The 72,089-nt window shown below is 38.3% G+C and overlaps 3 protein-coding genes across 3 annotated transcripts; 1 reads left to right on the forward strand and 2 right to left on the reverse strand.

Annotated features, from left to right (window-relative positions):
- The first annotated feature begins 26,285 nt into the window (after window positions 1–26,285).
- LOC139138769 (5-hydroxytryptamine receptor 1A-like) lies at window positions 26,286–31,557 on the forward strand. Its single transcript, XM_070707291.1, has one exon. It carries the CDS (start codon window positions 26,496–26,498, stop codon window positions 27,753–27,755), a length of 1,260 nt encoding a protein of 419 aa, XP_070563392.1. The 5' UTR covers window positions 26,286–26,495; the 3' UTR covers window positions 27,756–31,557.
- A 2,075-nt stretch (window positions 31,558–33,632) lies between these two features.
- LOC139138770 (uncharacterized protein YfbL-like) lies at window positions 33,633–47,436 on the reverse strand. Its single transcript, XM_070707292.1, has 8 exons — window positions 46,977–47,436; window positions 43,367–43,584; window positions 41,801–42,035; window positions 39,799–39,968; window positions 39,351–39,519; window positions 38,090–38,188; window positions 36,443–36,622; window positions 33,633–34,735 (listed from the first exon to the last, which is right to left on the reverse strand). Exons 1-8 carry the CDS (start codon window positions 47,029–47,031, stop codon window positions 34,650–34,652), a joined length of 1,212 nt encoding a protein of 403 aa, XP_070563393.1. The 5' UTR covers window positions 47,032–47,436; the 3' UTR covers window positions 33,633–34,649.
- A 1,912-nt stretch (window positions 47,437–49,348) lies between these two features.
- Window positions 49,349–59,865, reverse strand: LOC139138771 (uncharacterized). The gene is made up of 8 exons (XM_070707293.1): window positions 59,628–59,865; window positions 57,558–57,773; window positions 55,843–56,078; window positions 54,107–54,276; window positions 53,245–53,416; window positions 52,220–52,333; window positions 51,321–51,482; window positions 49,349–50,360 (listed from the first exon to the last, which is right to left on the reverse strand). The coding sequence occupies exons 3-8, from the start codon at window positions 55,943–55,945 to the stop codon at window positions 50,284–50,286; spliced, it is 798 nt and encodes a 265-aa protein (XP_070563394.1). The 5' UTR covers window positions 55,946–56,078; window positions 57,558–57,773; window positions 59,628–59,865; the 3' UTR covers window positions 49,349–50,283.
- Window positions 59,866–72,089: the final 12,224 nt, after the last annotated feature.

Below are 72,089 nucleotides of genomic sequence, written 5' to 3' on the forward strand. Positions count from 1 at the left end.
ATATATATATATATATATACAGCGTACGAAACTACGCCCGTCCTCCCGTCCGAGACGGGTAACTTTTCAGTCGGACGGGAGGAAAATTGTACTTCCACGTCCGTGTGTCGGGCTCTCGATAGTACCCCATACGGCATACCCAGTAATATCATCGATCATGATCAGCTCCTTCTAGATGTTGTTTTAAACAAAATTTAGTATACCAATATGTCGGACTTCGACGCGCTTATGCTACTGAAACTGTGCAACTATGTGACGCCGGAATGCAACGCTACCGAGACATGTAATAACGGGTAAACAGGAAGTCGCTTATACTAGTAAATCTCACACTAAGCGAGATTTGCGCGATATCAGCCAGTGCTATAAATATAAAGATATAAAGGAAAGATATAAAGATATAAAGGATATAAAGAAAAATGAGGACAACTCCACACATCGGCTCTACCAAGATTGTTTAGTATTACGATATGGTGAATAAAAGGATCGTTGCATTTATTTTGTGTGGAATACATGGCGAGACACCGGTGAATCGATAGTGCCTTGACCCTAGTCATGTGATTTGGGTCCCCGGTAAACCGGTTTGTTGATTGAGTGATTCGTCTTAATGGTGTTTCGGAACCAAAAATGGGGTTCCTTCATCAGTCGCTCTCTTGTTTTGTATCCCATCCGTTTGGTTGTGTGATGAAGTCATCTTCGTCCTCCAGGAGGAGAAGCCAGATTCGTTATTGTAGTCCGGGGTCACTTGTCATGATTTTGGCTTCCGTGTGCATTTCGTGAAGACTCTTGTCAACATATATCATTTTGTTCCTTAATATCTGGAGAGTCCAAAAAACATTGTTGGCATTTTTTCTTTCCACTTCGTCAAGGTCAAATTCAAGGTCATTCGTTACTCCACAAAATCCATTGATTAAGCATGGTAGTGCATACAAAATGGCTATACTCATTGACCAAACACAGTCCCTCCACCAACTGTGGACCAAATTACTTTATAATACCTTCAGTGATGGAAGGGAACTTCACAGCTCATAAAAGATTTAAAAAACCTTATTGTTTTTGTTTTTTACCATTTTATATGAATTTATATGCAATTACAAGGATTTGCTTGTATTGCAGTTGTACATCTTTTTCCATGCACTGTGTTAAATAATGACACAGATCGGTTTTTGACATGCACTGTGCTTGACAACTACATCATAAATTTCCCTGCATCTCGGCGTAAGCCATCCGCAGTATTACCAACTCTGGTAGGTTGTAAATTCCAGACCTCTGTGCAAAATTTCACTAGAGTAGACAGGATTGCTGTGCAGCTAGCAGTGTGTACTCTCTGCTTGTATTGAGAGTAAGTTATCCCTTTTCCTCGCATTTCTCTCCAAGTCATATAAAACGATTTGTACTTTTTCCTAACAATAGCAGGGATTAGAGACTTGTTGCTAATCATAGGCTACATGCAGAAGCCATTTATCAAAACTAAGCCTCTGCGCTGAGAAATATAGGCTATTACCTGTGCTTTTGAAAATCAACTCCAGTACGCACAATGTTGTACTAACCAAGACACCCATTGTTAAAATATTGATACTGAGTACGAAAAATGATTCATTAACAATGGGTTGAACCTTTATTGTGAGACACTGGAAGTCCGTAGATTATTTAGGGTTAAAAACGACGAGATTAGTCATATACGGTGTTAGTAGTTTCTCAGAAACCGTTATCCAAAGGCTATTCACTCGATATTTTATTGTCACGGAATCTTGACATTTAGTGGTTCCATTTCACATATACATATTTCACATAACTGGCATTGCATGCAAATAACTTCTTCAAAACTTTCAGTAAAAAAGCATTTCATTCCTCCGAAAGAGGACGTTATGCTGATATGTCAGGAAGCAAGTGGTGAGCTTGTGTCACATATCCCACTGAATATGACACAGTGCTGGGGTTTGTTCACCAGAGAGGTGAAGTTTGTGATAATTTCTTTCCAATAATGTTCAAGACTCAAGGATGATGATTCCTCTTCCCTTCGAGATTGTGGTGCTTGCATGATGCAAATACTTGCCACAAAGGTCTACTCCAGAGAGCAAAATTGCGCTATGAAAAAGCGTTAGAGCAAGATGATATAGCTCTGTATTAATAGGTTTAGCTCGTGGACGACCCTGTACATCAACTTTACCCTCATCTACCATGTAAAGTGCTGTTTCACCTGAATCTAAAGTTGCTTTCACTAGATCATCAGCTAGTACATACGACAAAAGCATGTGTTTTTTCTGTCAACAATATATATTTCCTTTGGGTCCTCTCCATGAGGTTTCTTCATTCAATGCTGGGGAAAAACTCACAAAAGCAGTAAACCAAGGAAAATCAGACTTGTTAAAAGTCAGACTCAGTGGTGCAAAAGATCCAAAGGATGCTAAAACCATTGACATTAAATATCAATCACAAAAGATGTTGGACCAAAAACATTGAAAATGTATTGCGAAATTTAAACACAAATGCAGACCCATTGTGTGAGACTGGATCTGCAAATGTCGGTAATGATAAATACCACCATGCTTGCTGCAGATATCAATTGTTTCCTTGTTGGAAAATTCTTTAGCTGAAGGTTCAGTTTTAAACCTGGGTGAAGTACATGACTCATATTTGGCAATACGTAAGGAACATGGAATTGTGAACCCATCAATTGGAAATAGGAAATTAAAGAAAATTATAACTGATCACATAAAAGATTGGAATTTGGAAAATCTGCACGACACAGTGAACCGGAACTGGTTTTGCTAAATGCTACTAAAGATACAGGGAGTTGCTGAGGAAAGTACAGAGAAAAATGTAAGAGTACCGTTCAAAGCTACCAAATTTTGAGAAAAGCAATATCATTTTCAAGAAGTACACCAGCTAAAGGCAGTCTTACCCAAGCAATTCTCAGAGCCCATTATCAAACAATGATATGGAAAATGATATCATTGCTAACCTGACTTGCCACCTCCAGCAAACTAACAATGAAAGCTGGAGGGAATACACATTCATACCCATAGTAAGCATGCTTCCTCCTTTCCCTGAAGCTGTTGTGCATTTGATCAGATATTCTTGTAAACAAAATATATGCAAAACAAATATCTGCTCTTGCAAGACGAATGCAATGACATCACATGTACGGAAATGTGTCACTGTGAGACTGATGAAAATTATTGTCCGAACTGTTCACCTCCTATAAGTGACACTTTTGTTGATGATTTTGATAATGATTAACAACTTAAGCATGAAAATCTTCTGTTTTTTTGAAAGTCACTCATGCAGAGTTATCAAAGTTTTGAAGTTGCTGTGTGATCGTATTACTTTTATAACAAAACTTTCTTCAGATTAGAGATTATGGCATTAAAAGTCATTGACCTTTGACAGGAAATGTTAGACATCTGACTTCCTGAGAATGTTGTATAAGTTTTATGAATCTGAAATTGTATACAAGATAATCATTGTGATGTTTTAAGATATGGAAGGCATTTCTACGAAAATTAGAAAGAAATTTCATACTGACCTTCAATTGACCTTTGGTAAAGTAGTTCTATATATTTTTAATACAATAACCGGGTTTTTTTTCAAAAAACCTCAATGTTAATGATTGTAAGGAATAATTCACATCAAAATGCATGTTTCCAAGGTAATATGGTTGCAAACTGGCCATAAAATCTTTTTTTAGCTAAAAAAAAAAATTTTGTCGATTTTAAGGAAATGACCTTGAAATGACCTTCAGAGTTGTCAGAAAAAATGCCAACAATTTTTTTTGTAAAACTTGGCCATTAAGTAAATCGATGAGCTAGGTTGGCAAAAATCTTCACTCAAAACACACGGAATGACAATTGACCCCGGACTATTGAGAGAGTTAGCCACTATTGACTGACTCTATAGTGAGCGATCCTGTGTGTGGTGTCATATTATATTTAACATGACCCAGTATCGACCGGAGTTTCTGGACGCTTATAAGGATTTTTGTTTTAGGGCATATTATGAGCGTTGCTAGTGCTCGTTATGTTAACAGTAAATGTTGTACTAATCTGTCAACGATTAGTTTGTTTTAGGCATTTAAATCGATTATCCGAACTTTTAGTTTTGTGTCAATTTTTCGTGGACTTTGTAATAGATTTCGGGTCGATATTGGTGCCTGCTTTCCGGTGTTTGAAAAGCATGTTGTGAAGGGCTGCTTCGAGAAATAAATCTTGTTTCTCTGTGTTTAGCCATTCCCAGGTTTCATGGTTTCGTTAACAATATTTGCTGTAAACGGCCTTTGAAATCGGTTTGGTCTGAGGAGAGTATTGGTTTATTTAATTCATGCCGCCAACTTTGATTACTTATATGGCAGCTCTCTCAGTTTTTGATTTTCTTTGCCAGATGATGTTTTCTGTATTGCTCAGCAATCTTTTCAGTTTGGTTGATTGTAGTACCAATTCGATGACAGATTGCATCTTGGTTTTATACGATAAAGTGGCATAAAATGGAGACAAATTTAAAAAAAATGTTTCCCCGTTGTTAAAACCGCTATCGTGAAACCTTTTAACTGTTTGAGCGATATGGGCAAAGTGTGTTTGAATTAACTAATTAATTAATCAGAGTGTTATCAGCATTGTTATTGTAGAAATTTTGTATTCAAGTCCGGATTAGAATTCATTTCAAACAGTGGAATTCAGAACAGTTTGTTTGTAAGATCATAGTTAATACTCATGTTGAAAATAAAGTTGTTTACAGTTTGAAGTACATAATGGTTTTGTGTTTTTTGAATGAATGGATTTGTCAAAAATTCAGGACAGGCAACTTTCTGGCAGGACAGGCAAGTTTTGAAAGTTACCAGTCCTGATGTCTGGCAAATATTTTGGCCAGTTTCCAGACACTGATATATATATATATATATATATATATATATATATATATATATATATATATATATATATATATATATATATATATATATATATATATATATATATATATATATATATATATATATATATGGGGGGCTGTAGTTTGTCTACTCAAATAAAAATTGAAATTCGTGCTTTCTAGTACATACAGCAATAATTAATAAAATAATGCCTCAGGAATAAGGGACTTATTTAAATCACGAATGTAATCTTTGGGAGTTATGAAGAATACCATTTTAGGGAAGTTATAGTGGTTCAATATGACCTCGCTTACAAACCTAAAGGGGAGAATCTCTTATCCACAGAAAGTATAGAATGAATTAAGTAAGTAAGTTCGAATATCAGACTGGGATATCTTATATATATATATATATATATATATATATATATCTCTGTCGGATATGTCTTTAATGCGTGAACATCGGCTACATGTAACACATATTCTAACCTGCCTAACCTGACATACCAAAATATTATCGGGGTTCCAATGGAATATCTCACGGTGATTCCCCTCGTCCTCTTTTCAAATGACTCTTTAAGGTTAAGTTTGGCCGTTGAATTTTACTTGCAGATTAAGTTTGACATTTCTGGCGGGTAAGATTTAAGGTGATTTTAAGACTCAACCCGAATGATGACATATGAACGATCTGACGTCAATCTCCTGTCAAGCTACTGATACAATGACTATCAAACGTGGAGATGAAGTGCGTCATCAAGAAAGCGGTTCTGATCAACAAGCAACGAAGCAGGCATTCAATATAGTCACGATTCTGTTTCATTTTGTGTTGGCGGGAAATCCACTAACGGCCATTTTCAAAGAGTTTCATATATACAGGCAGCCAAGTCACTATTTTTTGCTCAACCTTGTTTTAGGGTCTGAAGTTTTTTTTGAAACGGATTTTGGTTGTCGAGATCATCAAAGTGAAACATTTAGTTACTGGCCCTCTGTCAGCCTTGAGCAATTTGAGAGAATTAGCATAAGCAAAATGGCCGCCAAATTATCACTAATTTCAAGAAGGAGAAATACAAATAGTCTTTAAATGGTAAAACTCTGGTCTTACGTGCATATTTATCTTACAACTTCATAAAAAACAAATTATTAAACATAAATGACCATAATTTGAATACTAATTTGCATAAATTAAATATGCCTGAAGTGGCATGTACAGATTCTTTGCTGAATAGCTTAAAATGCACAGGTTTTTAACCGAACATAAGAAACGCACAAATGCTCAAGTATTCAACATGCATTGATAAAGATATGTCTATTTATCCAAACACGAATAACAATTTTGCTAGAAAACAAAATCTATGATCATTTAAGGCTTAATTTAACAAGCGACCTAGCGGCCGATATAGCTCCGCTGTGTTTATGTAAAGAATAACTATTTTTGACACATGTTGATGAAGAAGGAGGAAATCTTTGATAGCTCAATGCAGTGGCCAGAAAAAAGTGGCTAAAATAAGCTGCAAAAATACACAATTGAAGATTTCATCATACTTTGAATATATCACATCGGATCATCCCTAGGAACATGTCAACCAAAGCTATCTGATGAGTAGTGTTTTGAGAATAAAATTTTCTGACCAAAAATGGCAACAATTGCCCCCCAAAATAAAAATTGCAGATTTCATCATAATTTCAAAAGATCAAATTTAGTTCATCTATAGAAACCTGTATACCAAATTTCAAAGCTGTTAGACCAGTACTTTTTGAGAAACACATATTTTGACCAAAAATGGGAAAAATTGCCCCAAAATTCAAAATTGCAGATTTCATCATTATTTCAATAAATATCATTTAGTTCATCTATGGAAACCTGTATACCAAATTTCAAAGCTATCAGATGAGCAGTTTTTGAAATACACATTTTTTGACCTAAAATTGCAAAAATTGCCCCAAAAATACAAAACAACAGATTTCAAGAGAAATTAATATATATTACTTAGCTCATCTGTACATGTGTATACCAAATTTCAAAGCTATCAGACCAGTACTTTTGAGAAACACGTTTTTTGACCAAAAATGGCAAAAATTGCCCCAAAATTACAAAATTGCAGATTTCATCATAATTTCTACAAATATCATTAAGGTGATCTGTAGGAACCTGTATACTAAATTTCAAAGCTATCAGATGAGTACTTTTGGAAATACACATTTTTTGACCAAAAATGGCAAAATTGCCCCAAAAATACAAAATTGCAGATTTCATCATAATTTCAATGCATATCATTTAGTTCATGTGTAGGAACCTGTATACCAAATTTCAAAGCTATCAGATGAGTAGTTTTGGAAATACACATTTTTTGACCAAAAATGGCAAAAATTGCCCCAAAAATACAAAATTACAGATTTCATCAGAAATTCAATATATATTACTTAGTGCATCTATAGAAACCTGTATACCAAATTTCAAAACTATCAGACCAGTACTTTTTGAGAAATACATTTTTTGACCAAAAATGGCAAAAATTGCCTTAAAAATGCAAATTTGCATATTTCTTCACAATTTGAACAAATCTGAAATAGATCATCCCTAGGGACATATGTACCAAATTTCAAAGCTATCTGACTGGTAGTTTTGAAGAAGAAGATTTTTAAAGATTTTTTTACCAAAAATGACAAAAATTGCCTTAAAAATACAAATATGCAAATTTCACCACGATTTGAACAAATCTGACTGAAGTCACCCTAAGTAAACTGCATATTAAATTTCAAAGCAATCGGACAAGCGGTTTCAGAGAAGAAGATTTTTTTACCAAAAACACCAAAAAATGCCCCAAAAATACAAATATGCAAATTTCACCACGATTTGAACAAACTTAAGTGAGGTTACCCAAAGTGAACTGCATATAAAATTTCAAAGCAATTGGACTTGCGGTTTCAGAGGAGAAGACAATTGTTGACGGACGACGACGACGACGACGACGACGGACGACGGACGACGGACGACGGACGACGACGGAAAATCAACCTATTTGATAAGCTCCGCGTCGCTGACAGCGGAGCTAAAAATTGTGAGCATTGACCAGCTAGTCGGTTCTACTCTATATCGTCATCCTCATCTTTTGCCAATCTAGTTTGTTCGTTACAACATACAATTGTTGCATGGCAGGAACAAAATATTGTGCATGCCAATTTTGCACGAGTACATCCACATCCCGATGATTTGCATGGACTTGTACTTGCACATGAGCACCTGATCAGCTTTGAAATGCTCAGAGGGGCTAGTGGAACATTACCAGATACTGTTGTTGGAAAGAGTAATTTTCTCCTTTCATCCTTATTCCACCCGTAGTTTGAAAGGTCAAAACTAGGGGGAACTAATTCTTGTGCATTCTTCCAAATACAAGTCTGAAAATGAGCACGTTTCACATTCTCAGTGAATGCCTCTGTCGTTGGTGGCAATGAAGCAAGTTTTGGAGTGTTTATCGCTCCAGGTCTCCCTGTTCGTGTACTCCACACGTTTATCCTTGCCTCTGTCATCGTTTTTGCCATAGGCTGCCCATAACACGAAGCTACAAAGTTGGTAGCCTGCACAATAATGTCAGACCAATTAGCGTCAAACTCGCCAATCGCATCAACGGGAACACCTGACTTCAATACCTTCAACATCGTTCCTTTTCCGACACCGAAGCATGCTGCCACAGTATCACATCCAGTTAATGCATGACAAGCTAGCATTGATGGTATAATATCCTTGTGTTCATCTACAGTGGCACGGATATCAATAACTGTTCTCTCCTTGATAGGGGATTCCATTACCATAGGTAACTGTAATTCTTGCTGAAGATAATGATGGAGTAAAAGAACGTACACATCTGTGTCATCTGCAAGGACAGTAACATGCTTCTTCTCAGTGACTGCAACCTGTATAGCCTGCTGTACAATGATATTGTCGGCTTCTTCATGAGTAGTTGCCATATCATGTCTCTTTAAAACAACACCATCATGTATTTCTACAGGTGTTTTATCTTGCCCTGTTACCACAAGCTTATGTTTTCCAGTATTCATCTCATGGAAAGCTGTATCATTTTGCAGGTCTGTACATATAATTTCTATCAGCTGCTTCTTGTTTTGTGTGACGGTGAGAGTAAGTTTTTGAGATGGCAAGGGTGATGCCGAACTCAGTTGATACACCCTGCTTCCTTCTTTTCCTCTAGATAGCCTAGTAGAGCTCTTCATACTGAAATCTTCATATCTGTCGAAGACTAAATATACATCACCAGTTTTCATTCGCTGTTCGATGTGATGTTTGAATTTGCTGACAAAACCTAATTATGTGGGTTGTATGATTGAACTAGATGCTGGCCAACGAGGAATCCACAGAAGATCACACCCATCAATCACAGTGCATGATTCTCCTTGAGTGACATGTCTAGCTGAAACTTTAACCTTAGTTTGGTTCTTCAAAACAGAGAGATCCGCATCACTCCCGAGTCATCAAAAAGGGCCGAAGGGACTGGTGATAGCTCACACGACATGATATCTTCAATGTTGATATCTCTTAAACTGGCTTGTAGACCTATCACTCTAGAGTAAATCAGTTGGGTGTCATATACGTTACTTTCTCCTACTTTAATTGACTTCTTTGTGACTGCCATGGTTTCAACTTTCATCTTGATTTTATCATAGAAGCCTCCCGGTAATTTCTTTTCAAACTCCTCCATTTGTCGTGTACCAATATCAACTGCTTTATCAACATTTACTGAAGGTGGAGCAATCATACAATTAACAACATTCACGATGTTCTCTGGGTGTTGATCTGGGTCAAATGGGTTTATACAAGTTTCCAGTTTCCTACGTAACCCATTTCGGTCGACCTTGTCTGCGGCAATTCTTGCTTTGAACTCTTCTTTGTGAGTTTCCTGGATGCTCGACCTATAGCACTCTCCCATTGTTGATATATCTTCAACTAATTGACCACACACGTGCAGACTTAGCACCCCTGTCTTCAATGTTTCAGGTTTCAGTGTAATTCCTATTATACCAGTTCTTCCGTGCCCATACCGCATAAATGTTGTCTCGATGAACATATCACTCCACATTCCATTCCATAATCCCGGTACGTGGCGCATCACATGCTCACCTTTCATGAAATGCTCAAGCACATTATCTGGTAAGTTCTCCATGCTTCTGAGGTAATATAAGCCATATCGTGCATAATTTATATGACCAGATGCAAAGAAGTAAGGCATCATGAGTTTGACTATTCGTAGATGAAGTGGCCAATCACCCTCTCGTTCGGCCTTTACATACAACATCATCAAAAACACTGGTTTTATAAATGCGTCAACCCACAATTTCGTAGTAGGACTTCTACTTGCCAGGATTTCCAACACAATAACAAGATCATCAAAGCATTTCAATTGATCTTGATCGAGTACATCCCTTAAAAGCTCTTCAGTCAGCATGCGCATAGCTCTCATATTCATTGGGAACTTTTTTCCCGTTAACATTTTACCAACACCACCGAAAACAGATTCCAAAATTTCTGCCAAGCCAGATTCTGCCATCAAAGTACCAACCGCACCAACAAAGCTCATCAGCATGTGCATCCCACCTAACCTTGGAATCAAATTGCGAAAGAGGTTTGGGTATGCCCATTGTATATCAACAATGACCTTGTATAGTTGCTGATCAGCTGTGACCGTGCGAAGTCCTGTCCAGTTTCTTCAGTCAGTTTCTGTGCTTTGTGCATTGCTGTCATGATAGTATGAGGATGAGCTGGCGGCATATCAATTAGTGGCAAGTATACTGCTTTAGTTTTAGGTTGTGGTGCTTTTCCTTCCTCGCGACACTTACGTGTGTTGTATCCGTTGAATTCCGGACACGTATCAGACTTCAAAACATCTCTCAGGAAACTAAGACTACATTCATTGGCCCTTTTCTGTGATACAGCCATCTGGGTAAGTACTCTCAGTGGAGGAATCGCCCTCTTTATGAGCTCCTCTGGCATCTCAGGTTTCTTAGGACCTTTATATTGCATAATTTCGACTTGGTAGTCTATTTCTCTGGTCATCTCAATCTTTTTTAGGCGAGGTATTATTTCATGTACCTGTTGACTTGTATTTACATCTGGTTGAGTCATTAGAATTGCTAATGAATGCGTTGATAATTTGCCATTCTGTGATGCAATCTCGGCATCAAAATTATCTATCACAATCTGCACAAGACCATCATCAGCCTTGGTAATTGCCGTTAACTCTGTATTTTTGGCTGCTTCCATGGCGACAGATTTCTTGAAGCGTAACAACTCGTCGTATGTACAAGTCACACCAAAATCATTCATTGTCTTAACTATTCCCTTAGATTCCTGTAGAAGCACTGCCAAGCTAATCTGCAGTTGAGTTGGATGATTAGTTAGTAATGACGTGACAGTATTACCAATGAGTACAGCTGGTAGCGTGTTATCTAACTTTGGCGAAAACGAGGCTAAGAGATCAAGGAGAGTGTTGCTTACATGATTTATAGCACTGTTGTAATCAAGGTGTGTGTCATAGTAATCTTTCTCATGAGGTATATCCTTGACTTCTTGGAGAATATTCTTCTTTATTTTGTTTATTGCAAATTCTGTATCGTCATCTTGTGGATCCGGAATGATTCTCATTGCCTTTGCTGCACCACTTTGAAAGGCTACAATTGTTGCAATTCCAGGCGAGGAAAGAACCAAAAGATCCTCACCAAAGTGTTCTGAGAGTTTAGTTACAAGTAAACGACGAGAGAGAGTAGTTCCTCCGTTTTCTGTGTACAATGCATGTAGATCAACCGAGTTCCAGATTTGTGCTAGATCTTCACAGAGTACTTTCGCAACAACTTGGAATGCTTCGTCCCTTTCATCAAGACCAACTTGCTTTGCATTTGCAGCTGCTTTCATAGATCTCGAAGACATAAATTTTGTACGACAGTCTACATGATAGCGAGCATCCGCAGCATGCAAATCACTACAAGCACCACTTACCCTAATTCTGACCTGAGCAGCCCAATCATCACCTCGTTCGTCACACTTATCTAAGATTTCTTCTTTAAGTGACTTCATTGAGCCTGTCCTTTTAACCTGCCTGCATATATATGCTGGTCGCCATCTCGATGGGTTTTTGTGGTCCTTCTTAATGCTACAGTCACCTCCACAGAAAATACAGCATTGAAGGAAGCTGAAATTTGGAAACTCTGAGCGTCTTGCTCTTTTAGTGGGAATCTCATCCGCAACTGTACTTGCTTCAGCACCATCCTCTTGTTGCTGCTTCACAGCCTTATTTACCTCCTTTGGGTGAAGATACTTTTCAACACATGACTTGTGGGCTTTCAAAACAAGACTTTTGTCATTATCATATTGTAATGGGAATCCTAGATGAATGTCATCATGATATAATATACTACACTTAATGATGTTCTCTATCCGCTTTGCTTTGATATTGACTAATGTTTTATTCTTTGATTGTTCACATTTAAACTTCCAATCAAAGTAGCACTTTTCAACCATGACTATTCTTGTTAACTGCTTCAAGTTTAAGGAAAATTTAATAACTCTGGCGTTCCTTTTACACTCTAACTGTACTTCAAATCTAACGTTTTGTTCTACATATGTAAAAAGACACTTTAATTGTCGTAGATTAAATGTAACTACAGCAGATTTAAGCTCATAGGTCAAAGGCGCACGTACATCTTGGCGCTTTCTTCTTAATAAGACATCTAAAATGTGCTGATAATCAGATATGAAAGCTGCAAATTCAATTTGTCATCGGTAAAAACAGCACAACTATGGTACTGGTCGAAGGAAAGACATATTACTTGTTAGCTAAAAAGCATAGCAGAAGCTCTAATCTTTGCAGAGCCAGATAACTATTACCACATCACTTTGCATGTCCGTTAAATTTCTCTGTCAAAATAAACTGACCATACAGGTAATTGGATAGAGAAAACGGCAATAGATAATGTGTTGGCAGCTTGTATGTGTGGATGTCAACGAATTTTGGGCGTCTTTAAGATTGGAAATGTGCGATGTACTTGCAACTGCTATGTAACAGTTGATGAGAAATCTACTAGCTGCCAAAATACGAAACGGCTTGGATTTTAATTTATTACAGCGGGCGCCATCTTGAAATTATGCAAATTTGCGTCTCATACAAACAATTAAATGGTAACACATATCTTCTAAGTTGTATTTAGCAACATGTTGGTGAATAAATGAGAAATTACAAAATATTCTGTATTTTTTAGAGAAAATGTTATTTATTGGCGGCCATTTTGAATATGCTAGTTTATTCAAATTGCTCAAGGCTGACAGAGAGCCAGTAACGATATTCCTTAATTTGGTGGTCTTGACAAGCGGAATCCGCTGAGAAAAAAACTTAAGACCATAAAGCAAGGTTTGGTGACTTGGCTGCCGGGAAACAAAACATCGATGTTGCAACAAGACGGGTAAACCTCAGGACGTCTGGCCTCTGTGATTCTCGGCCTGTTTTTGTAACTTTTTACACGTGTCTACATTTCTTCCTTGTTTATTTTGAACGAGTAAACTGAAACTAGCTGATACCGTGTAAGCTGTTCGATGCGATACCGCCTTTCATGTTGCTGTAACACCGAGGTAATATATATTTGTCCATTAGTTTTTCAATTTGACCGTTTTTGCTTTTTACCGAGATTTCCTTGACAATGTACCCAGTATACGTTAAAAAGCACTGAATGCAATAATAAATAAGAACTCGAGACTAAAATTGGAGACAATCTTCCGGTACCCTTTTACGTCATTTCACTTCTTTTTCTTTTGAACACTTAACCCTTTGAGTGCTGTAATTGTTCGCACCAAAACTTTAGTGCAATATTTTACCAATTTTCATGAATGTTTCTGTAATTGTTTTGATAGTTTTGGACCAAATGGACATCATATTTCATTTGCTACAGATTTTTGTCGAAATTTTAGCAAAAATCTGTAAAATCTTAAAAAAGCAACAAAAATTGACTATGGCGCGCACAGGTTAATATTTAGGCCTGCCTTGTTTTGTTTTTTCATTAGCATCAACACGTAAAGCAAATATTATTTATACCCAAGTATACAGATTACAGAACGTAAAGCCACACTCATATTTGTCAACAACAGATAATGTTTAAAACACCCACTCAAGTGATATCATGATATCATTTCCAAGGAGGTGCAGCCTAGAATATAAACGGTGACTGCTAAAAGGTAACCCTTTCAAATATTTGCGATACTTTGAATTTGCTTAACCTTTCTGCACTTAGTTACAGTTGGAAAAAATGCACAAAAATATTTATGACGCCGTCACAAAGTAATTTTTGTGTCCAATTTTTAATGATGATGATTTGAGAGGACAGGCTAAACAAGTGCTAGCGCCCTTAGGTTCGTGCATTTCTTTCAGCGTGTATAAGTAGTCTGAGTGTAACCCTTTCCGTTCGTCAAGGAGAACAGATTTAAACACCTTACACTTAGTCATATACATGTATGATTACCGGGAAACATTTCCGGCCCGTCACACCAAATCAAATACGTTAGTGTCTTTGAGTGAAACTGACGAACTTCTAGAGAAAATCAGACCGCCAAATACAATAGTCCTTACATTTTCTATAATAATATGACGGCACAGATATCTCCACCTTTAGCTCCCCCACACAGCTAATTTCGACTCCCCCCGGATAAAAAGGTCAAGTATTTTGGCATTTCACCGGAACCTGCTTCAAATCAAGCCGCTAGTTCCGAGAAAAGTACATTAAATTGACAATCACAATTACGCGTACTATATCAAAGAAAAGCGAGACTTTCGGGCACCACGTGTACTCTACAGGCATACTATACCCATTTCTATAATGTAGGACAAACCTTCGAGTCCACCGACATTTAAAGGAAAGTTATCAAGCGCAAAAATATCGTGTCTCGATCAAAATTTATTTTTGCGTTTTTCGCCAGCGTGCTGTAAGATATACAAGGACAACGCGGTTACATTAGACAGATATTCTTAAAATCACGAATAAACGTCTGGTTACGCCTTCTAGCTACAGTACATTTCTAACTGCACGCGAACTATGGAACGATTGTTGCAACATTGTCATTGAGAAAGCAATATATATGAAATAGTATCATGATATATGGAAAATACTACTCTCTATACATTCCGCCATGCTTTAGCTTCCAACCCCAGGCACGACTAAGATATTAATCTATCAAAGTCAATAAGTTCGACCGTCAAGACAAGAAGGCGAGAGCGTATAGATTATTTAAAGTTCAAGGAGTTCTTTCAAGTGTTTTGTTTTTAAGAAATCTCTTACCTACCCCCTCGGTTGTCGAAAGTGCGTTTTCGATCACAAATACCTTCATCGCCGTAAATAGATAAACATTCAAAAGTAAGACTATAGTTGCTGTCTTAAAGAGATGGTGCGCGACAGACCTTTTTGTCGATAATAATGACGAACTTGACGGCGATGATGGCAGTTACGGCGACGACGATAATGATGATGATGATGATGATGATGATGATACAAGTACAATAAACGCCCCGAAGTTCGTCTTTTCATAATTCAGAAAGGCATGCATCAGAATGGGCAGCAATTTTGTACTGGTTCAACATGGGCGTCTACAAAAAATCAGACGTGAAGACCTAGATACTTGCTACCTGTTAGACCACTAATTGACACTAGCAAATAACCAGAATGCCAAGTTCAAATGAAAAGATTCCTGAACCTTGCTGAATAAATGTCTAGGTCACCTTGGCCGTCACTATTTGCTAACACCTAATTGCAAGAAGTTAAGGCGAAGAGATTTTTCTCTTGGTGTTCAAGGGAGAATATAAAAGTAAAATGTACGTTTTACATTATGGTAGCGCATCCACAAAAAATTGTACGGTAAGTAACGCCTGCGGCCCTGGGTGTTAACGTTTTGGATTATTTGCTTTCTTACATGAAAGGACTCGCCGAGGTTGTGTGCAATAGTCAACAATCTACGTGTGGTATGAATTGGGAATATATCAGTAAACTTTAGGCACAATGAGCACAAATGTACACAACTATGACCATCGCTACTTGCATTGACATTAGCTATGCAGACAATGCTTCTATTTTCAAGGACAAGAAAGTACGAGGAGAGTGTGTCTTTGCGGCACGGAGAGGTAAATGTTAAAAGCTAGGTGTTTACGATGTATATTGTCATGGAAAGCAATTGCATGTGTCTCAATTTTACCCGAGCACAAGAAAGCTGATTAATGTCTAATCATAGAGACTTGCGGGAAAAACTCTATGATTAATATGAATACCGTCAGTCTTAAAAGGCCCTGGTATTTTTGAATTTTGCTGTTGTTATGTGAAACAAGCACTGTGAACTAGCTTTTTCACCTCAAGAATGAAGTTTTAAACCTAGCTGATATTTTACAAATAAGAACTTAGAAGTGTTTGGTTTTACAGCCTAGAAATATGGCAAAATTATGAGCTTGTTGGTTAGTGCAACAAATAACCTCAAATTTACCAATATTTAGCATTCCAGAATTTGATATGTAAATATTTTTCCAATATTTTATTCTAATATTTACCTAGTAGTTACTGTGAATCGTGCCTTTCACATATATCCTGTTTATTTGCCTTGTCTGTGTAGCTGTTGGATATTATTGTGAATAAGATAAAAGCAGGTCCAAACAATTTGTTGATCAGCGACAATTGCAAACGCCATAGAGAACCTGAAAATGTGTCTCCCGAGGCACATCTGCCTTAAATCTCCTCATCCCGCATAGAAATGGTATATGTAAAGCTACAGATTACAGAACATACTGTATGAGTTAAAGAATTTCATACCTTTTTTAGTCCAACTAACTCAGGAAGGTTCGTTTCGCCACAGAGTCCGCACGCACCAGACATGCGTCGACAATGAAAGGTCGTTGAATGACATAACGTAAAAAAAATCTCAGTCTACTGTACAACAAATTTTGCAGTGTACTAACTGATATGTATGGCCAATAACACTGTAAAGGATCTGAAAAATATTCAAGCGACATGGTAAACAGCTCTGAATTTTCATATTCTACGTTGCTGATATATATATAGAGAGAGAGAGAGAGAGAGAGAGAGAGAGAGAGAGAGAGAGAGAGAGAATCGAGGAACTTGTAGTTGTCACTCTATAGGCTGTTTCATGCGCTAAACAATCATCAGGAGTGAGGATTTGGCGGGAATAGGGATGTTTTTATTGTTGCAGGTGGGTATGCATATGTAACTGAGCGGTTGCGGCCAATGTCAGGTCAATTATTACTGAGGAGGAATTTGCTGCTGTGTCTGCATTTTGAGAGGAATTCTGTTTGCTTCACACACACACACACACACACACACACACACACACACACACACACACACACACACACACACACACACACATATATATATATATATATATATATATATATATATATATATATATATATATAATATATATATATATATATATATCGAGAAGTATACCGATGTGCTAGTGGGAAACTACTGTGCGTCATGCGGAAAGCAGAGCGTTATAAATAATAAGACGAATTACTTCAAGGACAAAGAAATAATATCTGTTACTGGAGTTTCATGCTTCATGCAATCTTCAGACAGAACTGAAAGAATTCTTAGCTCTACTCTCTAAATTGCATTCTATTTGTAGGCAATGTAAAATTATATATATATATATATATAATATATAATATATATATATATATATATATATATATATATATATATATATATATATATATCCCGCATGGGTCACATTCATTCACCACTATATTTCATATATATATATATATATATATATATATATATATATATATATATATATATATATAATAATTTCGAGTATCCAGTAGTAATACATGTTGCTGAAATTTCATGCATCTTGCAATCTTCAGACAGGTCAGATATTATTACTTTAAATATGAAGTCTCGTGTGTTATTTAAATAAGTAATATTATAACTATGTAACTAAAGTAATTTTCGTTATTATTTACAACGCTCTGCTTTTTGCATCGAGTTCTGTAATCTGTATACTTGGGTATAAATAATATTTGCTTCGGTGGCGACATTTTAGACCAACTCAGAATGTTTAATAAAAGCATAGATTTACCAGCATTACAATTACTTGTAGTGTTTTGATAAGAAAAGATTACTTACCTTGTTTATGATACACTAAAACTCATTACCCTGAATTTGATAGACTAAGCCCTTGACATAAACAGTCCAAATAGACTTTGATTCCCGTCTGTCTGGTCAGGAGAAGATTACCTGTTACTATTGAAGTGTTTCTTGAGAACATTCAAACTTATTATATTACATAAATCACTCATAGAGAAAAGGTTAGAAAACATCGGGAACCATCAGCCTCGGAAAGAAAGAGTTCTTATCGTTCGAGTTGGCAAATAATGGCCCATGGCGATCTATCGGTAATACAAGGCTATGTTACAGCAAGACGTCTAACATACTCCCTGTTTATGTAGCTATTTAAATATGTTGATGCCTGCCATTTTAATACCGGAGACATGGTGGCTGACCTATAAGCAGAAGGCTACACCGCAATTAACACGAATTCATAGTAAATCGCCTTAAAGGTGTAAGTCCCAAGTCTTGAGTGCGTGTATTGTCGAAATTTGTTTAAATGCTGGCTAAATGTATACTCTCTCACTGAATGGGTTACTCGTCGATAAGTACAGATCTTTGCACCTCTCGAGGTATACGGTCTTTGGAGGTTTCTTGCGAGCGTCACTCCATACAATACTCAATATAACACTGTAGATCATTCGTAGAAACGATCAGCGCATCATAAACTTATAAAAAGAACATCATTATTGAGAGTAAGATTGGAGCAGTCTTCTTGCAAAATCCACTCTTTATTTATGTAACAATTCCGTGTTAAGATAGTGTCTGTTTGCACACTGAGCAGTCTTTGAGCAAAAGAGGAAAAATTACAATATCAGTCTTGTTAATTTGAATGTTTCGCAGCTGCCATACATTTTGTATCTGTAGCATTAGTTGACAAAGCATTGTTTATGGACCCCTTACTTCTCCTCTCAAAATGTCGAAGGTACATGCTGTAAAAGAGAAATATAATATTGTCATACGATCAAACATATCCACATATTTATTTTTAGACTAAGTAGAAGATCATCAGTGATACCCGAACATAAAGGCGCTCCAACGATAGACCTCTTGGCGATACGACAAGTAATTAGCCAATGAACTTTGACCCATACAGACAACACAGACAAATCATCTTCTACCCGTAAGGCAGGGTCGACACAGAATTAGATATTCTCAGTAACCATATGCGCACAATTTTTAGGCCGCAAGTATCACACTTCAAAGGATTGCACGATTTCAACATATCGACTCTGCAAGGCTAGGTACAAAAGTTAGACCTGATCTACACTCAGTAAAGGCCGATTAGCATACAGTTACGTAACCTTCTACGAAGCAATGTGACGAACGTGAAACTGTCTAGAACCACATCACAAGTTGCCATGGGTAGTATGGTTGTTTAGCAGTTTGATAAGCGCGTACAAACGTGCAACATGTTAGTCGAGGATTTAAGAGAGAATGCGCGAAATGAAGGTATACCTACAGTTTTAACATCGCTATTTATGAACGGGATACGTCTCGCACATTAGAACAATTCGAAAATGTACACTTGTGGATACAGAAGTAAAACATATTTTATTACCCTGAATCTAATTAGCATTTTTGACTCTTGCATTACGTCTCCTGCTCGTTAGAAACCCGTATGGCTATGAGAGATTGCGGAGAACAGTACCACGTGACGTGGTACGCAGCCATCGCTAAAATCCGGTAGAATTAGTCATCTTAAGTTCTTACTAGGTCATTTAATCTTGGTTACAGACTGTCTCTGAAAACGATACCGTTATACCGTTCCCTGTAGTAAACTCGAAAATGTTGCTCGTTCTCATTTTCAGTGAGCATGCGCATCTGACGTTGCGTATGCTATTTATTGGAGAGCAAAACATCACAGCCGTGCACTAGATACCATCATCAGCCCTGTGAAGACATCACAAGTACCACTTAACGAGTGTTTCCTCCATATGACGTGTTGAGATGATCTGATACAGGTAGGTTTGGGCTTTGCAAAACCACTTGGATGCTCGGAATGATGAATGGAAACGTTTTTGAAACGCAACAAGAATATTTCATTGATGTTCTCTTTGCATTTTGTAAATTTGCTTTGATCTTTGGGGTTGATGATGTATTTGTGCTAATTCCTCGCAAAAGTAATGCTTTTCTGTCTATGGTTACCTTGCAATGCGTATTTTTTTTACATACGACCATTTGCTGAGCATGTTCTTAAGTTGTTTGGCAATGCGATCTGACAACCGTAAAGTATTATATGGTGATACCAAACTACGCACTTAGGTTATTAGAACACTTTATGGGTAAAAATCAAATTAGAGACTTTATGCGGTGCCGTGCTATCCCCCTATGCTATTCCCAAAAGTTCATTGGATGCGTTGAATAAACGGAACCCCAACTGCCTTTGACGGAGCGTCGAATGAAGTGGTTCGCACGTTAATTGAGATTTGCCCGGAGGGATCGCGGCATGATTGACGACGAGTTATTTCTCCGAAATGGACTGCGTCAGATCTGACCTAAACAACAAAGAGCCAGCGCACGGAGAGGTCGTGAAACAGTTCATGAAAATTGCCTTTAACGCTACTTCATAAACGCTACTATGGCGTCAGTGGTTTCCCTCTGATGATAATTGGATATACAATGATATCGAAAACATAATACAATAAAGGCAGCAAACTGGTCATGCTGATGCAAGTAAGAGCAGGATAACATTATTACTAGTAAATTCACAATACTATTAAATAAGTATACATGTTTTCCTGTGTAAAAATATCTGAGTATACATCTGTGGAGGCAATAACAGATCGTGTTGATATGTATGGAAAGTGAGTGATAGCTGTAAGGCAAAAAATGTTTGATTCAGTTACTTGGTTTAATGGACATGATTTTCGTGTAAAAACTCTTGCATATTTCCTCGACTATCTAAGTAATACCAATAAGCTATAGTAGATTGAGGGACAATATCCATGACTCTTTGTAATTCTGTTGCCTTATGTGCGTTTCCTTATATTTTAGCCAAATGCAAGATATTAACCTTTCCAACCCCTCGATAGCGTGCAATGTGCAAATTAATGAAAAAATGTCGACGAACGAATTCGGGTCGGGACTAAAATCCAGTTTTAAAAAATAAAAGTAAAACACATGCCGGTGTGTTGACTATAGTTGAATACTAGCATTTCAACTTCAGTTTGGGAGTAGAACAAGAAACGCTGTTTTATGAAAAAAGGTAAAAGCATTTGACGCTTGAAGGGAAACAGCGGGCGTATTTTACATTGGTTCAGTAGAATGACAGTGAAAACAAATCGTAGATTTGGAATTACTATAGCATTTCCTTGTACGCCTGATTAAACCTCATCAGCCCTCACATTTGTTCGCCATAGTATGTGGAGTATTTTGTATATTTCACTTCAGGAAATTCTGCGCGACGATTTCGGTTTCAATATATGACGGAGGCCAAGTTACCTTTAGCATATCTTCCTGAAGGCTTGTATTGTTCACTTTTGTACAATGATATTTCGTTCGTAAGGAGCGTAAATTGAACAGTAAAGAATCATTTTGCGTGGCGTCAGGGAGGCTTACCAGGGAATAGCTCAAATTCGCTTCCGGAAAAACACACTGATTGTCTTCACCGAGAAGATCATATCGCTTTCGCTAGACATTGCTTATCCATACAAAATAAGCGTTGTTATTTTTTTCGAGTTTGAAGCCTTACAAAACACATCTGAACAGCTTTTAAGAAGAAACAAAAACACTTTGGAGAATATTGGATGCAAAACTTTGCTTGAACCAACATCCCCAGGGTAATGGGTTTCGTGCGTGTTGCAGAATTGCAATTAATTTTTCTGTTGACTAACGAGAATGTAGCATAATATTTTTTCAGAGTAAAATCCGCTGTGACTTATTGCTGGGTAATTGGGTATCTTGCTAAAAAACAAAACAATTGTGGGACTTGCATTAAGATAATGCCATGAGCTTCATAACTAAAACTGAAGTAGGTCAGTCATGACGGAAGAACGTGTGCTCCGGTCTAAATGCTTTTCGATATATTCGTGACCCATACTTACATTCAGTCTGTGGCGAAGGCCTGTGCGACACGACTCGCTTTGCAAAGCAGAGCGGGCGTTATCAAGTCTTCTCAAATGAACGTTTCTTGTTTTACGACAGCGAACAAAATGAGGCTACTTATAATTGTCTTCCCGCAATGTCAATATTATATATTACAACTTTCTTGTTCTTTAGCCTCGTCTTATGTATCCAATGGAAGGATATTAAAATATTCATTTTACAGACTGTCATTTAGCTCTACAACTATTGGAAGAAAAAGCATGGCAGAAGTAATAGAGTGCAGGACGTGTGTGAATTTAGAAATCGGGGAAGATCCTTATGGGCATGTTTTGAGAAGGCTCATCTCTATCAAAGAGTCTTATCAAACTGTCCTCAATAGCACGCTATGTTTTAATCCGAAAGAAACATTTTACCTTAATTCATGAGTGAAAATCTGCTTTTTCATTCGATTGAAATGTCTTACAGAAGCTTGGATCAAAAAGTGAGACATAACCTTCAAAGTCAACCATAGAGGAAACCAATGAGAATGCATATGCCATAGCTTTTGACGTTCACACTTTAATAAACCGAATAAGTAGAAATGGCTATTAAGGCTTGGTTATTTAACGATGACAATAATTTTCTTACATATCGTTATTCTGCTTTAATGTTTAAGCATACAGAGATGAAGTCTAGACACATGTGCTGTTGGTGCAAATGCATAAATAGTACTCTGTTGAATGTTTTGTGGAATATGTTGGTTATCGTGATGTTTATCTAAAAGGTAGAAGCTGCGCATAGGATAGGGGCATTAATGGCTTCGCTGATCAGAGGGTCAGCGTCCGACAGCTATCGAGGGAAAATATGATTTATCCGACAAGAAATTAGCTTATGAAGTAATCCTTTTTGTGTGAGTAAGCCGATATATCGCAAATTTCTCCCGGCTACTGAGGAGTAATATGACTGCATTAAACTGTTACTGTGTCCCACTGAAACCCGATCCAGTTCAGATGCTCGGTTCGATACAGCGAATTGGGTTAATTTGGTCAAAATCAAAATATACATTATTCAATGAAAAGGGGACAGGCTTTTAGGTTACAGACAACCCGGCGGATATATTCCCTTGTGATTGTCGAGGTTTTCCCATCGTGGAGGTAGAAGATCCAAATTGTATGTATCCGCGCTCAAAAATTGCTTTGTGACAAAAGACACCGTGTGTTTTCACTGGCAATACTTGTTCTGAACTTATTATGCGTTTTTGATGTTTGGTTTTATTCTTGGTTTGTTTTTTATTGGATTTTGCAGTCGTTTCTGACGAATTCACATTGTCACTGATATGCTGATATTAAACAGCGATATATGATAGTCACTTTTCCACTTTATCATGTTTTACAGTCTATGGTTGGAAATTATTTTTAGTCTGATTTGACGTCTGGTTAAATTTTCTCCTTCTCTTCAGATCTAATCTGGAGCAAAAACGTTCTCACATAAAAAAATCTATACCGACGTAAGAGTGGCAAGCCATCAACAAGGCTTTCGCTCATAAAGACCGTCCTTCATGCACGTATTGATATTATATAACAGGAGAAGCATTGTGTACATACTGAAATCGAAAAATACAAATGGTTCATTACATTTAATTTAAATGTAATGAAAGTTTTGTCAATTTGTAATTAAACCTGGATTGATTTATTAGTTTATTGCATGCATTGATAACAGACGATTCATTAATATGTCTTTGTGAAACTTATTTGTCAGTAATTGTATGTACAATTAATATGTTCCTGGTAATGAGTTCGCAGAGTTATTATGTCTTAGAGGTGCACCGGGTTAAATGTGAAATATGTGTCCAACAATGAAAGTTGGTTTGGTTAACTTAGACCTGTCTTTTTGACGAGTAGAGATAGAATTCGCCTCGGGGATAGATTTTCAGACTCTAAAATCTAACATTGTTTTCCGGATTCCTTGTGTAGCGCTTTTAGATTCCATTTTGAAACCTGATGAGAATATCAACTTGTTTGTGTGAAAATGGAAAATATATTTTCCATACAGCTCGCAGAGAAGTTTGATTTTTAAATGTCAGTATATTCGAGATGATACGTGTTTTTGAAGCAAGACTTCAAACCTTGGAGTCTTATTTACACTTCAGTCATACCACCAAGGGGAACACGGCGAAATTTCCTTGAGCGAACGCGTATAAAAAACTTTCAATATAAAGGTATCAAAAGCAGCTAATCATCAAAATACCTTTTGTCTGGCACATCCACCGGCGACGCGTTATAGATTATATTAAACATGGCGGCAGGTGTTTCAAAGCTAATAATGCAATACATCAATTTCAGCGGTCTCAGTCTTAATGCCAGTTCAGTGATGAAAAGAGGATATTATCGATTGCGTGTAAATGCATTGACGCCTTTTTTTTCAGTTCGCCTTGCAGCTTTTACATGTAGGTCTACCAAAACCCTAATGAGCCGTCGACAAAGAGCATGGGTGACTTTATTGGTTAATTATAGATTAAATTGTTACTCTGGCAAGATTTTGACGCCTTTTACCGTTTGATGTGGCAGATGCTGTATCAATTTCGCTTTAATTTGGTTATACTTACTCCAATGCCTCAACGTTGACGCAGCTGGTTTTATGGTTCTCCATAGGTTCTACGGGTTCTTTCTATCAACATATGTCCATGGGATCTAGAAAAGATTTTCGCTGTTAATTATACCAGCAACGTGATACAGTGACACCCAAGAGGCAACGTGAGATATGCTTCCTATTTTCTCTCTGTAGTTAAATGCAACGTCATTTTTTGTTATTTGGCCGAGATTTATTTGAGATTGTTTACAGCAACGTTCCTCTCGTCCTGATGACCTGGTTCTCTCGACCCCGCTTGTTAGGCGTATCATTATCATTTTGAATGAAATCAAATTTGTACAACTCGACCAGCGATTTACCCATTACACATATCTAGGCCTATTAGCCACTAACTAGCTTCGTCTTGCACTATTTGACGCACGTGTAGCTCTATATCCTTTAAATAAGTCTTTATGGACAATCGTATAAGATATTTGTTGCAATGGGGCCGTTCAAAAATTGAATTTTCACACGTGTGCTGCTGCCCTTTCTTTCCATCATGAATTCCCTGGGATCAAGCTGTAAAGTTGAGAGATACAGTAAGAAGGAATATTCTTTAAGGTACTACAGAACGCGCCTAGAGGACCGTGGCGGATATTCGGACACTCAAATTTTTACAATCCTTTTCTGATATACCACTTTTGGGGGTTCATTTTAAAGCTCTTGGTTTGAGAAAACTTTTTACCGGCTTAGTTTTTCGAAAATCGAAAATTTTATTTTTTCTCCATAGAGTTAACACAGTGATGGCGGCCATTTTGAATTTTAAATATCGGTAAATCTTCGGTTATTTGTTTCTCTAGTACCAAAATTTGTAAGGTGACACCGATTTTTATTAGTAAGAGAATAGTTGAAAGTTGCATTAAGGAAAGTTTGAGCAAATGTTTAAGTCTTTCACTTTCGAGGCGCATTCGACCTTAAAGACAATCTTCACACTCCGCGTTGTTGAGTACCTCATTACTTGCTATGAGTGCACTCTCTGTGTTTATTGGTTGGAGACCTTAAAATGCATAAAACTCACAACTCACTGACTTTTTAACAAGGGCAGCTCATAGTCTCGGCCATACAATAATCTAGTATCGATACATCCCTCTGGCACTCAAAACTGCCGTTTATTATCTTCGTTCTCCTGTTTTGAATTTAGACGAATTTAATACCGGAGATGGAAGTCTTCTCGGCACATGATGCGCTTCATCTTACCAGAAATTGTCGTTTCTTGGGGTTTCAGTAATCGGTTGACAATTTATTAGTATGACTTTTGTAGGTCTTCATTTCGTCTTATTACAGCAGAATCCACTACACATATCATCATAAAAACGGTTGCATCATCACCTTTCCATCACAGTTGGAATTCATTTTCGTCGGTGTCCAAAATATTTCTATCCAGTAAAGTTTCAATTTCAAGAGCACGGAACTAGGCTCTGCAGCTGGATCCACGGAGCCAAAACCAAACGTGATATTACATGAGGAATTATAATGCAAGTAAATGCTGCATATTTTAGTGATGACTCTGTCCGTTGACAGAAGTAAATAAGCCTTTATCAGGGAGCGCTTAACTTGCATGCCTGTTTTAAAATTTATTTGGTTGTTCATTTTTACAGGGGTGAAAGAAAGACCGAAAACGTTTCCGGGGGAGCTTCGACGAAAAAAGTATTGAATGCGCCAGGGGGCGTCGTAAATTGAGTCGGTTCAGCCGTTACCAACGTCTTAGTGGCCACGTGACTGTGGATTCCTGATGGTCATAGCCGTACTAGTGTGGCTGTCTCTGTCGGATAACGACGGTTCGATGGTTATCAAAAGAACGGAACACTTATGAGATGGAGATATCGGAAAATTTCACCGAGGATGCGAGAGATATTGATGCACACCACACCCACAGCTTGGGACCTAAGTCTGTTATTGTCGGGGTCATACTGTCTCTGTTCATTTTGGTCACCATTACCGGGCAACTGCTGGTCATCCTTGCGGTGGTCACGGAGAAAAATCTGCGGTTGCCGAGTAACTACTGGATTGCCAGCCTGGCGCTGACCGACCTGATTCTTGCTGTGGTGGTCATGCCTGTCGCCATGCTCACTGAGATTAAATCCGGGATGTGGCTGATCGGTGGCAAGTTCTGTGACGTCTTCCTCTTTTTCGACGTCCTGTGTTGCACGGCTTCCATCTTCAACCTCTGCTTGATCAGCGTGGATCGCTACTTCAGCATCACGTCGCCGATCAAGTACTCGTTGAGAAGAACTCCTTCTCGGGCGTTGATGATGATTTCCTGTTGCTGGGTGACGTGCATTCTGATAAGTATCGTCCGCCCAATGGGATGGAAGACTACGTCAAGCGACCTCCACTTCTGCGGCTTGCTGAACGAAGGCTATCGCATTTTCTCATCTGTGTTTTCATTCTACCTCCCCCTCGTTGTCATGCTCTTCGTCTACTACAAGATCTTCGTGGCGGCTCGTAGCAGACTCCAGAAAATCAGAGACGTTGGTGGGGGGACTGTCGTAACCATGAGTGATGCGGACTTCCGCCAAAGCGGAGTTGCGACGGACGTCTCTGTCGTTCGCCCGACCGAACTGCGAGGGGGTCAGTCTTCTTCGGTGAGCAACGTCTCCAACGTCTATGCATGGAGAGAAACAGCTGACGGGAGGGCAGAAGCGATGAGACGAAAAAGTTTCCACGAAACCGGTACAACATATGGTTCTTCCAACGCTCACCAGTCAAATATGTTGACCGTCCCACCAAGAAACGTTTGGGGCCACGGCGTCCGGCAGCCATCAGGAAGCAATCGAAATCAAGGTTTCAGAGCTGAAAAGTTTTCACTTGCAAAGGAAAGAAAAGCAGCCAGGACTCTTGGTGTCGTCATGGGGGCCTTCATCTTCTGCTGGTCGCCTTTTTTCCTGTTCAACGTCATTGTGCCTTACTGTGATGGGTGCACTGTTCCAATGGAGCTATTCAGCTTTGTAACTTGGCTGGGATACGCCAACTCAATGTTAAATCCGTTCATTTATACGTATTTCAACAAGGACTTTCGGAGAGCTTTTAAGAGATTACTGTTTATCAGACACTGTGGTAAATGCCACCGCTAGATTATTGAGGATTCCAGTGTCTATACGCTGAAAGCGAGAAGGGACACTCACACAAGAAGTCGATTTCTATACGCAGCAACACATCCGTACAGTATCACCTACAACGTGATAAACGTATACATTCATACACAAAGCAAATAACCATATAACCATATACATGTACAGGTTTATCTCGACTTTTAAAACTACCACGAGTGTCTTACATTCATACGTACGTACGTACGTACGTACGTACGCACATACATACGTACGTACATACATACATACATACATACGTACGTGAGTACGTACGTACGTACATACATACATACATACATACATACATACATACATACATACATACATACATACATACATACATACATACATACATACATACATACATACATACATACATACATACATACATAAGGATAAACTAAAAGAAGAGTACATAAAACAGAGCAAAATCTCTACATTTGAACATACACTCCGTCGAATTGTGTCAAGAAATCGCTTTTACGTCCTGGCATCTCAAAAAAGCCACTAGTAAGAGTTCTGAAGAATATATAGAAAGGGGAGAAATAAACTTGGATGCAACTGCTTGTATCCACCAGAAGTGACCTTCAAACATCGGTGAAGAAGCAGTACATCTAAGCTTGACAGCAAGAACGAAAACTTCGTATTTTTACAAAGCTGCATGCCCAAATTCAGTTCGAATTCATTGTCGATTTAGGAAGAAAATGTTTTTTTTACATGAATATAACAGCACAAATGTGACGACTTTTGTCCCTGACAAATTAGCCTGTCCTACCGCTGTGTACGTCGGTAAGGGGGTACCGTATGCATTGACACAGCAGTTTTCTCCATCGTTACTCATATAAAGTGTGGCCGAAAGAAAAGCACAAAAAAATCATAATACAGATAAACACGTGGGATTGAAAGGATGCAAAATCTGGAATAGTTGTCGAGAACGTCCGTGTTGACAAAATACTCTGTAATGTTAAATATCTTTGCAAAATGTAAATTTTATTTATACGCCTTTCATCCGTTGGTATGTACACAAATTTAAACTTGATAGAAAGGTTTAAACTATGGTTAATGGTCCCCGATTGATAAAAATATGACCAAAATAAAGGGCTAGGATTAGATAAATGGATGAATATTATATGTGTTAATATTTGATAATTTCTGAGCTTTGTCTTTTTTAACTTCTCTAAATTTGTTTACTCGTTTGTTTTGAACCCCCCTGGTTTTGATGACTAATTTTAGTTTCCTCTCGTGTCGAAAACACGCAGAAGGCTCACTTTGACATAGAGTGCGGATGAATATGAACTAAAACGCTTTGAAGAATCAGATACGAGCTCCATCTTTATGATTAATCGATATCACAATTTCGGACAATTCTACTCGATGATATAACGTTCACTGATTAACAACAACGTTCATTCGTGACAGAATTTGCAAGTAGGTGCAACGTATTCATGCTTCATATTAAATTTCTCTCCATTTTCAAAGCCCGGAAATATGACAAAGAAAGCAGAGAATTCAATATTCAGTGCCATATGTTCAAATGGATTGCAACATTACCTGTTATATCTGTAATGATTACAGGGCGCACAATGTATGCCCTATGTTCCCGACTAACTGTTTTGGGAGCTGAAGCTTGCAGTGAGGCGACCATACATGTGTATAACGGGGCACCAGTTTATTATAATATTGAAACCAGCACATGCAGTTTCTATTTGTGATTAATAACACTGGAATAAACACTCTTTACAGGATGTATTTGCAAGTTAAGAACTCATTTTAGTTTGAGAGTGAATTCATAAAAACAATTTAAAAGCAAAAGCTTACACTTATGAGCCTTTAATTATTACATTTGTAAGTTTTGATAATATCTACCATAGACAACAAGTGCTAGCTTGTTTGTTTTCTCTTTCCTAAAGTGTGTTGAAATTAAATTACAATACTTTTGTCTACCACTTGTGAGGGATCATTTTAAAGTGTACAGAGTAAATAAAGTTTTCACTGGCTTATTTTTGTGAAAATTGAAGTTTTATTGTTTTTCGCTTAGAGTTAACACGGGATGGCGGTCATTTTGAATTTAAGAGTCTGGTAATTTGCGCCTCACATGCCAAAGTTTTCATGGTCGTCACTGATTTTTATTCTTGACTTGGAAAGGGACTTGCGTACAATTTCATTGCGGAGAGGTTAGGAAAACGTTCATAAGTCTTTCAATGTCGAGGCGCGTTACACCGTAACGAGACCAGAAAAGCTGTGAAAACGGCGCACTTTCATTACAACATAACTTGAAAGCTGAAACATGAGAGTTCGTTGGCCAACGCCGCCTATTGAAAGCTGAATACTTCTTACCGCCGAGGGAAAAACACTTTAATTTTCATTTTCATTTCAAATTTCTTCAAATTAGACTGCCTTAGGTGTGAATGGTTTCCTTTGCTTATTGAAAAAGGTAGGCGGACAGGAATTCTATATAATGAAAGATATGATGGTGGTGAAGTATGCAAACTGATTAGAACAATGTCGATGATTAATGTCACTTTTTTCAGAATGCCTCGTCAACAAAAACCTACATTCTGCTTATTTTCAAATGTACCGAAAAAATACCAATCAGAATTTCTGTAAATGTAATCGTTTTTAAAGTCTCTAAATGAAGCAGTTTGCGTAAATTACATGCATGTGTGTTGGGTTTCTCATTTGCGTTGAAACAATCACTAAAATGTGAATAATTTATTGATCAGCTTATGTTAATTGTATACTCTATACCATAACATATCTACGAATTGTAAATGGTTTTTTTTAATGTAATTCCTTGCAGTGAGGTTGTCGGCCCTGAAATACAACAAACTACTATACTAGAATTTTTTTGTCTGCTGAAGCCTATTTCAGATCCTGGCATGACTAGAATTTTACCAACATTGTCAGGTTCAAATCGTGAGCGTACCTTACAGCGTAATTGATCGGGAAAATCACATAGATGGCTTTATTTGTGACAATGGCGCAGGCATGCCTGACACTACTGCCGCCTATTTCGTCATGATCATTGCTCGGGGGTTGCTTTTGGAATTACACTTATGAATAAAATTTAGAGAATATTCTATCTTCAATGAGTCCTTGAGATTGATTAGATTCTGCCAAGCCCCGGAGGAAATTGCGAGGCCTGGTGTATCGGGTAAACACTAAATATGGACTATTTGCATATGAATGTCGTGACGGCTATCAGCTCTCTCGAAAGACAGCAAATAAGAGTATGAAATTAAACCATTTTGGTACATCAAAATGAAATGTGCTCGATCGGCTGAGTCGCCGTAGCATTTCACAGGGCATGGGTTTGACATCCTCAGTCAATGAGGATGACCGAATTACTCAAGATTCCCGTGTAAGATTTTGAAAGCCTAGGGGATTAAGCGGAACACGTAGAGATATGTCTGGATATGAAAGCATTGTGGTGCTTAGTCACATCTATCAGATCTACTCCTGTCAGGCCTGTGCAGGACCGCTTCAGTGAAGGGTCAAAGGTCAAGGGAACGTCATCTTGCATCCTGGCAAATATTTGATGGAGAACATACACAGGCTAATAATTAAGACGTTTTCTGCCTTCAGGTTGTAAATATTAGATCGAGTTTCCGTTTTAAGAATTTAATTTTCAGCTAGAATGTATTTACAACTTTCCGTAAATGTACAGTTTTATGATAAATTCGATACTAGTTTTCCGTCAGCACTTGTCTGCAAAAAAAGATGTAAATATTTATCCAGTTTTCCTGATTCTTTCAGAAGAATAATGTACGAAAATCAAAGTTTGAGTCACAAAGTTTTGTTTTTGTTTGTTTGTTTGTTTTTTTGTTCACAAATTTCCCCGTCTCTATCCCGGTGAGATTTTGTCATAGGAACATCATCGGCATCGTAAAATCCACGCAGTTCGACCTTTTCCTAGGCTATCACAGGTCCTTACAATTTATGGCGTTTACCTGCGAGTAAGCTTATGAATTTGGTTTTTTTTAGCTCAATGAATGCCAGCGTATGCAGTCTTTCTCAGTCGAGCACTCAGCCTTTAGGGCAATAGGAATGCACATTGATTTTATAAGTCTTTAGAAGTAATTTGTGCACTGAGAACCGCGTTCTGACGTGACTGAAAGATGAACGCAAATATAATTTTATCGTGAATGCACAAATTGCGGTTCACAGGTAAAACACCGGTGGATGTCAACTGAAGGTCGCACTGTCACGTGACAAAAAAGGGGTCATCACAGCATATAAAACTGACGCGCTAGAAACGTAATTCCTCAGTTAAGGGGAAGGGGGTAAGATACCCATTCGTTTTGCGTACATCAAAATCACACAAGTGCTGTAACCAAGAACATTAAAAAATCAGATTTAAACCAGAACAAATACGATATTCTAATTGCAGCTCATGGAATCGCTACAAGTCATGACCCCGAGTAATGACCTGTCTGTTACATAATAACGAAACGCGCCTTTTCTGACACTTTTTATGCATTGATACTTGGTAGACGGACACTTTCTGATTTATCTTCCCGCGGTTTGCACGTGTTGTGTCCTGCCATGAAGAAAATCACTCCCATTCTTGGGCAAACCGCTCTTTTCGGTTTAATAGTACAAACATCTAGCTGCGTGTGCGTGGAAGACAGTTTGAACTAATGCTGAAACCAACTTCGCGTGAGGAGTTTCGTTCTGAGGGCTGGGATCGACATTCAAACTAACGAATAACGTTAGTGCTACAGCTTCTCTGATCGACGGCCCCTAATACTTGAACAGTGCTACTGACGTCAATGCTTAAGGGACCGTCTCAGATTGCCGCATAAGTTCAAGACACGAAATTCCTTCGTTTATATCTAAATCCCCTCCCCCTCCCCTAAACGAAAGTTCAAAAATGCGAAATGTCGATGTCTGCCTGGGAGCATTTTGCTATAGCTACTGAAAAATATGCTTCCCCTGACTACATAACACCGTCTAGAAATCGATTAAATTTGAGCACTAACCACTGTCAGCATGACATGAACGAGTTGGAAATAGTTACAGCAAAATTTGTTCGTACGAGTGCGTAGTTTTTGTTTAGTTTTACACACCATGTAAAGAGAACTTGTAATCACAAAATAAAAGTGCGAAAGTGAAGTTCAGTAATTGAATGGAGGCCATATCTCCTAACCCGTAAACGAATGAATTTCGCTTTTTGAACTTATGCGACAGTCTGAGACGGTCCCTAAGCAAACCTGGTGGACGTGTCTTTTACCGCTAACGGATACATGTACATCAAATTTTCAGCGAGCAACAACCAATCATACACTTATTCTGGTAATTGACAAGAAACGGATCATTTCAAACCATTACGTCTACATCAAAGCATGTCCAAAGAGCCTCCTGTCCTTTCATATTGCCGTATAAACTGTCTGAATATGTAAACATCCAAAAGTTAAAAAATATTTTAGGGGTTCTTGGCCCTTATTTACTTACATCTCTTCGTCCTCAATGGGGTAATTTCTCAACTGAGACAGTCAACTTTGTAAAATTACTTAAGTACTTCACAAAACTTAGCGATTCCTAACAAAATGACATCACGCTTGCCTTTTTGATGGATGTGTACCTCTGCGATGTATTGTGACAAAATGTGCGACGCCAAGCTAATTTAAATAAAAGCTAAAACTGCCAGTATCGAGTTCGCTAGATATGCTGTTGCTCATATTTTAAAAAAATACAAACATAGAAGCCCTATTCTTTTGCCCTTTTCTTCGTTAACATCAAGTTCAAGCCGAGCATTCCTTGGAAAGTGTTTGTATAAACAAAGTTTGCATAAACAAAGTACGCAATGACATTGCATCAGTATCGGGGGATAGATAAAATGACACAAAACACAAAACATCTGTATAATATAAAATAGTGGCTTTTATATCCATATTTGCAAATTCTCTTCGATTATAAGTAAACACAAATTTCACATTGTGACGTAGACTGTCTAAAGACATCTTTCGGCATGAATATTATCGTTGTCGTTGCCTAGCAACAAAACAAGTTCAGATACTATGATACATTGTTCCAGGGACCATGATTTAGTACGATTTCCACTTGTCGAGGATAATTGTAGTGACGGTGGTGGCCAAACGAAAGCTGTTCGGAATTCGCCATGCTTTGATTTTTTTGAACGTATTTACATTTTGCGGTGTTCACCGTCTTTGTAGAGAAGTCGACGCTGCACCACTGTATATGTGAGTGGAGAAAAGTTCTAAACTAAAAGTGGCGTTCCACTTGAACTTGTGCGCATCATCAAACAAGTTCACGTAAAATTGTTTATTCAAATCATGACCGAAGAGGGCTAATAGGACCACTTAAGTTGTCTGATTCTTGCAAATGACGCAGCAGTAGAATTCCAAAGTTATGATTCTATTGGATATATTTTGATTTTAAGACCAAGCTAAATTGAATAGTTGTAGCCATGATCCCATGATTTAGAATATTGCACTTTTGGTAAACTAATGTGATGTAAAAGTTGGCATCTAACGTTTATCCTATGCAAGTGCCTGGTAGCAGCGCAAACAGGTTTAAACTCGGAATAATGGATAGCGCGATAAAGATTGAATACTTCGCATCAATGAAATAAATGACTGTACAAAAAATAGCTCTTTTCTGAAAATTTACTTTGAAAGGGTAAAGCGGTTTCAGTATTTCTGATTTTGTCTTCTCATGGTTCAAATTCTCTCGAGTATTAAAACGGAGGAAATACTTTGCGTATTCGAAATTCTCCTAACTTTTGGATTGAAGTTGAAGTTAGTATAATTCCGACAGCTAGAGCAGTATTCTGTCAAGATGCGGTGCGATGCGTTGAAAGCGTAAATGGAAACCTCTGTAGGACTGCGTATTGTGAGTCTTCACCCTTGACGTTTATCGGCCATACAATGTCATCAAGATGGCCGACAATATCCCAAATGATGCCTGAGTCAACCACGTGGGTCTTGGTCCAGAAGCACCTTTCACAATGAAAAAAGAGGCATTTTGAATAATGTAAATCGAATAATATTTATCAACATCTGAAGTTCGTACACTGAGGCCAGACAAAATAAAGTGTGCCCAAACATCGCCGGTTTTACTTTAAATTTGCCAATTTGATTTTTTTTTAAATTCTGTGAAGTAGTTGTTTTCAGTATTTTATTTCAGCGGAATTTTATTCGGCTTGTCTCCCGTCACGGAGTCCATGGGTGAAATACGACAAACTGTTACTTGCATGAGTAAGATGAAGACGTCTCACTCGCTTGAAGCATTCTCTTGTAGTTCCAAAGAGCAGGCAGTCTCCTTAATGATAACTATATTAATATCATCTTCAAAATGTCAAATCTGCTCCCTGAACCCTTTCTACACACTGGCCAAACTCGCCACAGAACATTAAATTCAGAGTATGATGGAGAATGGATTAAAAGTACAAATTCGCTCTCTTTGAGCTTATTTCATGAAGTTTGTTTGATAGGAAAAGTACTTTGTGTGTGTTATACCGGTCTGTGCACAACCTCAACTCTGCTCGCAGCAAGACAAGATCAAACATTCAGTGAAACATTTTACGGTCTGCACAGAAAGATCAAGTTCCATGTATGGTTGAAAATTTTTTGGACCTCATCCAAGCTTTTGAGAGGAAATCTCAATTGGCGGTGCCGTTGATATAGATATTCCCTTACATTTTGGCAATAATTATTTGTCACAGGAAAACCAGCTGGAACAGGAAAAATTGATTTTGGCTAGGGGTCACTAACAAAATCATCTGCTTGCATTGAGCAAAGCGGTAATTTTTGAAACTTTTGCAGATATGTACAGTCGTAAGTTGTTCATTGAGTGATTTTATGCAAATACTGCGGGACCATGTATTTTTGATATTACGAAAAGGCAAAACACAGTGACGTTTCCTGTTAGGGTAGTAGCTCATTAAACCAGATACAGATCTGAAGAAACGTACTGGCAAAATATCAAAATTTGTAGCTATTAATTCCTTTCAATCAAACACTTTAACACGAAATGCTTTCTCTTTTCAGTACAAAGTGAATGAATTCATTGAAAACAACACTTTTTGTTTGCTTTGTTTACCAGCATCCATCATCGGGGGGGGAAGGGGTGGGGGGAGGGGTTATTCGAGAAAAAGTTCTCGCCGCCTCAATCTCTATGCTAGGGTACTCGACGAACATATTTTTTATCCTAATAACTCGTTTTCCCCTGAAATCATTACACTGAGCAATATGGCAGATAACTCAACACGGATAACGTTTCGCATTAATCCCTCGTTACCTAGGGAATGATTAAGATTATAGAGTACATCGCTATGGGCTCCCGCTTTCATGCAAAATGATTGTTTCTGATAATCTTCACTCTTGTTCGTTGTAGATCAAAAGTTAGGCTATCGAGACTGTTACCCTTTGACCTTTACCACCAACCACTTCAGGTTTGGGTTACGGATATGGTTCGTGTTCGAAGAATACATATCACCTCTTTCTAAGGAATAGATTTTTTATAATAAACGTGATCCATAAGTGATCAGAAATGACAATGCGCTAATTTGATTTGTTTCATTTCATCTCGTAGATTACGGTTCAATCGAGATAGATAAGAGTTTGTCATCGAAGATAGTTTGTGGCATCTCCCTCCTGACGAGACATTGGATGCTATAGTAAAAGTACATATGTGCAGTGTCTTACCGGATACGAGGTGACCTGTGGCGGCTTGTGAACACTCCCACTCTAAAACTTTGCCAAACTCTTTGATCATATTTGCCACGCTTCGTGTGGTCTTGGCTAGAAACGCCAACTTCTCTTCTGTAATGGAGTTCACATCATCGCACTGTTTATGGTAGCAACCTTTCGCATTACGAAGTCCGCCTGTAAGAGATATGTGATTTTACGTTGTGAGGAATGAGTGAGCATGCAGCTACGGTATCGGTGACTGGCAACTACGGAATGTATTTCCCCGCTAAATTTGAACATGCAAGGCCTGCAAGGTTATCTGTTGTTTCCGTCAAAGTTACAGAAACTGAATACTCCCCAAAGCTGTGTTACAGCTATTCCAAATACGACTGATGTCTGACCTATTTTGCACAAAATAGCCCTGTCGATCATTGTTTTCCTTTCGGAGGTATTAAGGAACTTCGCGCCTCGGAAATGAAAGACTCAAACTTTTGCTCAAACTTTCGTCAAGCAACCGTTCAACCATTCTGTTTTCAAAATAAAAAAAATAGAAATCACGGGTTACCGTACCAAGTTCAGTACTAGAAAAATATTTGTAGAGTCGCCTACATCCACCTCCGACATATTAGTTCAATTCGTCACTTACTCACTGTGGAAGCCACCAAAACTTTAATCTGCGCACTTGTACTTTCGCGCCTGGACTATTGTAACTCTCTTTTAGCTGGTTGTCCCAAATATTTACTCCAAAAGTTGCAGAGAGTGCAAAATGCTGCTGCACGACTAGTGTATAAGGTCAAGAAATCGGACTCCGTCCAACCTCTTTTGTGTTCGCTACATTGGTTACCAATTACATCTCGCATACAATACAAACTTTCAGTAATCTGTTTCAATTCATTTATTGGATCTGGGCCGCAATACCTTACAGACCTTCTTCAACAGTACTGTCCCTCAAGACAGTTGCGTTCTTCCTTTGATACTCGCGTACTCAAAGTACCTCGTGCTGTCACGAAAAGCTTCGGCGAAAGATCATTTTCTTATACTGGTCGTACGACTTGGAATAGTTTACCTGCAAATCTCCGTCATACTCAATCTTTAGCATCATTTCGTTCTACTCTTAAAACACACCTTTTTAAATCTCACACCTGATGAGAGTTCTTTTGTAGCCATGCGCCTAGAGCTCTGCGAGATTAGGCGCACAATAAATATCCTTTATTATTATTATTATTGGCCAATATTTACCAAAGTCAACATAGCCGCCATGTCTGTGTCATCTCTAAGAAAATTAAATTTCCAATTTTCACAAAACTATGCCGGTGAAAAGCTTTTTCTTACTCCAAGAGTTTTAAAATGAGCCCCCATAAGTGGTAGACTGAAAAAGAGTTGTTAGAGTTTGATTGCCTGAATATCTGTCCCCGGGGCGCATGCTACCTAAAGCTGACATGTGTATTATTTATAACTTAACTTTTATCACAATTGAATGATTGTCTAAGAGCTCGGCCGTTATGTTGAACAATGTTTGTCCAAGACCCAAGCCATTATATGAACAGCGTTAAAGCCAACCCACGCTATAGTTAGAAAATCATATAATTTAAAACAAGCAGAAAGTGATCTAGATATTTATATATAAATAGAGAGTACCGTCACTTAATATCACTAACTTACCTGTGTCTGTCAAGAGAATCGCTCTCAAGTTATTCCGCTGCCAAAATGATTCATGGTCGCCTTCAAAGGCAGCTCCCAATGGCGAATGACCTGTCAGGGCTTAAACACAAACGAAACCAACAATTAGAAAAAACTTAGTGACTATAGAGGTTTCGATACACTATTATCGAAAAGCGCCTGTTCCTCTATGCACGTATACAAGTAACATGATAACGACAAAGTGTCGCACAGATGACTATGGCTTGAGTTGGTAGCTAACGTACTGCCATAAGATTTGTGCACAATGAATGTTCGTATGAAGTGTATATATGAATACAGTATAGGTACGATACGTTATGTATGTATGTATGTATGTATGTATGTATGTATGTATGTATGTATGGATGGATGTATGTATGTATGTATTTATGTATGTTACATATGTATGTATGTATGTATGTATGTATGTATGTATGTATGTATGTATGTATGTATGTATGTATGTATGTATGTATGTATGTATGTATGTATGTATGCATGTATGTATGCATGCATGCATGCATGCATGCATGCATGCATGCATGGATGCATGCATGCATGGGTGGGTGGGTGGATGGGTAGGTTGGGTAGGGTGGTGGTTGGTTGGATGGATGGCTATATAGATAGATGGATAGATAGATAGATGGATAGATGGATAGTTGGATGGATGGATAGATAGATAGATAGATAGATAGATAGATAGATAGATAGATAGATAGATAGATAGATAGATAGATAGATAGATAGATAGATAGATAGATAGATAGATAGATAGATAGATAGATAGATAGATAGATAGATAGATAGATAGATAGATAGATAGATAGATAGATGCATAGATACATACATGTATCCGGGGTAAAAGACATAATTCTTGCTTATAGTCTGTTAATATATTATCTTTTAGGGAAGCACCGTGAGGCAGTGGTTACGTTACCAGTCTCACTATCAGACTGGGAGAATGATGAGTTCGAGACACTGTAAGTCCAGAGTAACGGACTCGCTGTTGGAGGATGATGAGTTCGAGACTCTAGCACGGTGTTGTGCCCTTGAGCTAGGCACTTTACTCCTCATTGCACTATCAGGTATTGAGTAATGGGTACCTCATCCTGTAATTGGGCAATGCTTGTAGGATGAGGGATTGAATAAAAAACATACATAGATAAATACACACATCAATCCATACATGTGTGAAATAATTTAAGTAGTTTTTTAAACTGAGTAAAATTTCATATTTACAAACCTGAAGAGCTCAGAATTATCGGTTCATACATAAAGTGATTGGTTTCAAGCTGGTCCCACTGTTCACTAAATCCCGAGATCAGATCAGCGTCTGCTTCCCTGCCGACAACGGCGATGAAATCGCCTCTCTTTTTTCTCGCCTGTAATCTTTGACTAAAGTCTCGAAGCAACTGGGAAGATAAAATTGATAGCTCTTTATTTTATGAGTTTGTTCTAAACTCTGAGGCTTATTTGAACTGTACTTGCAAACGTCTCCTCCTTTGATTGAGACCATCGAGTGCGTTGTATGTCGGAAAATATTCTTACATGCATCTCCAAACAGCAACAACTTCCAGAGTTTGGCAAAGTTTCTGCATTTTCCTACAAACAACTTAAATCTGTTTTGTCGTCCATCCTCCCTCGGTGACCCACGACCATAAAAGCAACGAAAAAGCTAGCGCTTCACTTACGAAGAATGCTCCCGCTGGAAGGGTTTGACTGTTTTCCTCACTGTCATAATTCATGAGGCTCTCCAGGATAACAGCGCCCCCAAACGTACTGTTTGCTCCTTTGACATCCAGGAAGCGCACGAGCCACTCACTGACGAAAGCAGCACTTCCAATCCTGTTGTCGCTGCCGTCTGATATTTGAGAAAGGAGTTGAAAAGAGTAGTTTTAGTTTTATGTACGTTTTAAACTTTTACTTTTGGATCAATGCTAGGAAAAAAGATACGGGACTGCTGAAGTTCACCGTATGTTAAGTGCGAAGAGCTTTCCTCTGGCGATGAATCTTTTAATTAATAGCTCAAGAAAGGGCCTTAATTACCAAAATTGTGACACAATAGAATGAAACCACATTTTGTGATATCTCCTTCGTTCTTGTGTTTTGTGTTGCGTATCTCCATTATTGTCAGGATAGATGGAACGAAAAATGATTTGCAATAATATCACTGGTGGTTTCCAGCAGACGACATTTTGAATCCAACTCAGCGCGTTTGTTAACAGGCGTAGATTTGTCAGCATTGGTTATATTGTGTAGCTTTTCTGAAAAAAAAACATTTGCATCGCTTGTTTATGTTAGAGTAGCTAGGTGCGCGTTTTGTCGTCATCAAAACAAATATTGTTTATCGAATTTCAACACCTCCTAGAACTATAGTACAGTGGTACAGTGGTACGCCCCAATCATTGATATAATGAAACATCATAAGGAAAAACTAGTTTGAAGATTAATGCATGAAACTTAAGTAACAGATATAATTACTTTGTATTTGATGTAATGTGTGTAATAAGATAGATAGATAGATAGATAGATAGATAGATAGATAGATAGATAGATAGATAGATAGATAGATAGATATGTATAATAATCCGATTCCAATGGTAAAGTGGGGAACAGCTCTTTTTGACAACAGGCTAATTCCTCCGAACTATTTTTGAAGACGACAAAAACTGAACATATAGGGCCAGTGACCTTGCACTTCGTTCATATGTAACAATCCGCCTACGCGCACACCACTTCCAAAACTTCCACGCCAAAGGGGAGTCCTGGACCCACGACTTCCTGTATGCATCACTTCTATAACGTCAAAAGCGACGATGGACTCATTGTATTCATTATCCAAATACGGGACTCGCTGTTTATGCAGTTGATGTAATATGCGCTCCGAAATTGAAAGTCTCTAACTTTAGCTGAAACTTTCGCTGCAGAAACTTGAAACCACTCCCCTTTCAAAATAAAGATTTAAAACCTATAGGGTCACCGTGCAAATTCTGGTACTGGAGGAACGTCAGTGGCAGTGAATTTCTTTTATTTGCAGCGCATCGTAATCAAGTAAAATAACACAACAAAACAAAATACTGAGGTCATCAAAGCCCAATGTGTCGACAGCAATTTTATAATGAGTGAGTTCGATTACTGAGATTTAGCAAATACACCCTGTTGGGATGGCATCCGCCTGGTCATTCACTGCGCCGTCATTTTCAACAATCATTTCGGGGCTGGGGTAAATGTCCGATGGGTGAAAGTCCAGGCCAGGGATTGGGGGCAATAGTACATTGACAAGTCAAACAGGCGACCTTTACTGGGTGTTTTAACTTCCTCGCGAGAGATCAATGATTCCGCGCCCTGTACTGGCCTGCTGGATACTGTTCTCGTGATTATAACTAAGCAAGGCAAATTTTTGAGTCGTTTGTATACACCCACCACTGTTGCGGAGCGTGCCTCGGAAGAATTGAAACCGCTATGTTTTACCCTTATAACGGAGCGAAGCTGATAACATGTGAGAGGGTTATCTTGACGCCAGTAAAATTCACTTTCTGTTTACCTCTTGTTTTTGTTTTGTGTTTCTTTGTTGTTGTTGTTGTTGTTGTTGTTGTTGTTGTTCAAAAAGTGATATTGACAATAGGCTTTTGCATATCGTGATAATTTGCGCAGAGAAAGTAAACATTATTGTAAGCTTGTGAACATACTTACCGACCTGGTCTTCCGAGAGGTCAAAAGCTACGAACACGACGGTGTTGTTGAAGAGACAAACTTCAGAAGTCACCAATTTTACTGCTTCGATCAACGCCGCCATACCTGAACCGTTGTCATCGACACCTGGAGAGGTGGCAACAGTATCGAAGTGCGCCCCCACGACGAACACGTTGTCGTTGGCCGTCCCTCGTCTTTCGCCGTTGAGTATTCCTATCACGTTGGTGCCCACATACTGCAAGGGTGAGAAGAAATGACATGCCCTATATTAGTGTCTTCAAAGAATCAATGATGATTTCTATTGCATGATGCATTAATAAACTCATTATTTATTCATTGAATTTATCTTGTAGTTATCAACAATAATATCTTCTGTTGCTGGAGAGTATGTTATACTAAATCAACTACATCTGTGATGTTGTGATCACATTTGTCTTATTAACAAATACCATTTTAATATCTTATTGAAGAAATACCTTACCGACCTTGAAACTTAACTTAAAAATATGGATTCGTCTCTTTGAAGTATTTGCGTTTCGAGGCCACCAATGCATATGCAAGAGGGCTAACAACGGATTGTAATAGCGGATTGTCAAGGCAATTATATGTCGAAGCCAAATTTTTATTGTTTTACGCAGGAATTCTATGACTAAATTCAAAATTTAATTAAGTGATGAACTACACAACAAACCAAGGCGATGTGCGAATTCGTGGCATGTTAAGGATAATGTTTCTCTGTTAGCCACTTCAACAAAGTACATCTGATGTCATCCAGATGTTTACTGCGCCTTGATCATGATCAAGCAAGCCGGCATAAATTTGTTTATATGCAAACAACGTAAACAACACCTACCACGAGTTCTTTAGAACTAGCACCCTGTTGTTTAAATTCATAAAAATTATGTATCCATCATATACAATCCTGTTCTGTCACAGGCAATAAACGAACCAAGAGGATACTGTCTTAGATTTTGCAGTCAATTCAGCAAATGATATTCGTTCATTTAGATCAAACCCACTCCCCCATTTCCCTCCCGAACAAAAGTCCATAAGGTTTCTTCTCGCTCGCTCTTGGACATGAACTTTGTCGGAGGATAAGGAGACTCAATTGCGCATGCACCTCATCGATCAGTCTGGGTGTTTCACCAACAGGCAATGTGACGAGAATAACAACGCTAGGAATGAAAGTAAAGCTTGCTGAGGTGAACTAATGCTATGGGAAATAATTTGTCACAGAATTGAGGCTACGAAAGTTCCTGCACCGATTGTTTGGGAGTGACATATACGCAGCTGTGAATACAGTGCAAAATTGGCTCAAGTCGTAAAGCAGTTCGCAGTTTTTTAGTGTTACAAAATCCAAGGGTCACCAATGGGGATTGCGAAAGTGCACTCGCGCTCCTAAACGAACAAATTTCACCTTTTGAACTTCTGCGTCAATCTGAGAGGTTCCCTTGGGTACAAACATCCTGTTTCAATCACAACAGCAAGCGCCAACACTTAATGTCTTTCTATCATTCGAAGCAAGACTAGCTCCTGTTTTCAACGCGACAGAACTTAAGTACAAACCTTCTCTGCTGCGTAGCCTTGAACTGTAAATTTATGAAGCTCAACTTCCAACCCATACCCTGTAAAGGCCTCAGCGATGTACTTGATTGTGTTGTTTTTGTTCTTGGGTACAACCTCGTGATTTCGGCAGTCCGAAAAGTGGTCTTCCAGTATCGTCCTCAGGTCAGCTGCCAAAGTGTCGTTGGAATTTGCTGCACCGACGAGCTGGAAACTGTCGACTAAAACATCAAACAGCGGAGGGTGTAAGTGCGAGGCCGAGGTTCGGACAGTGATGCAGACGGCACGCATGCAGTGCGGAGACAGGAAATAAGAACAATCGGTTGACATTGTGTTCTTTTGACTCACTTTCCCGTGACTGAAATCACAGGCTGGCCATCGGGACAAAGAAAAAATTGGATTTCTGATCTGAATATCAATGTTGAATTTTGATTAAATGGAACCGATTAGTGTTATGCAACACAGGTTGATAAATTATTTGAATTCTCAGATCCCAAAGTACCCTGTTGCATAAAAAAGGCAAGCTGAAACCAGTTGCAGAAAAACGGATTAGGTTTAATACCCTTGAAATAAAATATGGGACACGTCTGTTAAGGGATGGACCATTTGATCTTGGGACGGGGGTGGTCAAAAACAGAAAAAAAAATTCAGAGCAGAAAGTTAGGAAAAAAAAATCTTCAAACTAGTTTGCAAAATAAAAAAAAATAAGAAGACAAATGCGTAAAAAAAAATCTGCAAAAGTCTTTAAAATCTGGATTTTTTTAGATTTTGCCGACAGGAAGCAACTTTCTGTATTTTTAGTACATCCTCCGGGAACATTTTTAATTTTAATTTATACATTTAGAGTGACTGTATCCCTCATACTGAAAGTTGTGATTATCTTATCTTTTCAGGACTTTTGTATTCTGATCACTTGAAAATTATAAAATTATAAAGCCTGTTTTCTACTTGTTTCCTGCGTACAAACCAAGCAGGTACACTGGGTAAAACATTGAAACTATGGTATGGTTGTCAAGACAGAAAGTTGTATTTGCCATTTAAGATCAAGGTAAACAGATGCAGGCCACATCAGGTTCATTTTTTCCCAGCATTTTATTGCAATGATGAATGCAAGAATGGGTGAACAAGTAGAAACACGTCAATAATGATAAAACGACATATCAAGTCATTATGTATTATTTTGCTTTTAAAAAGGCATTTTCAATCCTCTTTTCTCAAAAAACAACAGCAACACATTTTTTAACATTCATCAATACACTACGTAGAATGCCATCTATCCAACAAATCCCAACACAAAAATACACAAAAGAGTTGACCTTTGAAAGTTTCTCGATAGCAAATACTGAAAAAATCTGCATGAATAATCGTTTGTGTGTAGCAAATGCTGAATGACAATTATCTGAATAATTTTTCCACCACAAAAAAAGAGCATGATTTAAACAAATCTTAAGGGACTTATGTAGCAAATTTCAAAGAAATTGGACAAGCCCTTTCAGAGAATACAGATTTTTTGACCATGAATGGCATAAATTGCCCTAAAAAGACAAATATTGAAATTTCACCGCATCTATACACATCCAATCAATCTGACATGCTGCTACAGAGAAATAGATGTTTTGATCAAAAAAGGGCAACAATTGCTCTAAAAACACAAATATGCAAATTTCACTATATTTTGCAAACAGCTTCTCAGCTTGTCAAAATCAATTGTAAATCATGAGATATGCATGATGTTTGGTAGGGTGAATGTAGGCATTTCACCACGCAGTAGAAAGAGAAGCCAGAAACCAAAATAGTCAATTTCAAAACTATAGGAAGCTACTGAGGAGCAAGAAGACCATGTTTCAGAGGAAGATGTGTAATCTGAAAAAATGCTCCCCAAGTGCCACCAAATAACACCATTTTAATCTCTATTTTTCAAAAGCTTCAACGGCAGGAGGGGGGCACCCCCCTCCTGACCTTCCCCTGCAAAAATACTCCCCAAGTGCCACCAAATAACACCATTTTAATCTCTATTTTTCAAAAACTCCAACGGCAGGAGGGGGACACCCCCTTGTGGTGCTTGTGGTGCTTTGCACCACATCTTTGCCCTCTTTATCATCAGACAGCGACGAACTAAAAAAAATTATAAATCTGAAAATTTACTCTGAAAAAAAATTTGCACAGTTAATCTCAATTGGAAAAAAAAATAGAAATTTACCATCCCCCTCCCAAGGTCTAATGGTCCATCCCTGAAGGGACATTAGCTGTAACTTTTGACTAATTTTTCACTACTCTGTTTTAATGTATCAACTACAGAATTTTACTATAATTCGATCATCATGACCAATGCCCGGTGTCCTGCTTGCCAACACAGCCTGTATATGTGAAATGACCATTGTTATTGTTGATAAATGTATTCAAGTCCGGACCTGAATACAAAATTTGTACAATAACAATGCAGATTATACTCATATAGGGTATATTTATGAGCTAAATATTAGGAATTTCTCCATGATTAAGGGATTCAAACCAGAAACTGCAGATGATACACAGAACAAACAAACTAAAGAAATGGCCAAAGTTACAGCTAATGGATCTTTAAATTTGCGTTTGCTCTAGAAAACTGGAAGAATTCTCTATTTCACTGAACCTGTTAGAAGCGTAAATCACCTCAAACTTACTAATATTTGCTTTAAGATGAACAGCCTTCTCTGTGTCAAAGCTATGATAAAAATTGATTTGCTATTCTCACATTAACAAGGCTGTGAAAACTTATTTTTCTATTCTATGACTCAAAAAGTAAGTCCAAAACAAATTGTCGACTAGAAACGAGTTGTTAGATTTCGAGAGATCTAAAATCTGAATACGTGGCGCATAAGCCTTAATTTAATTTGCGTTGGTAACAGAAGTGAAACCGCTCCTTACATGTACATAAGATACACTGCAGTCACACGTCAGTTTAATTTGGGTGCTAAAGAGCAATTTGAAGAAATAAATTCATTGTGGAAGATCTCGAATGGTCATCGCATAGGCGAACAGCAAAGTGCAGGATTTAAAAACTTAAGCTTATCACCTTTCAATTTGACTCCGGTAAGCTGTAAAATGTGACTAACACTATGAAAAATGATTTCCATGTATTCAGGAAGGGCTGCTTGTATCTCTCTCTCTCTCTCTCTCTCTCTCTCTCTCTCTCTCTCTCTCTCTCTCTCTCTGTCTCTCTTATGCCAGAAAATAATTATTAACAAGCGTGGTTCTCTCCTAAGTATCCGATGACCAAGCAGTGTCAACATCAAGTTTTTCTCGTGAACGCTTAAAATATGAAAACCATCATTACTACTGCCTATAGTTATACGAAACTAAAGTGACATGATCGTGTTAGCACTTAAAATAGGTTTTTGATCACCATGAGTTACATTTATATGAAACAAAATGTAAGCTTAAAAGGCTAATTCGCAAAATTCCCTGCATTCGGTGATGCCCAGCGGACGGAGCATTAACAATTTTCAAAATAAACGCGACAAAATTTAATGAGAAACTCATTTCACGTCCGGGAAATCTCTCGGTCACATATTAACTGTAGCAGAAACATTCCCGAATTGCGTGAAACACGTATAAAATCAGTTTTACTCACGCAAGTGCACTGCGGCCCAAATGTGCAGCACGGCGAGGGCTGACGTTGCGATCATCGCTGCAGCTTCTTGTAAGTTCTCGGCTGGACCCTTCAGGAGCGAGCTGTACTAGTCTGAAGTGGAGTTCGGTCAAAACCCAATTATTATAGACTATCCCACCGACGAAAACAGGAAAGGCAAATTCTGATTCATTATCCGGTTATCATGTAATGTGACACTTCCCCTGCGAGAAGAGACTCCAAAACTATAGTGTCAATCATCAGTGGGGGTTTAAATGTGACATTAAATTTCAGTAGCTGACCTTTTTCACAATAATCCAGGGTAGGCGATGAATAAAAACTCTCAGGTCAAATACATCGTTGCAGAATGCACGCAGAGGAAGAAGGAAATTTAGAGATTATCAACTTTCAATGATATCATTGTAGGTCATTACAGTTCCTTTTTGGCGGGCTTCCTTCTGCTGTCTGCTCCCCATTAAGACCCGTCACCTTACAAGGCTGCTACCCCTTTTCATATGTATTGACGTCCTGAGAATTTACAACAAACCAAACTGGAGATGCAGTTTAAGGTAGAACGCACCTCGGGGACAGACATTCGGACTCTCAAACTTTTACAATTTTCTTCTGATATACCACATGTGGTGAGAAAAAACTTTTCACCGGCTTAGTTTTTCGAAATTCGAAAATTTTTATTTTTCTCCATAGAGTTAACACAGGGATGGCGGCCATTTTGAATTTCTAATATCGGTAAATCTTGGGTAATTTGTTTCTCTAGTACCAAAATTTGCACGGTGACCCCCTATTTTTAATCTTGATTTTGAAAGAGAATGATTGAACGATTCCTTGAGGAAAGTTAGAGCAAAAGTTTAAGTCTTTCACTTTCGAGGTGCATACTACCTTAAGGAAGTTACATGTCAGGGAACGACGTCGTAGCAATTTTTTATTAGCCAGAAATCGGCAATACTTGATCGAATCTTCAACGTGTGCCTGAAGAGTGACCGCATGCGTCACTGTCAACCGACAGGACAGATTGAGAATCTGACGACACGGTTCTCGGTATATCTGCGTTAAATGTGTGGGATATATTCTAATGGAGTATTGTCGTTAAAAACAACTTCAAAAATCAGTGCAAAGGGTGCAGCAAGCGTTTATTCGACATGCGTACCGTATACGGCCAACTGTTCGTTGAATTCGTGAGTAATGACGAGAAGGTATTTGTTAGTATTTAAAAATAGACACCGAGTATAATAGTCCTTTTAACAGCGAAAGATCAGGAACTATTTCAGATGTTTGTTTGCTATTCGTACTGACTATCTTTCCAATCTTATCTTCACATCCCAAACTTCCTGTTCAAAGTAGGATCAGGGGGCACCCTATGACTAGTTAACTTTAATGCCAACCGTGTTAGGGTTTAAATTGGTAGTGGTTTTTATTAGGCCTCAAATTTCTACACTTTTTCATAAACAGGACGCTTCTCGTACTTGTTTGCGGTATGAGTAGGCACAGTTTGAATAACAATACATCTCTCTTTGTTTATGTATTTAAATTTGGCAATTAATACAGCTTTCTTGAAAACGAGCGAGTGCACTTACACCGAAAAGTGTGATTGGGGTACAGCTTGCGTATAATATATATAGCGAGCATCTTTGGTTTATACTATTATCCACAAACAAATCGTTTCTCTCTCGTTGTCTTTTCGCCTGCCAGTCTCCCAATTTTCCCACATATATACTCTTTTGTCTCCCTATCTCTGAGTCTCTCCCTAGTTCCATCCTCTCTATCCTCTGTCTTCTGTTTCCACATCTCTCTGTAACTGCCTATATCTCTCCCAGTCTCCCTTGGTCACTCTACCGCCCTGTCTCTATGCCTCGCTTGTCTCCCTACCTATACCGATCTCTTTTTCTATCTGCCTCCCACCTTTGCCTCCTTATCTCCCTGTCTCCCTAACCTCGTCCCCGACTCTATGCCTCCCAACCTAATATCTCGCTATCTCTCGAGTCTGCCTCTCAATCTTTGTCTCTCCTCCTACTTTTGTCTCTTTATTTCCCTGTCTCTCGACATATAGTCTAGCTACCTTCCTATCTATAAACTTCCCTAAATGTATCTTCCCTCTTCTGCTACCTTCCCATTGCCGTAGTTTCTTGGTGCTGTTTTTTTTTGTCTGTCTACCTCAATGTTCAAGTCCCTGTCTCTCTGCCTCTCTGTCTCATTGCCTTTTCGTCCTCCGGTTGGCGAGCAACAATGCAAAATGTAGGACTTTCAACGGCTCAAGGCACACACCCTCTCTTGTGTTCAGGTTCGATCATCGGTAAATAATTCACTTTGAAACAACAGCTGTACTATTCAAGCTTCTGATCGATGATCAACTATCTGAATTATTGTCTGATTGATTAATTTTATTTGCCAAAAATATTCGTGAAATGAAGATATGTAAAACATAACTAAAACCACAAATGCAAAAACTGTACATCCCTTTCCGAGTACATACAAAAATGTTTCCGTTCGCATTGCGAGTTGCGGTCGGATTGTCTCACGGATTATCTTTGTCTACAGCATAATTCATTTGACCACTAACTTTACTGTTTTTTATTTGAAACAACCGCGAAAGCGGAAAAGAGCGATGGGAAAGTCTGTAGGATTTCAAAATACTAGTGAACTGAAATATGTGAAAAATTACTGTCAATCAATTAGTGTAAGAAATATAGTATTGACTGTCCTTTGAAATGCATAGTGATAGATAAATAGTACACGATCAGAAGTGCAATGACGTGAATGTAGATTGATTAGCGGAACAAAATGGCATTGGTATGACGTGAACGTTTTAAAGGGGATAATCCGTTGGGTAAGAGAATTCGTGTACGGTGTCCAACGTTTGAGATAGTGATTGAGTGATTACGGAAAGCGATAGATGTGTTGTTGTCGAACATGTGTTGTTGTTGTTGTTGTTGTTGCTACTGCTTAGTCGTTGTCGCATCGTTGTTGTTGTTGTTGATGATGTTGTTGTTGTTGTTGTTGTTGTTGTTGTGTTGATGATGATGATGATGATGATGATGATGATGATGATGATGATGATGATGATGATGATGATGATGATGATGATGACGATGATGATGATGATGATGATGATGATGATGATGATGAGAAAGTCAACAAATAAAACAGAATATTGAAGGTTTTTGAGTACAAAAATTGCCGCATAATGTTGGCAGTTCTGAAATATGAAAGTCAAAACTTGGTGGAACGACGCTAGATATCGTAGAGACAATAGTACTGGTGGTGATGGCTGCAAATCATTCCTTCTTGGCGTTCTTTATTTGATTATGATCACAGTGATAAACCAGAGACCTCCAAAGAACACAAGGGGCGTCAAACGTTGCTCGGTAGACCCTAGAGTACGAAGAGAAGCAAACGAATGAACGAGCAAATGTGTTTTGATGCCTAACCTGCATGCTAGCTGTACTAGAGGTGAAGCCAATGAGAAGGTAGCAGGTCTGAATTGTCACGTGATTGCGGTAAACTACTGCATAGAACGTATAAGGATGAAGTTCATCGGAGTTCTTCTTTGTTCGAAACAAATAATCCTCCATGTTGGGAGACTTTTGAGCTTTTGTTGTATCATTGTACCCTCTCATTGCTGTAGTGAGTGCAGTGTTTTGTACAATTTTATACGTTAACGGCAATTAAGGTTTTCGTCACATACTTACTCGTGTGAATTTCAATGTCTCCCGCCAATCGCGAAGGCCAATGATTAGGTTTAATTAAGATTTGTATTCATTCTATTTTGTATCATGCCCTGTTTGGATGCACGACACTTCATGTGATTTGCGTTTATTTTATTCTCACAATGACATCATAAGAGTTGGTGGTCAGAAATTAGACACTCTAGCCGCAAAATATCTGTCAATACAGCCAGTCGTACGGTCAAGTTTCTTTGCATGAGAGACGCGTGTCACTGTGCTAGGACAGGGCTAGGTTAGAGACATCAGAGAACAATTTCTTCGTGTCACATTTCAAGATACTTTTTATGTAAGCCTGTCTGAAAATTTCTAAAACGCTGCCACTGGGTTATGATATGTGAGAACTGTTTCTATCTTTGTAAATCTTCATTTGACATTTTTAGATGCCTCGTTTTGTAAACCTGGAATTGTATCGCTTACCAAATCACGTGATACTTGTAATTTACATTTACCCGACTTTGTATGTATTTTCTTCGTATGCGACATTAATGTAGTTGTGTAATTTATCGGCTGCAAGAGGAATTGGTTTCCATGGGTCTCTTTTTGAAATACAGCGATAAAGTAGAACAAAAAGTCTCGTCTTAAAATGTCACTGATAACTTTACGTCACCTGATATGCACGTGTCTTCGAGGTTATCGACTCCGAGTTCTTTAATCATGTTGGCCACACTGCGCGTTGTCTTGGCCAAGAACAACATTTTCTCGTCCGAGATAGAATCCACGTCGTCGCACTCTTGGTGGTAGCATTCTATCATATCTCCTCGAAAGTTGGCTGAGAGAAACACGAGAAGTCAAAGAAAGCGGATCACGGAACTTTCCGAACCAGACGGGGAAACCACCTTTCTTCCCCCAATATCGCCATTATTATACTTGCATATTGTCCCCACATATATGTATTGTGTTCAGCCCTCGTTTAACAACCACCGCCCTCCCCCGGCCGGCTACCATGCGACCATATAGATAATATACAATTTAAATAATTATTAACAAAAAAGCAAATTGAAACGGTAAATTAAATTTGTTTTCAATATGTTGAATTGTCTACATTACTGGATAAGCCATTGGTACTATTTAAAGAGCAATTTCTGAGACTGTAAATTGAATTTGCCGTTGAATACTACAACAACAACAAAATTAAGCTATTTCCTGTGAATACGCTGACCAAAAAGTCGTAACCTTAGCAAGAGTCCACACAGCTCAAAGATAAAAACAAAATTAATATTACCAAAATGGCTTGGTAACTTATTAAAGTGACTAGAAATAGAAACATTTGACCCAAATTAAATATATCGACGGATTGACAGTAGGTCAACGCTTGAACCGTTTATCATCGAAAAAATTGCGACTACTCATCAAATTTAGCGATAAACATATACCCATATCAGATATCTTGTCTCGCCGGAGGGTGTGTTAACGATTCTCTTGATTGTAACGACTTTCCAGTAGTGCTAATAGCTATACATAGTCCTGTTCAAACAGAAATATTTAGTTTTGCTCGTGTTCGCTTACCTGTGTCTGTCAAGAATATGGCCTTGAATGAATCCGGTTCGTAACGCCAAAACGACGTGTGGTCACTTCGAAAGAAATCCCCGTATCGACGGTAGTCTTCGTCAGTTGGGACACCTGTCACAAATATTAAGAGTAATGTGTTAAGGATGTACGAGCGGTACGCGCGCGTGGAATTTGTCACTTCCCATAGGATTACATTGAAATTTGCTGGAAAATCAATTTCTGCTAATGTCATTTTCATGAAAATTTGCACAAAGCTCAGTCTAGAGAAATAAATAATACTGACCAAATAAAATTATATGGTCACCGCGCTAAATTTTGAGATAAACAGCATTGAATTATTTCGTCCATAGAAAATGCATTGGTGAAAAAATGCTGACTCAGCATTTTTTCTCACAAATGGCAAAATTCATGGTCATTTATCTCACAAACGAGCGCGGTGACCCCTATATTTTATCACACATTTTGATAATACTTACAAAGGAGAATCCAAAAATTGACAATTTAGAGAAATGACATTACTTTTAATTTTACCGATCGTACATCCTTAAATAGTCAATGAACTAATATAACAGTTTTCATGGTTATTTAGGTGACGGCGAATCACCGACTTCGGCTCCCTTGTTGTTGAAGAGGCGATGGCAATCCATAATGCGTCGTGCGGTGATTTATACCAATTTCTTTAGCCTGATTTCTGAACCCTTGTACCTTGTGGGTCTGTGTCTTTTTCATATCTTTTATGAGCCACAAAGTTTGCCATTTTGATTTTATTGTACCAATTATCCGCAAAATTCAGACACAGGTCTGAAAACACAGAGATGCTTGTACAATTTGCAACAATCTTAAAATGAATCTCAAGTGTATGACTTTCGAGAAAATGAAGCAACAAATGGACTCGTGACTGCAAAGAATGGTTACCGCACATGTAAGTCAAAGCTACACTATCCAGACAAGGTCAAAGGCGGTGCAACACACACATGACGTGGAATTACGCAGCTCTCTCGAGTGACGTCGCGGATACCAACCTGTAAATGGAAGCGGCACAGACTCATTGAAATATTCATCATGGCCGAGCGTTTTCCACTGATTGGTGAACCCTGACATCAGTGTTGCGTCATCCTCTGCCCTGCCGACCACTGTTACGAAATCGCCTGGGAAGTTGCGTGCTTCTATCTTATTGTATAACTCTGGAAAGGCCTGGAAGTTAAACGAACAAATTCAGAGAAATGAAAAATCAGTTCCCGAGGGCCTCGGAGTCTTTGAACTGATTGAATTTCTCGAGTCGGACCCATTACTTCAGATCTTGAAGGCGTGTAACTAGTAACCAGAATACCATCATCTAGCCGAAATATGGAAATAAACGTAAACCATAGACCCTCGAGAAAAACGGGAGGAGTTTTTCTCGAGGGTATATGATGTGATACACAAAATGACTGGATAAAAACATACGGACATATATACACATGCACATATACATTAGCATGTCTGCAATTTATTCAATATGTGGTTGTGCAACGTAAAATAAAATAAAATGTATGTATGTATGTATGTATGTATGTATGTATGTATGTATGTATGTATGTATGTATGTATGTATGTATGTATGTATGTATGTATGTATGTATGTATGTATGTATGTATGTATGTATGTATGTATGTATGTATGTATGTATGTATGTATGTATGTATGTATGTATGCAATATTATGTTACAGCAATGTATCATGTAATGTGTGTTCCTAGCTCGGTATCCCCATGTTTGTCATACTCAATGTACGAACGCAAATATTCGGCTTCACTGAGGAGTTAGAAAAGATCGATAGTCAAGCTGCTATGACAATGTTCAGACACGAACGATTGGGTGATTTAAAGTCATCTAAATACTCACCAAGTCCATTCCCAGTGGAAGTACTTGCGAGTTATCCGTTGCATTGAAGTTCATGAGGGTTTCAAGGACTACGGCGCCCTGGAAGGTACTGTTTTGCCCATTGTCGTTGACGAGGAAAGGTGCTAACCAGTCTTGTACAAAGTGGTCGCTGCCGATCAATCCATGACCGACTAGTAATTAATTCAGCAAGAAAGAATCGAGTGCAATTAGAGCAATAACAAATTAATACGAAAGTTATTCTAGGGCTGATCACAAAATATTGTTTGGCACTGAAGTAAATGGAGCTACATTAAATTAAATTTGACTATTTTCTGTGCTGCACGAGACTGAGAGAGATGCCACCTCTGTCTGCTACAATCTCTGATTGTGTCTCATGACGTGAAAAAATGGTATATTATCTCTAATGTTGCAGATGAGGCTTGCAAAATGTCAGAAATTCCATAGGCCATAACTGGTACACCACTATTGTACGGTGATTGGGTAAGGTTTGGCTACAGATTGGAACACTGGACTCAGTCTCGCGAGATCTCAGCACGAGAGACCTAGCCACTATCAAAATCTTCTGTGTGTCGATCGTAGTGATACGGACATGGAATTTCATATTCGTATTGTTTAAATTACAGTGGGCTGCAGACTTCAGTATTGTCCGCGATATCGACCTGTGCATACGTGCCGTCAGTGCAGTATTATTCAATTAAGTGCAGTATGACACGTATGGTAGAATTCGCCATTCGGACTACTAACCTTTTACAATTATTTTCTCATGTACCATTTTTGGGAGCTTACTTTAAAGCTCTTGTATTTAAGAAACATTTTCACCATCTCACTTTTTGAAATATCGAAAATTTTATATTTCCCCATATTAACAACGTACAGGGATGGCGGCCAATTTGGCTTTCAAATATCGGCAAATGTCTGTTTTTTTGTTTCTCCAGAACTAAAATTTGCACGGTGACTCTGATTTTATTTTTGATTTGGCGAGAGAGTGGTTGAAAGTTTTATTGAGGAAAGTTTGAACAAAATTTTCAGTCTTCCACTTTCGAGGTGATTATTACACGAACCTTAATGAATAAACAAGTATGAAAGCTTTTCACAACTGTACATTGGTCACAAACTGGAAAATCCCCCTCACCCCCTGCAAATTGCGTTTCTTTCAGATCCAAGCCAGGCGAGGTTTAGGAAGTATTCCAAGCAGTTTACAGACAGGCTTTCTTTCTAAAAATATTACCAGATGCTTTTCTAGTGGTGAAAAATCGTCCAAACCCGGTAATTTTCATTAATACGTCAAGGGGTAAAGTAGAAAATGTGTGGCACTAGAATTCTTTCTCATTGCTTTTCGAAAATCAACAAGGTAGAAAAGGCACTATTCCAACAGTAAGAGACGTGAGTGAAAGAAAAGCGCCATTTTAATACAGCTATTTTTACTCATTTCACAAGAACAAAATTACTGCAGACAGCAAGAAAGAGACAGGAATCACATTTTTCCTGGACAAGTAATCGTGCTTACATTGACACACGTCGTCATGGTTACAAAGAAATGCTTTATCTGCTTGAAATTTCAGACAGTATTCATCGCTGACGCATTTGCAAATGTCACTGTTGCTGTTCCAAAGTGATAATTCTCAGTTTCTGCAACATGAATATTATTTGTTTGCAAAAACACCCTGAAAGTAAAGCCTATATGTGAATTCAATGGAAAAGACAGATTGGTGTCTGCACACCAGTTTTTCACTGACCTGGCTGAGTTTCCTCGAGGTCAAAGGCTACGAACACAACGGTATTTGTGAAACGGCACACTTCAGATGTGACCAGTTTAATGGCTTCCAGGAACACTGCCATACCAGAACCGTTGTCATTAACACCAGGCGTTTGTCCTGACAGTGTCGAAGTGCGACCCCAACACCAACACGTTGTCGGCGGCCGTGCCTTTTCTTTTTCCAGGAAGAACACCGATTACATTAGTTCCTTCGTACTGGAAATGTACGCAGATGAAAACAGTAAATACACGACTGATAACCTCGTGTTTGCAGCGTTTGTGATTGGTCATAATCCACACTTCGGCAAACGAGGAAGGTGTCGCGAAAACTATATTGCAGATGTTTTTCATGTCTAAGTTATTTCCCTCATTTCTTTCTTTTGACGCGGTCCAAGATCCGCTACGCTTTTATAGCTCAGTGGGGTCTGTGGGCCTCGCTTGCGAGAAGGACCGGTGAGGGCGCATCACCACATGGTTGAGGATACTCAGAGGTGCGCAGCGAACAAGTGGCTGTGAGGAAGTCTATAAAGTTGGTGGTTTACCTTGGGCAAGATATCTCCAATAATTACCCATTCGCCGGCAGAATCTATGGTACTCATAAAATAATTCATTCGGAATACTACTTTATGTCAACAAGAAAACCACGATAAAGTGTACATTGTAGATCTAAGGTGTGAACTCCTTTATGACCACTTGAAGGGTCAAGTTAAAATCTTGGTTAGTCCACAGTGGGTGGAGGGACTGTGGTTAGTGCCACCATGGATGTACAAAAATCTATTTCTGTACATCCATGGTCCCACGTTCATTCAAGGTATGGGCTCTCTTTAAGTCGGAACTACAAAAGTCTGCATAGACATATATAGACTGTCGACAGTGCCTTTTCCGTCTCTTATAGGTGTAGTCTCTCGCACATATGACGCGGTTAGGGGGAGAGAATCGCAAGCGTAGCGCCGCCAGCCGGGAGCTCGAGGTTATGCTTGCGGCATTCCCAACCCCTGTATGCGCGAGAGAAAACATCAATAACAGTAAAGAAAACACTCAATGGACTGTTGGCAGACTACAACCCTTTTCAGAATTAGAGCGCGAAGCCACTGCAGTGAACTGCAATAAAACTGCTCACACTAATTGGTTTCAGCTGTAGCCAGCTGTCGAAGTCGACAACATTGTATGTCCCATGCAGACAGTTTGTCTGGGAAAGTTGAAATAAAAAAGATTTGTACATGGACCAGTGCATGGTAATGTTACATTGTATCTTAATCTTGAACACAGGGTGCCAATCGTAAACTCTCATATACAACTCGAGCCTCAGACAGAGCTAGTTTTGCCTTTGTACAAGCAGACTTTTTGGTCTTTATCAAGTAGCCTTGTTCAACACCAAAGTGGCCACGGCTACAGCTGAAACTAATTAGTGTAAGCAGTTTTATTGCAGTTCACTGCAGTGGCTTCGCGCTCTAATTCTGAAAAGGGTTGTAAGATATATACTGAGTACTTGCGCATTGGTAAGTCACGAAGTCATTTAGGTGTTGTAAATGGCTGGTTTCGATATACATAAAAATATATATATATATATATATATATATATATAATATATATATATAATATATATATATATATATATATATATATATATATATATATATATATAGCTTTACAGCCCCGAAAGTAACATTCAACCATTACTGAGTGGCTACTCACGCGCACTGCGTTGTTTTCCCCTGCGAATTCCCATTAATTCAACCTCGAGACCATATCCTTCCAGTTCTTCCTTGATGTAGTTGATTGTGTTGTCTTTATTTGTCGCGTTGACTCCGTGATTGCGATTTGTGGAGAAGTGCTCTTCAATGCTGGTCTGCAGACGTGTTGCTATGGCCATCAAGTCATCGTCAGCCTCGGCATGTCGACTGTTGCTCACTGGTGAGCGCAAAATATAACGTCATAAATTTGGTCAAAATTGTACATCCTTGAGGTGAAAAACTGTACAAAGCAGGAGTGAATCAAGTCGTACCATTTTTATTGAGTCAATTGTTTCACCCTGAATTTGAGTTTAACTATCCTACTTTCAGACTGCGCTTAGATTCTACAGGCAGACATTGGCAAGATTATCTTTTTTGTCTTAATAGATAATATGTGTAAATAATATGACAGGTGTAAATAGATATATGGCGTCAATAAATCATAAAGGGATTATCTATACTAAGTCTGGTAATATGTATAATATTTATCATACAAAATGGGTCATATTTGCTTCGTACCAAAGGCAAACAGGTGGTGTGTTTTGTAGAAATAACATCATCATAAAAACAATACAGACTGGTATTCGATTGTCGTTTTAGTGATCAGAATTTACATAATATATCAAATCCCTGAAAAAATATCAAAACTATCAAATATCAAAAACTATCAAGTAGGATCCGATGCATCTCGGGGATAGATGTTCCGACTTTGTGATCTGATACTCGGTTGTGCACATTTTGAAGCTCTTGCAGTAAATAAAATTTTCACTGTCATAATTTCTTTTCGAAAGTTTAGTATGTCCCGATGGAGCTAACACACGGATTGCAGCCATTTTTGAATTGTTAATATCGGTAAATTTTAGGTAATTTGTTTACTATGGTAGCAAAATTTGAGCGGTGACCGCTGATTTTTAGATTTGATTTTGAAAGAGAAAGTTTGAGAAAAATTTTAAGGCTTTCACTTTCGAGACGCACGCTACCTCAAATAAAAAACAGACAATAAACAAGCTCCGACTCATTTCAGAAGTAGCTTAAATGTATTTGAATTTTCTGTTAGTTTTGTTTATTTTTGTTTTGTTTTGGTTTTTTGTTAGTTTTTCAACCAAACAATCATCACATTTTATCGACTACAGTTTCTTATCAAAACCTTGGCAAAAATCTTTCAAAAAAATGACTCGGATATATTTTTAAAGGCGACAAAATTGACATTGGCGCTCAATGGGTTAAGCTATTTCCAAAGAACATCATTTCCTGTGAAACTTCACCTAAACCTTACTGTTATTCTGAATACTTTCATTTTTTGCACAAAGATGTCGGTTCTATAGCTTACTTGTTCAGTATACTGAGTTTCCTGGTCTACGTCATACTCCTATGTCTAGTATTCCATCGCGTGCGGGCGACACGGGCGTTCAGACCAACATTCACACCGTGGAGGAACTGTTGTAACATTATGTCAACATTTAAGATACACTGTACAAAATACACACTGTCATTTTCATGGCATACTCGTCCACTTGTATGTTCTTTATGTCTCTTATTTGAATCTTCATTTTATGCAGTGCAACCTCAAAAAAAGCGTGCCTGGGTAGCCTGCACAGAGGGACCATGCCAGCATACATTAGAAATCTGTCACACAATATTACCATAGCTGAATCCGGCTGTGTAATCGGCGCGTAACAGACCATGGGCGTATAGTCTACCCTCACAGAAGCAGGGGTAATCTCTTATATGGCACAAACCCATTAAAGTTATACTGTCACCTGTTCCAATTTTGCCACAGTTACCATGGAAAGAGAAAATCTAACTAATCACAGATTTTAAGCGGGTGGCCGCTTTTAAAAAACAGCGCCCTCATATGGGCATTTTGAATACCAATTGATCATATATGGGCATATTTAGATTACAGGTGACTGTATACCTTTAACTGCAGCAGTCTGAGAATAGACTGTGTTCAATTCAAGACTGAAAGGCCGCGCCCTTCACATTTTCTCACAGAAAGATTTCTGGCAACACTTGTATAAAATATACTTACACAATGTAAGCACAGTCCATGCGTACAGCAAAACGACTCGGAGCAATGACCTTGAAAACATGACGACTAGCAAGTATACGTAACCTGGTCAAGACGCTATCAGGAGACGATACCAGGATATGACGTACGGATCGGCTGACTGGGGCGGGTCTTCTTGGTCCGAATCACAAAAATCAATCTGGTTCGAACATCCGACATCGAAAACAAAAACTTTGGAGGCGCCCAAGCGCGTGACGTTTTGAACCCTGACCTGCCCATATTAAACCTATGATATCATGTTGAAATATTCCCATGTCAAGGGGCATAGGTAACTTTTGACTGGCCCACAAAATGAAATTCGCGTAGTTGAGGGTTTATTGGCATAGTAATACGCAGATCATTAACACCTTGATAAGTGACAAATTCTCAAACCAGCTGTCTTGCCTCCTGACATTACAACAAATACCTAGCATTGTGATGTTAATTAGAGGTTATAAACGGCAAGCGAGGGTATTTGGTTGCGGATATAAGACCTCTGGGCTGAAAATTAGCATATTTGGCGGGAAATAATCACCGAGCGAAGCGAGGTGATTATTTCACCCAAATATGCTAATTTTCAGCCCAGAGGTCTTATATCCGCAACCAAATACCCGAGCGCACCGTTTATAACCTCATTATAAAATGCTAAAGTTAAAAACAAGTGGACAATTGTCGTTCTTTTAGGCCAAAGTTGGAACGAGAGTTCACGAGCGCCCAGCCTCACACAAACTCTGAAAAGAACGTTTCAGAACGCGCGCGTGCACAGTTGATTCAATAAAATACGGTAAGGTAACGCATCGATATTGCGACAACGAATTTGAAGAAATTTACTTGAAAAAAGGCTCAAAAAACTTTAAAAAATTATGTTGTTGTCACATAGCCGTCGCTGCTCACAGAAATTCTTCATTTGTGTCTCATCGAGCTGCACCAGACTAAAATTTAACAATCGAAATCAATCTCAAGCCGTAGACTTGTTCGATATTATGGCGCGTTGACCGTTGACGCGTTGAACTCTCAAGCTGGCGTTCGAAATTTGCGCGAGCTCAAAATGTTACGCGACGCGCAGGTCTTCTTGTTGAGGATATAAACCCCGGCTCCAGCCAATCAGATTGCCGATTCCAGCTAAGCATATTATAATTTCTCTTTTAACTCTTGTGTTACAGGTTGGAGGAACTGTGGTTTTCTCATGTTCACACTGGTAGATTGATTTTCATAAAGTACGAGAAAGGGCCACTGCATGGCTCGATGGACTCTCCGATTAAATTATCCGAACGTTTCTTAACAATTTCGTATTTTACTTTAAATTCCTCTTTTTTTCGATTATGTACTCACTAAGCGGACAAAAGGCACACTGGCAAAGTCATATATATATAGATATCGGAACTGAATATGCAGTCTTCTCGATTGGAATTTCTCGATTTAATTTTTCTCTCAAACGTACTAATCTCCCATTTATCACACTACCAGAGTGAAACTTGTCCATTTTTTGGTCGAGAGTGGAATATGAGAAAGTCGATTTCATCACGAAAAACGTTGAAGGGGGGGGGGGGGGGGGGGAATTATAGCTTCTGAAAGGTCACTGAACGGTTATGGCCTCGCCTGCGGCCCGAGAGAGATCACAATCCGATCCGAGCAAGCATAATCGAACAAAGCGAAGCAGAGCCAGCTCAGTTAAGAAAGAAAGGCGTTTTTGAAAGGTGGTCTGAAGTGTGGGGGCGAAAGCGTTACTACGTCCCTGCATGATCCGTAGCTACGAATGTTTTTTTTACTGAACAAAAGAGAAAAATGCCGGGAAGTGAAACGGTATAAATCTTTGTTCAAAACTTCTCTAAAAATATAATCATATATCAAAAAAAATTGTTCCTCATCCTCGCACGTGCAGCTGTAGACTAAACGCGTCAGCCTATTTTTCGCGTTTGAATAAAAAGTTACCAATAGTTACAGAATAAGGAAATTACAGAGCTCGATGCTGTGAGTAGAGCGTTATAAAGTACTTCAATCATAACGAAATTATATTTGTTACTAAAGTTTCATGCACCTGCAATCACCAGACAAGCTGAACTATATATATGTATATATATATATATGTGTGTGTGTGTGTGTGTGTGTATGTGTGTCTTTCTCTCTGTGTCTCTCTGTGTCTCTGTGTGTGTGTGTTCAAGTGCACACGCCGTGCATTGATATTTACCTGTATTTCAAAGCATCATACATATATTTTTGTAAGTGCGTGCCTATGTGTGATATTCACGATATATACACAAACAACATATTAACACATTTTACTGGATGCGGCTGTTTTGCTCGAGGCAAACAAGTTTTTATTTAGTCTACTGAAAAACTAAATGCGTTTGTGCTGCTTCGGTCGCATTAGTCGATGTATCTTGCATATGCAAGGCATGATCGCACTTAGCATCGTACGACAGAAAAATATGACGGCCACGTGAAAGAGGCGATAGTATGAGACGATTTGCCGATGTAAACATCGAAGAGACTAGCCTTCACAAATTTGTTCAAATTTGTTCAGCAAATAGGCGAAAGAAGGTCTTGGAGTATCCTTGAATACAACAGAGAATGAAGACGGCGTCATCCAGGCTTACATCTTTTGCAACGTCGATCGGTTCTTCGAAAGCGCTGGTGGCGCTCTCCAGGTAAATGCAAGTAGTGACACAAGTTCCAAACGTAACGCCTGGGAAGAGTATTCAAACTTTACGTAATTTTCGCCTTCTTCCCCACAGACTTCGTCGAACGTTTTCTTTAGCTCGGTACCACATCGGACAGCCCTGAAATCGCTGCTACGCAGTTCATAGATGCCTTTCAGCGACTCGGGGATTTCCGGATGTCCTCGTGCTGGCTCGACAATAATCAGACCGTAGGACAGGTGCAGTCTCAAGACCGATGAAATAATGATCCCGACGACCAAGATCGACTTGTTTCGTATGACAAGAACCATGCTTTGTGTCGGAAGACAATTTCCTATAAGAGAAATCAAAACCTCATTCAATGACATCTTTCATCGGAATAAAAGTATTGTAATCTCTACAAAGACCTAATCATGCATTTTATATTCCATTTTCGTACTTATGATATACCAAGTAACATGCTGTAAAAAGCTACAGACTCGTAAATCGCAAATTGATAATGCGTCAAAAGTGTCGATCATCCGTTTTTTCATCTCCACGTGGTTTCGAGTCCAACTAATACCGGCCATGTACACAATGATTTGCTGAAAAACACGTCTTGTTGACCAATATACCTTGTAGGATTATGTCGTATAGGTAAAAAGGACGGCGTGTCCTCTCAAAAACAGCCGCGACTTGATCAAATACGAAATCATCTTCAATCCTTACCTTGTTTTTCCAAATGTCGTCAGGATGCCGGGACCTAGTAATTGTTACAACAGCCGTCTCGGCTGGTTTTTTATACAACGATTCCCTCTGTTATGTTAAGATGAAGACTTGATCTTATTGTCAGAGATAGTGCAGCTGTCCCCTTGAAACATGATCCAAGATTATTCTCTGACGAACTTATTTCTTAAAGTCATCAAAACAGAGAGTTATCTTGCATTCGCGACTGGCAGGTTATGGAGACCCAGGGAGGATTTGGAGTCATCAAATAAGAAGTGTTCAAGCCTCAAGAACCAAATAATCAATAATCTGCATTGATTATGAATAGCTTCTCTGCTATTCAGATAGGTCCAACCTAGCGTTCTGAGTTCGGAGCGTGCACCCAACCCACCGCAACAAATGGTTTGACCCAACTTGATACTAAAAATGTAAGCACCTGAGCGAATTTCATGCAATAAGCACCAATCTGAAAACTCGAGTAAAAGGTACTAACAATACTGGATGTGTTCTCATCTTTATTTGTAATACTGCTGGACACTTTAATTTATTAATTTATTACACACTTATAATCTGCATGTTTGTTCAGGGCGAGGTGTTCTGCATTGTTATAATGTTTTACTTGTCTCTTTACAGTCGCAAAGGCATGGCCTACATTGTTTGCACTGAGTGATAAAAATATTGGTCGGTGATGACTCCCTTTTGGAGTTTTCCAACGAATTGTACGGAATCGATACGGTCATGACTAATGACAACAAGCTGGAGTGAACTGTGGAAAAGTTTATTGCTTCATCGGAGAATATTATATATGTGGCCTGCATGAACACTTGAACATGTCCTTCAAGGATTTTCTGTTGTGCTACTTTGCTTGTAGTCACTGTAACACATCATCTGGTAAGGGCCAATTCTGTTCATATTTCAAGTAGCCATAAAGTGAAATATTTTCTTGAGTTGCTCGTCGACAAGGTAATGTGCTTCTGCCATGCTGCTCGAGTATGATCGAGGCACAGACTAGTATATCATAGACTTCAGGGGCGTTGAAATGATAAAGCCAGGTTTGTAATGGTTTCAACACCGTCATGAAAGTCGCTAGCGACGACGGTGTATTTCCCAAATGTGCAATAGTTGATGGCAGATCGATCAGCGACGGTGTATTGCCCCAACATCTGAAGTTTCTGTTTTGAATTCAGTGTGCAATATAGGAGTTCGGATTGTAATTGTTTGTATGAACGATTTGACCTGAGTCTCTCGTCAGGAGACGCAATCTTTGGATATTTTTTGTCATAAAATTATTAACGGTCAATACAACTCCGTATAAGTACTGGCCAGAAGGCTACGAAACTATGCTACTTTTTATGTGGCATCAGAATTAACTTGAGAAAGTTCTTATTTTTAAGGGTTGACAAGCAATTTTAATGACATCTGCAAAGCAAACCCACTCGTCGATTTATCCAGTACGTATACAGTTTCAAGCTTTCATAGACTAGTCTGTTAAGCCTGCTTTTAACTTTTGTGTGCTTATATTTTCTTATCCTTTTGAGTGGTTGCCGTAAAGGTTGCTTATTTTGCCCTTATGGTTTTTGTTTTACTTGGTCTTTGTACTTTGCTCTGTTTTATCTTTTTGTATAGTTGATTTTTATGGTGGCGGTAAATTTGCCTCTGGCCCGTTGGTTTTTCGAAGTAAATAAATAAATAAAATAATGTATAATAAGTAATGGCAGATCAAAGTGAACTAAAATTTGAAAATGACGTCAAGGGGCTGCTTATGTTGTTTTGTCTGTTTGTTTGTTTGTTTGTTGGTTGGTTGGTTGGTTGGTTGGTTGGTTTGTTTGTTTGTTTGTTGGTTGGTTGGTTGGTTGGTAGGATACGTACTGGAATATGTCCACATGATCAGTACCATGTAGTTTCCTTGGCACCGTATCGATCCTTGTAGGTATGCCCTGACTTCGCCGAGCTCGTATATATACTGTAACGGTTTTAAAATGAATTTTATCTTATCCTGCAGCATAAGACCTAACTGCCGACCCCCTAACGCAGGCGGATTGATCAACTGCTGGGCAATATAACAAAACCGGGTCAAAGGAGTGTGAAGGAAGCAAAAGAAAATTCCATGATCTGTAATACAGCCTGCAACTGCATCACCCTCGTGCTCACAAAGTACTTATACTAAAGTGGTTCATTATAGACCTCTCCACCGTAAAGGACACATGAACATAAAATAGTGAGGCTCCTCCGTGTTACCACAAACCATGAAACCAAAATCACGTGGTTCTTGATGTACTTGCGACACTACAATAAAATGTGACACCTGTGAAGATCATTTTAATATGAAAAGGCCATAGTTTATCGAGACGACCATGACATCAAATGGCGTGCCGCGTTTCTGGTCTGTTTTTTTTCTCTTTGTGTGTGGTAATATTCACAATAAACACACGCACACAACCCATTTTACTGAATGCGGCTATTTTGCTAGAGGTAAAATCAGTTTTTATTGAGTCTACTGAAAACTAAATGAATTTATGCTGCTCCAGTCACATTTGTAGATATATTTTGCGTATACAAGGGTATGATCGCACGTCGCATCTTACGACAGAAAAATAGGTTGGCCACTTGAAAGAGGCGATAATATGAGACGACATGCCGATCGATGTAAACATCGAAGAGACTAGCCTTCACAAATTTGTTCAAATTTGTTCAGCAAATAGTCAGGCGAAAGAAGGTCTTGGAGCATCCTTGAATACAACAGAGATTGAAGACGGCGTCATCCAGTCTTACATCGTTTGCAACGGCGACCGGTTCGTCAAAAGCGCTGGTGGCGCTCTCCAGGTAAATGGCAAGTAGTGACACAAGTTCCAAACGTAACGCCTGGGAAGAGTACTCAAACTTTACGTAATTTTCGCCTTCTTCCCCGCAGACTTCGTCGAACGTTTTCTTTAGTTCGGCACCACATCGGACAGCCCTGAAATCGCTGCTACGAAGTTCATCGATACCTTTCAGCGACTCGGGGATTTCCGGATGTCCTCGTGTAGGCTCGACAATAATCAGACCGTAGGACAGGTGCAGTCTCAAGACCGATAAAATAATGATCCCGACGACCAAGATCGGCTTGTTTCGTATGGCAAGACCCATGCTTGGCTTCGGAAGACAATCTCCTGTTAGGAGAAATCAAAACTTTGTTCAATGTCAAAATCCCAGCTAACAACTTTCATTGGAATAAAAAGTACGTCAATCTCTGTGGCTTGCTAAAGACCTATAAATCGTTCATTTTACATTCCATCTTCGTACTTATGATACACATAGTAATGTGTTACGTTTTTCACACACTGATTTGCTGAAAAACACGTCTTGTTGACCAAATATACCTTGTAGGATCATGTCGTACCTAGGTAAAAAGGACGGCGTGTCCTCTAAAAACAGCACCGACTTGATCAAATACGAAATCATCTTCAATCCTTACCTTGTTTTCCTGAAATCTGTCAGTCAGGGTGTCGGAACTTGGTAATTTTTACAAAAGCCGTCTCGGCTAGCCTTTTTATACATACAACGCCTCCCTCCGTTGTAGTAAGATGAGTTCTTTGATCCATTGTCAGAGATAATACAGCTGTCCCTTGGAAACATGATCAAAGATTAATTCTCTGGCGAACTTATTTCTTAAATGTCATCAAAACCGAGAATTATCTTTAGATATACAATTGGCAGAGTGTGGAAACCCTAGGAAGATTTAAACCCTTTGAGAGCCAAAGTCAATTTATGTCGCCTTTACAAAATATACCCCAGTCAATTTTTTTCAGATTTTTGCCAAAATTTGGGTAAAAAACTGTAGCCAATGAAATGTGATGTCCATTTTGTTCAATATTATCAAAAAATTACAGGAAAATTCATAAAAAATGGTAAAATGTTGCTCTAAAATTTTGGTGGGAAAAATTACGGCTCTCAAAGCGTTAAAGATTCATCAAATACGAAAAAAATCAAGCCTAAGGAATCAAATGATCGATATTCTGAAAATTGGGGACGGGTAAGAGGCTTGGATGGATTTGAAAAGATATTACAAAGAATGCAACAACAATTCTGCCCCTCGAAAAACGACGACAATGCTCTCATGAATCAACAAATGTTACGTCTCTGTAGTAGAATAAAGCTTTTGTAGAAGTTACTATTACCTTTTTTAATTCTTATAATACAGCGTGTCGCTTCCTGTAATCATGTCAAATGCGTTGTACTCGACTTGTCATCACAACTTTTGAACCTCTGGGTGTATAATGCTCACAATGGGACGGTAGCCAACTTGAAGCACAGTCCGGGGTAGTATTTTTTTCTGTCAACGGTAACATTGCTCGTGTTGTATTAGCGAGACTTCAACATTTTATTTCACCATGCTTTAGGAAGGAGAAGAAGAAGATAGAAGATTTTTTTCAAATGAACATTTATTACTTAAATTAAACTCCTGTACAGAAAAGTACATATAAATCATTTCAATTTTGGACGAAAAGCATAATTGAAATCAGATAAATACGTAATAGCAAATGATAATCAATTATTGAAAAAAAAACTAAGCAAGTTGGGCTTCAGTGACGCTTGTTTTATATAAGAAATAATGGTTACAAAAGTAAACAGGAGATTTTTGACTTTGTACGACAAGAAATTATAGTCATTTATACATTTTGACGCTGAGAATAGATGGCGTTTTCAGAAGCCGATATGTGGAAAGACAAACATCGACAACTTCTTGTCGTGGTAACTTAGTGTATTTATTAAAACACGACAATACAATACACGCAAAGAGTGGAATAATTTGTAAATTTTCATGCTACAGAGATACGCCGAAAAACTTCAATACAGAATCGCATAGAATCGCCAAGCGCTATTTTGCTCATATTTATTTCTAACGATAATGTGAAGATAATTCATCTAAAATAGCAGGTCAAATTTCAAATATCATGAGTTCAGCCATAGAGCCCTCTGGTTTAGAGTATATGGTTCAGCTAAACTCTAAATTTCAACCCTAGTATATAATTAGCTATCTTATCCTTGCGACTAGGAAAATGTGTGCTTGTAGTGTACATTTGTCTGCTCGTCTGCCAATGTTCAAAATAACTGGTTTGTCCATCTTCTCCTGTGTTTGACTGTGTATACATACCGTATATCTGACCGACCGACTGTCGTAGTGCTCTGTTTGAGGATAGCAAAATGCATAAAACTTAAGTAACATATATTATTATTGTATACTTTAAGTAATCTGTGATATATATATATATATATATATATATATATATATATATATATATATATATATATATATATATATATATATATATAATACAAAGCACTACATCGGACTCACCGACCCAGCTTTTAAAATAAGATATGCATATCACAAATACACTTTCAAAACATCAAAACATAGGAACAGCATGGAACTCTCAAAATACATATGGACCCTCAAGGACAGCAACACAAAATGCAACGTCAGATGGTCCATCATTGACAGAGCCCAGCCTTACTTAGCCAAGACAAAACGCTGTAACCTCTGCACCATGGAAAAAATTTCATATTATTCACCAGCGTATAGAATTTCTTTCGAAATGTGGACACAGAAGCACATTCCTTCTAATTAACACTTCAACGCGAAAGACAACCGCCTAGTTTGCATATACACCTGACCCTATATATAGGTAACAAATAGCCTGCCAACATCACTCCTGACGATTGCCAAGCGCATGAAACAGTCTGTAGAGTAACCACGATAAGTTCCACGCCTAGCAATATATATATATATATATATATATATATATATATATATATATATATATATATATATATATATATATATATATATATATATATATATATATATATATATATATATAGAATTTGCTCATCTTGACATTTTACAGTTCAATCGATGTTGTTGAATATTTAAAGTTCGTGGACACTTTAATTTATTAATTCATCACACACTAGTACTGTGCATGTTTGTTCAGGGCGACGTGTTTGGCACAGTCCTGACGGTCGCAAAGACATAGGTTACTTTGTATGCACCGAGTGATAAAAGAGTTCGCTCGGTGATGACTCCGTTTTGGTGCATTCCAATTAATCATGCGGATTGATAGAGTCACAAATAATGTCAACAAGCTATAGTGAACTGTGTAAAAGTTCATTGTGTTATCGGAAAATATGATATATGGCCTGAGTGAACACCTGGATATGTCTTTCTGTCAAGGCTTTTCTGCTATGCTACATTGCTTGTAGTCATATGCGACACGTTATCTGGTAAAGGCGCTAGGCCAATTCTGTTCATACTTCAAGTGGCCATAAAATCAAATTTTTTTGAGTTGTCGTCACTGTGATTCTCGTATTCCTCATCGACAAGCTTCTGCCGTTCTGCCCGAGACCTCACGGGCGTTAAAATAATAAACACGGGTTTGTAATGGTTTCAACGCCGTCATAAAAGTCGCCAGCGACGGTATATTTCTCAAATGTGCAGTACTTAATGGCAGATAGGTGACGGCATATTTCTCCAATATGTAATAGTCAGTGCCAGATCTGCTACTATGTATTGCCCCAATTATGTTGTAAAACAAATGTGCAATATACTAGGAGTTCGGTTATTTATTGTTTGTGTGATAAATTTCAACTTCTGTCTCTCGTGAAATGTTAACGGCCAATACAACTGTTCGTATTATTTTTCCTTAAGGTCCCAAGTTATATTTTAATGTGCCGGGCAGACAGCTGCGACATTGTAAAGTACTTTATTGAAAGTGTACAAACGATTTTAAAGATGTCTACAAAGAAGACTCACTCATTGATTTGTCCAGTTCAGCTTCTCTCTTTCCGTAGACTAGTCTGTAAAGTCCACTTTATTGGACTTTTTCTGTGCTTATGTTTTCTTATTTTTTTGTGAATATCGAAAAGGTTGCTTATTTTGACCTTGTTTTGTTTTACTTTGTTCTTTGCACTTTGTTCTGTGTTATCTTTTTGTATAGTTGATTTTTAGCGGTGGCTGTACATTGGCCCCAATTGCCCATTGGATTACCGAAATAAATGAATAAATAAATAAATATGTAATCGTTTATGGCAGTCCAGCCAAGGTGTATTGTGCAAACATAATGATGGGAGCAAAGTGAACTAAAATTTGAAAAGACGCCAAGGAGTTATTAATGTTTTTTTTTGTGGTTGTGTTTGTTTGTTCCAATATTGGTACAGTAATATTGACACGTACCAGAGTATGCTCTCTTCACCATTATACAACCGGTACCGTTGTAATACTGTTTCCTCGGCAAAGTGTCAATCCTTCCAGGCATGTCCTCACTTCCCCGAGCTCGCATTTACATATTCCGTTACACACTCCGCGCTCCCACTGAGGGACCTCCTCGGAGACGTGTCATGTGTATGGGAAAGGGGTGTGATTACTGTTGCAATAAGATTGGTGGAAAAGAGGGCTTCCCCTTTGTCCTGAAGGCTCATCATTCACCTTTGGGATAACTCGTTCAGCTTGCTGAGAGCCTATACGCGAGATCTTCTTCAAAGTATTGACTTCGCAAAGAAATTCAGTTCGTTTCAAATACATAGTCTTTAGTTCTGAAGGGTGGGCAAGCTTAATAGATGCCCTCACCAAAGATACAGCTCTTCGCATGTCTAGTGGGTGTGTATGGGTGTATGGGTGTATGGGTGTAGAGCGAGACTGAAAGAGTGGATCATCGTTCGTCGTCGTCCTGCTTTAAATCCTCAAGGCATTGGCATGACTTTCGAATGAAAGATCTGTCGCTCGAGGCGCTCTCTGCGCTCCCCCTCTTCGAGGGACTGATGCTGGCTGCATCAAAATTATGGTACCTGGCATCATTTGATCACGTACCTAAAGAAATGATAAATGAAGCAAATAATAAATTATAGAATTTCATTTAGAGAGGCAAACGAGAAGTTATAAAAAGGTGCATTTTCATTCAAAGATATGATGATCGTGGCAAAAAGTTGTCTACATTTAAGAAAAATTAATGCACTGCAATTAAAGTGGCTTACGAAATTTATTCTCGTAAATAGCCACCGTCCGGTTGTTCTCATGCAAATTTGTTAACCACCACATATGTGGAATGGTGAACTTTATACTGTAGTGAATATAATTCATTAGTATATCAAGATGATTATTTGTTTTTATTTATCATTACTGACCTTGTTTTTGATTGTTGTTCAAATATTGCTTTCGTGATGATTGCGTTTACGATTCATCGCCTCAGCATGGAATAAAATTCAAGCATGGAATAAGAATAAATAATCAAGGATGCAACGAATAAACTACGAGTACGCTCAATTATACGGGTATTTTGAACTAAATTTTAATTTTTTAGTATCAAAGGTATTTCAGATATAGCAATCCAAAGCGAACACAACGTAACGAAATTGCAATAGGAAATAACTGCTCAAGAAAAAAAACTTACAGCTGATACATGAAGAAATTGGAAACGATTTTAATGATTATGATAACAATGTATGAATTAAGACAATAACAGAAAGAGACAGGAAAATTAATTTAAACACTGAGTAAATGTGTCTTTTTGTGAATGTGTTCCTCTATATATTTATAAGTATTAAAATCAATGTAATCTGTATTGCAATCAGGTAGCAAGAGCAACTTCACTGATTTTACTAACTACACTTTCAACTTCAGAGTTTTTGGATTGTACTAATTGTACAGTTTAGGTAGCTTTTAAAACTTACCACCAAAGCGAAAGCTTCAAAATTACTCTAAAATTTAACAAATTACTTATGAAAATCCTTAAAAGTGTTTCAAAAAGTGTACAAAAGGGCTCAAAGTAGCCTCTAAAAACCTTAAAATCTCAAGGACCCCTTTCGAGAGGGAGCACATCCACCTCTCGAGCTCATCCCCCTGTCGATGCCGCAGTGACTGTAGGTCACCGCAACACTAGCCTGTTGATATTTCTTTTCCGTCTGTAGATCAAAAATTTCATGAAAGCCCTAAGAGGGTATTTTAAATTCAAATTAGATTTACCAGCGTAAGTGCAGTTCAGATACTGCCTTGTGGTTCTAAATGCAGGAACTCTAAACTGTCATTCTTACAAAATTATACTGTCGTTTCAATTTTATTGGA

This window comes from Ptychodera flava, chromosome 8 (genome assembly GCF_041260155.1).
Source record: "Ptychodera flava strain L36383 chromosome 8, AS_Pfla_20210202, whole genome shotgun sequence".
Taxonomy (NCBI): Eukaryota; Metazoa; Hemichordata; class Enteropneusta; family Ptychoderidae; genus Ptychodera; species Ptychodera flava.

Coding starts and splice junctions, on each gene's coding strand:
- LOC139138770 (XM_070707292.1), bottom strand. CDS start 47,031: ATGATCGCAACGTCAGCCCTCGCCGTGCTGCACATTTGGGCCGCAGTG. Junction 43,585..46,976: donor TTGGGCCGCAGTGCACTTGC/GTGAGTAAAACT, acceptor TTGATGTTTTAG/TCGACAGTTTCCAGCTCGTC. Junction 39,520..39,798: donor TTCCAGCGGGAGCATTCTTC/GTAAGTGAAGCG, acceptor TTATCTTCCCAG/TTGCTTCGAGACTTTAGTCA.
- LOC139138771 (XM_070707293.1), bottom strand. CDS start 55,945: ATGGCAGTGTTCCTGGAAGCCATTAAACTGGTCACATCTGAAGTGTGC. Junction 54,277..55,842: donor CCTCGAGGAAACTCAGCCAG/GTCAGTGAAAAA, acceptor ATTAATTACTAG/TCGGTCATGGATTGATCGGC. Junction 52,334..53,244: donor TGTGCCGCTTCCATTTACAG/GTTGGTATCCGC, acceptor TATTTGTGACAG/GTGTCCCAACTGACGAAGAC.
- LOC139138769 (XM_070707291.1), top strand. CDS start 26,496: ATGGAGATATCGGAAAATTTCACCGAGGATGCGAGAGATATTGATGCA.